This window comes from Triticum aestivum, chromosome 3B (genome assembly GCF_018294505.1).
Source record: "Triticum aestivum cultivar Chinese Spring chromosome 3B, IWGSC CS RefSeq v2.1, whole genome shotgun sequence".
Lineage (NCBI taxonomy): Eukaryota > Viridiplantae > Streptophyta > Magnoliopsida > Poales > Poaceae > Triticum > Triticum aestivum.
In genome coordinates this window covers 596,758,235-596,829,694 of record NC_057801.1, presented here as the reverse complement: position 1 = coordinate 596,829,694, position 71,460 = coordinate 596,758,235, and the positions used below count along the sequence as shown (strand labels likewise).

General features: G+C 46.0%; 4 protein-coding genes across 10 annotated transcripts in view; 1 reads left to right on the top strand and 3 right to left on the bottom strand.

The window, feature by feature from the left end:
* The first annotated feature begins 5,019 nt into the window (after nt 1-5,019).
* LOC123071172 (type I inositol polyphosphate 5-phosphatase 10) lies at nt 5,020-12,751 on the top strand. 6 transcript variants are annotated; one of them, XM_044494679.1, is made up of 13 exons: nt 5,021-5,567; nt 5,767-5,878; nt 5,962-6,037; nt 7,906-7,968; nt 8,065-8,137; nt 8,225-8,329; nt 8,679-9,480; nt 9,551-9,744; nt 9,831-9,939; nt 10,296-10,444; nt 11,134-11,336; nt 11,412-11,467; nt 12,297-12,352. In XM_044494679.1, the coding sequence occupies exons 2-12, from the start codon at nt 5,849-5,851 to the stop codon at nt 11,438-11,440; spliced, it is 1,833 nt and encodes a 610-aa protein (XP_044350614.1). In that variant the 5' UTR covers nt 5,021-5,567; nt 5,767-5,848; the 3' UTR covers nt 11,441-11,467; nt 12,297-12,352. The 6 variants fall into 6 exon arrangements, with proteins under 6 accessions (XP_044350611.1, XP_044350610.1, XP_044350614.1 ...); XM_044494678.1 differs by lacking the exon at nt 12,297-12,352 and adding an exon at nt 11,670-12,074; XM_044494680.1 differs by lacking the exon at nt 11,412-11,467 and having other exon boundaries at nt 5,022-5,567; nt 8,679-8,707; nt 8,891-9,480; nt 11,134-11,342; nt 12,297-12,741.
* Nucleotides 12,752-49,133: 36,382 nt separating this feature from the next.
* LOC123071171 (non-specific lipid transfer protein GPI-anchored 2) lies at nt 49,134-50,978 on the bottom strand. Its single transcript, XM_044494674.1, has 3 exons — nt 50,539-50,978; nt 50,085-50,162; nt 49,134-49,775 (listed from the first exon to the last, which is right to left on the bottom strand). Exons 1-3 carry the CDS (start codon nt 50,906-50,908, stop codon nt 49,654-49,656), a joined length of 570 nt encoding a protein of 189 aa, XP_044350609.1. The 5' UTR covers nt 50,909-50,978; the 3' UTR covers nt 49,134-49,653.
* Nucleotides 50,979-54,748: 3,770 nt separating this feature from the next.
* Nucleotides 54,749-59,124, bottom strand: LOC123071170 (uncharacterized). The gene is made up of 6 exons (XM_044494673.1): nt 58,454-59,124; nt 57,372-57,705; nt 56,587-56,689; nt 56,030-56,120; nt 55,875-55,937; nt 54,749-55,675 (listed from the first exon to the last, which is right to left on the bottom strand). Exons 1-6 carry the CDS (start codon nt 59,015-59,017, stop codon nt 54,962-54,964), a joined length of 1,869 nt encoding a protein of 622 aa, XP_044350608.1. The 5' UTR covers nt 59,018-59,124; the 3' UTR covers nt 54,749-54,961.
* An 8,864-nt stretch (nt 59,125-67,988) lies between these two features.
* Nucleotides 67,989-71,460, bottom strand: part of LOC123071169 (probable ADP-ribosylation factor GTPase-activating protein AGD14) — an 11,509-nt gene continuing 8,037 nt past the window's right edge. For both annotated transcript variants that reach the window (XM_044494670.1, XM_044494672.1), the window contains 2 exons: nt 68,491-68,536; nt 67,989-68,420 (listed from right to left, as the gene is read on the bottom strand). In XM_044494670.1, coding sequence (XP_044350605.1) covers nt 68,369-68,420; nt 68,491-68,536 — 98 coding nt within the window. In that variant the 3' untranslated portion in view covers nt 67,989-68,368. The remainder of the gene's footprint in view (nt 68,421-68,490; nt 68,537-71,460) is intronic.

The window sequence follows — 71,460 nt, the reverse complement described above, 5'->3', positions numbered from 1 at the left end:
CGAATCCCAGTCTCGATTCATGCCAACCCAACAAACACTTTCGGAGATACCTATAGTACACCTTTATAGTCACCCAGTTACGTTGTGACGTTTGGTACACCCAAAGCAATCCTACGGTATCAGGGAGTTACCTAATCTCATGGTCTAAGGAAATGATGCTTGACATTAGAAAAGCTTTAGCAAACGAACTACACGATCTTGTGCTATGCTTAGGATTGGGTCTTGTCCATCACATCATTCTCCTAATGATGTGATCCCGTTATCAATGACATCCAATGTCCATGGTCAGGAAACCATGACCATCTGTTGATCAACGAGCTAGTCAACTAGAGGCTCACTAGGGACATGTTGTGGTCTATGTATTCACACATGTATTGCGGTTTTCGGTCAATACAATTATAGCATGAATAATAGACAATTATCATGAACAAGGAAATACAATAATAACCATTTTATTATTACCTCTAGGGCATATTTCCAACATCATACTCATCGACATGCAAGTCGTGATTCCTATTACAAGAGCATGATCAATCTCATACATCACATATATCATTCATCACATCCTTTTGGCCATATCACATCACATGGCATATGCTGCAAAAACAAGTTAGACGTCCTCTAATTGGTGTTGCAAGTTTTTTTTACATGGCTGCTATAGGTTTCTAGCAAGAACGTTTCTTACCTACGCCAAAACCACAACATGATATGCCAATTGCTATTTACCCTTCATAAGGACCCCTTTTCATCGAATCCGATCCGATTAAAGTGGGAGAGACAGACACCCGCTAGCCACCTTATGCAACTAGTGCATGTCAGTCAGTGGAACTTGTCTCACGTAAGCGTACGTGCAAGGTTGGTCCGGACCGCTTCATCCCACGATGCCGCCGAATCAAGATATATAAGACTAGTAACAGCAAGTAAATTGACAAAATCGACGCCCACAACAACTTGTGTTCTACTCGTGCATAGAAAATACGCATAGACCTAGCTCTGATACCATTGTTGGGGATCATTACAGAAATTAAAAAATTTATATGCATCACCAAGATCAATCTATGGAGAGACCAGCAACAAGAGAGAGGGGAGTGCATCTTCATACCCTTGAAGATCGTGAAACAAAAGCGTTGCAAGAACACGGTTGGAGGAGTCGTACACGTAGCGATTCAGATCATGGTCGATTACGATCTTAGCACCGAACAACGGCGCCTCCGTGTTCAACACACGTGCAGCGCGGTGACGTCTCCCACGCCTTGATCCAACAAGGAGGAGGGAGAGGTTAGGGAAGAAAACTCCAGCAGCAGCACGACGACGTGGTGGTGTTGGAGCAGCGGTTCTCCCGCAGGGCTTCGCCAAGCTCAAGCGGAGGAGGAGAGGTGTTGGAGAGGGGGAGGGCTGCGCCTTGGATGTGGTGCTGCTTCCCTCCCTCCTCCCCTCTATTTATAGGGTAGAAGGGGAAGGGGGCCGGCCCCTCTAGATGAGATCTACAGTGGCGGCAGCAGCCAAGGGGAGGGGGCTTGCCCCCCAAGCCAAGGAGGGCGCCCCCTTTAGGCCCCCCCAACCCTAGGCGCATGGGCCCTAGGGGGCGCCCATCCCACTTAGGGGCTGGTTCCCTTCCACATGCAGCCCATAGGGCCCTCCGGGGTAGGGTGGACCCTCTCGGTGGACTCCCGGCCAACCCCTGAATACTTCCGGTGACCGTACGATGACTTCCCATATATAAATCTTCACCTCCGGACCATTCCGGAACTCCTCGCGATGTTCTCATCCGGGACTCCGAACAACATTCGGTAACCACATACAAACTTTCCCTATAACCCTAGCGTCATCAAACCTTAAGTGTGTAGACCCTACGGGTTCGGGAATCATGCAGACATGACCGAGACATCTCTTCGGCCAATAACCAACAGCGGGATCTGGATACCCATGTTGGCTCCCACATGTTCCACGATGATCTCATCGGATGAACCACAATGTCAAGGATTCAAGCAATCCCGTATACAATTCCCTTTGTCAATCGGTATGTTACTTGCCTGAGATTCGATCGTCGGTATCCCAATACCTCGTTCAATCTCGTTACTGGCAAGTCACTTTACTCGTTGCGTAATGCATGATCTCCGTGACTAACTACTTAGTCACATTGAGCTCATTATGATGATGCATTACCGAGTGGGCCCAGAGATACCTCTCCGTCATACGGAGTGACAAATCCCAGTCTCGATTTATGCCAACCCAACAAACACTTTCAGAGATACCTGTAGTGCACCTTTATAGTCACCCAATTACGTTGTGACGTTTGGTACACCCAAAGCACTCCTACGATATCCGGGAGTTACACAATCTCATGGTCTAAGGAAATGATACTTGACATTAGAAAAGTTATAGCAAATGAACAACACGATCTTGTGCTATGCTTAGGATTGGGTCTTGTCCATCACATCATTCTCCTAATGATGTGATCCCGTTACCAATGACATCCAATGTCCATAGTAAGGAAACCATGACCATCTGTTGATCAACGAGCTAGTCAACTAGAGGCTCACTAGGGACATGTTGTGGTCTATGTATTCACACATGTATTACGGTTTCCGATCAATACAATTATAGCATGAACAGTAGACAATTATCATGAACAAGGAAATATAATAATTACCATTTTATTATTGCCTCTAGGGCATATTTCCAACAATATGAAGCTAGGTGGGTGGAGGATAGATGCCAAAATAATTCCTGTCATAAGTGGCAAGGGTTCTTCTCGATTGTCGGGCTCGAACTCCAACACATATGATGAAGATCGCCAATCTAGGTCATGTCTCCTTGACCAAATCGGGGATGAGACAGGAGCTAGGTAACAATGGGGTTGGTACCAGTGGAAAATCCCAATTTATTATGATTGGTGGCCATCAATTTCTTAATCAAATTGAAGGGTAAAAAACCTGGACCTAAGAGTGGAGGTGAAGGAGGTACCGGTGGATAGAGATTATTTTGCTCCAAATGAATGGAAGGCGGGCATATAAACAAGGATTGCATAAAATATGTTCATTGTATCCTGCATGGAAAAGAGTCACACCTGACTGAAGATTGTGTTTGCCTTAAGCAGATCAAACATGTTGCTAAGTATGTTGGTTTTGCTGCTAAAGGTCTGGAGTGCCTACTGATACAAAACACTACGGACATTAATAACACCAAGCATGTCAATCCTTTGGCTTTAATTGAAGTTACTTCTAGTGAGATTCATGAGACACGAATTCTGCAAGGGTTCAACAGAATGTTTAGTTGAAATTGACAATGAAGAGGAAAGCAACAGGGTGAAAAGCTTTTGTTATGAGATTCCTCGGTATGGTCAAGTTGGTGAAACTAACCATTTTTGACAAGTTTAATTTACTTGGTACTGGAGCTATGATCAAGGTTTCCAAGTGGTCTCATGAGAGTCACACTATTGAGAAGTTGAATTAGATTTGGTAAGGTGCCAGACTGCTTGAGAACATATATTGTTTTGTAATGTGTGAACTTGAGACTGCTTTGGGTCTAGTGCTAAAAGTTGATATTGTAATAATTTGTGAGATGCCCTCTAAATTGATGGTGATGGATTGTCAGCATGTCTCGCATGAGGTGATGCTCCAACCAATGTCGCTTCAACGATTTATAGTTCTCATCTCAAGGGGCGATTGACTACTGCAATTTTGGAAGCTTGGCGTGGTGATGGTGTGTGTAGGTGTCTTTTTCCTTTACTATTGGTTCAGTGCAATTTTCAACCTCCGCCGAACCTTATACAATCAAAGGAAGAAGAAAGCTAGTATGATTTTTAATATAATTTTATTTTTTGCTGGTCGTGATGTGTCTAGTTGTTTGTTCATTGTACTGGCTTTTGTTTTCTTGATATTATTTTCTTTGTCCCACCCCGCGATTAACGAGAAAACTGACAAATCTCTATCTAATAATAAAGGGAGAAGTGTTTCTGGCCGTCCATCGCCACTTTTGCAGACACCCCCTACTTCCCTGAGATCAACCCGTGGTCTCGTTTTAAAGTGAGACTAGAAAAAATATCTCGTGTTTTGGACACACACCCCTAAGATTTCTGTTAACCAATCCGTGGTCTTATTTTAAGTGGGGATAGAAACCGTTTTGCTATTTATAGAACAACCCCTGAGGTTTTGGTTAATAAACCCGCCGTCCGTCTATTCAAATGCTTTTTAAAATATTCATATTCATATCTTTTAAATCGTAACTCCAAATTAACCATGTTATATATGAAAATTGACTAAAAAATTGTGTAGAATCTTAATATGATGTTATTTTTACCCATTATTCATTTTTAATTGCTGTTTGGGAACAAATTATAATACTTTTAAATAATATTCATATCTTTTAAACCTTAACTCCAATTTTGATATGTTATACATGAAAATTGATTAGAAAAATGTGTAGAATATGAATATGATGTTGTTATACCTATTAATAATTTTTTAAATGTTGTTTAGGATGCAACCTTAATCAGTAGTGCACGACCCGTCTTTCTTTCGTACGGTTTCCGATCCAGATTAAAAATGAACACGTCAGCAAAATAGATTGGAGACGAAAGAAATCATCTATTTCTCTTTTGCAGGAAAACATTCAATCTATTCATCTTTAATCATGGCGGTACAACGAACATCAGAAATAATAAAAATTACATCCAGATCCGTAGACCATCTAGTGACGACTACAAGCACGCATGTCCGTGGACGAGGTTGGGAAGAAGGATAAACATCAACACTGATAAGATGCCATGTTGTCATAAAGGACGTGGATCTATTGAGATCTTGAGTCATGATTGCTGTGTTAGAGACGTGTGGTATTTGTTTTTTTTCGGTTGCAATGCAGGAGCTTTTTTCGCCTGAATTATATCCTTCTCGCCCGATTGATTCCGGGATCATGTAAAGGAGAGCAGGTCGACGTCTGTCCCTTTGCTGTCGGCTCCGGAACGGAATCATGGGGTCTCACGTCGATGCAGCACCCACGTCCAATCCAATCCAAATCCAAGGAAAAGCAACTCGGCCGCTGACACGGTGTCCTCCGACTCCTCCCCCACTTTCTCCCCACCACCACCACCATCTCCCGTCTCCCCCGCTCCGGACGCATCCAGTCGCCTCGCCTCGCCTCACCTCACGTGCGCGCCTCTAACTCGCCGCTCCGGTCAACCCGCCGCCGCATGAGAGATGGTACTACTAGATGTAGATCGTCCAATCCGAACGCATTCCTCTCCTCCCCGTCGGGCCACACCACCCACGGCCTGCCACAGTGTACGTCCCATAATTTATTCTCTCCTTCCGCTGCACTTGTCTCCCGCATTGGTTTAAAGGGAGGTCCACGGAGGGGAGAGGCGGTCCCCGATGGCCCTGCGTCCCTCGCCGGCCTCCTCCCCCCACGCATTGCCGGATTCGAGGGCTCGCCAAGCGCCGCCGCCAAGTGTGCTGCTCTGGCAGGAGTAGTACGGGGGGTTTGCCTGCTTCTTGGCTGGGTTGGCCGAGGGCTTTGGTTTGGGATCGCCGGAGCGCCAGGATCCGGAGGTTCCCTCGAGGCTAAAGGTGGGTGTAGTGTATACATACGTTGCGGAATTGCCTATTTGGGATCCGTCGGATCGTATCTTCTCGTGTATCTGCATTCTCTGTCAGCGGGCTGGTTGGTTACCTTACCTGAACGCAATTGCAGCAAGAATTTGGTTAAAATTTGCGTTTTGATTAGTTCCGTGTTACCTATGTGAACACTGCCATGATTTCCTTGCAGGTTCTTTAACATTTGACTGTCGAATTTGGTGCTCGGTCTTGAAATTCAGAAAGAAAAAGGCCTTTGCTAGGTTCAACAAGCGATGGCCTCCCCCGGTGAGGAAAAAATGAAGGTGAGATGGTAATTCTATTTCCGCAACCACATTATGCAGAGATGAAAAAAAATTGTCTTCAGCAAACTACATTTGTACTCCAGGGTTGTCGCCCTAAACTTTTCGGTGCCAAGGAGAAGAAATCTGCAAAGAGGACCGACAGTCCAGGCTGCAATGCAGGTCGCCTTTTGTCCTTCACTTTCCCCATGACACATGAAAATACCTTTGGACGTTGTTTTCATCCCATGTTTTAGATTGTAACGGGACATGAGTCTAAAACCTTTCTTTAGTAAATACTATTCCAGTATTGGAAAACTTTAAATCATGATTTTTTTGGGGGGAAAAAAGGACTCCTGCCTGTTATTCTGCAAAGCTCAAAATTAAAAGCGTATAATAATCTTCTTTAACAATTGAAAAGTAACTTTGGTGAAGCAATGTTTTCACCAAATTGTTCCCTAATCGAGCAAGTTTACCGAAAAAGGCTTTCGCCCCGCTTTATAGATAAAGCAAACCGCCAGAGAGCACACATACAGAATCAAGTCCACACACACGCACACACCCAAGTCTCACGATCAAGTACAAAGGTTCTGCTGAGGGCACAGCTCAACAAGCCCAGAAATAAAAAAGGACAGAACACGCCGGACGAAGATGTCGCCTAGTCTGGCTCCGGCGGAGGCGGCGGGGGCGGCGGCGACAGGCGAACGGCCATCGATCGGGGGTCGGCGATGAAGGCTGAGATGGCGTCGCGGTCCAGGGGGCGGCTAAGCGGCCGCCAAAGCTGCAAGAAACCCGAGAGTTTGAAGAGAGCGTCAGTAGACCGACGAAGAGGAGTGCGCTGAATCACTAGCTTATTGCGGACAGTCCAGAGGGTCCAGGCGAGGACCCCAATCTCAAGCCACCTAATGTGGCGAGAAGTCGCGGGGGACATCTGGAGTTCGGCAAATAAGTCCGGGAAGTTGGTGTGGCACCAATCTCCACCGACCGCTTCGCGAAAACAGCTCCAGAGGAACTGAGCGGAAATGCAGGAGAAGAAAATGTGGTTCGAGTCTTCAGGAACCCCACAGAGCGGGCATATGCCAGTACCCGGGCCATTGCGCTTGCGCACCTCCACCCCGGACGGGATCCGACCGCGAATCCACTGCGACATGAAGATGCGGATCTTCAGAGGCAGGCGGATGGACCAAACCATCGAAAGAGGGAGGGGGGCGGCAGATGGGGCGATGGCCAGGTATAGCGACTTGGTGGAGAATTGGCCCGAAGGCTCAAGGCGCCATCGCACCAGGTCAGGGCCACCATCCACCAACGGTTCGTGGAGAGCAACACAGTCAAGCAACTCACACCAGGCGGCGGATTCCATGGGGCCAAAGGCCCGCCGGAAAGCAAGGCGCCCTAAGTCAAGAAGGGCCCTATCAACAGAAATCACGGGGTCGACGGAGATGGAGAAGAGGCCAGGGAAGCGAGCCGCGAAGGGGGTGTCTCCGGCCCAACGATCAAACCAGAACAACGTCGAAGCTCTAGAGCCCACCGAGATGGAGGTCCCGATACGGAGAACCGGAAGAAGCTGGACGATCGACTGCCAGAACTGAGAGCCTCCAGACTTTTGGCAAAAAGCGAGTGGCTGTCCGCGCAAGTATTTGTTCCGGATGATGTCTTAACCACTTCAAATTTATAGGGGCGAGTTTTACCCAAAAGTATGATGCGACAAAATTGATTGACAAACCTGCAATCCAAACTACTCCCTCCGTTCCAAAATAGATGACCCAACTTTGTACTAAAGTTAGTTCAAAGTTGAGTCATCTATTTTGGAACGGAGGGAGTATCACCTACCATTCCATTTTCGAAACATGACATCATTTTTTAGAACAAAAACATGTCATCATTTCAGTCTTAAATTATATAGAGATTAAGATGAAGCTCCACAATAGTCATTAAATGAGCCTCGCAGTTCTTAAGGTAGCTAATCCCATTAATCAGTTATCCAGAAATCTTTAGTTTGTCTTGAGATAATAGCAGGAATTAAATGTGCCGTATGCTCCTATATATTACAGCACATGAGCTTGGACCAAGTCCTTCTAAGACAGTATCAGCTTCCCCCTTGAGAACACTTTCAGGTACTTTAACATGTAAAATCATGTGTTTTTACCTGATTGTACAGATGTAAAATGTTAGTTTTAATTGGTTTCTTGTCTGTCTTTCATTCAAACCAGGAGTTAAGAGCATACGTCTCAGCCATTTCCTGGCCCAACCTTCTTCTATTAATAGAACAACTGAGCCCGTCAGGTACAACAATGGAAGTTTCATATTCTGTCATTTTCCCATCCTTTTTTGCCAACATACTAGATTCTCCACTCTACTTTCATTGAACAGAATTTTTGTCTCTACCTGGAACGTCGGTGGGAAAGCACCTACTGCTGAACTGAACATGGATGATTTTGTTCCACCTGATGATCGTTCAGATATTTATGTGTTGGGGTAGGTCTTGCACTGATCTTTTAATAGATACAGGAATATTCCCTGCCAACATTACTAATTACACTGCCTGTGTTATATATACCCCCCCCCCTCCCCACACACACACATAATGTTTAATGCATGAATATTAATTTTCTCATCTACAGGATTCAATGCATAGCTGAAAAAGTTAAAAGTAATCCTTGATTGGTGTGGTAGTAGAATATCATTAACATGTTTAGTATTTGTATTCAGCGCAATTAATCCTGGATACCTGGTTTACTTTTGAGTTTCAAGAGTATTTAGTGGATTTTTTCCCTTTAACATTGATCTCCATGACATCAATTCTGTCTATTTAATCTTTGAACAGTTTTCAGGAAATTGTTCCTCTCAATGCTGGTAATGTGCTTGTGGTAAAGCTGCTGCCTTGTGACCATGAGGTCATGGGTTCAAGTCCTGGAAACAGCCTCTTACAGAAATGTAGGGAAAGGCTGCGTACTATAGACCCAAAGTGGTCGGACCCTTCCCTGGACCCTGCGCAAGCGGGAGCTACATGCACCAGGTTGCCCTTTTTTAATGCTGGTAATGTGCTTGTGATAGAAGACAATGAACCAGCTGCAAGGTGGCTTGTTCTTATAAACCAAGCACTAAACCGGCCAGCTGATAATGATACCAATGTCTTTCAGCATCCGACATCTCCATCTGTTGATTCTACTTCATCTCGAGCTTCTTCAAGCCTTGACACTTCATTCTCTGAATTAACAAAAACAGCAAGTGGTTCCACAATCTTCCAGAAATCTTCCCTCAAAGCCATTAGAAAACCTTTCATGCCAATGCAGAGAAAACGGCTTAAGGCCTGCAACTGCCCAGCAGAAATGATCAAATCATCGTACAGGGATGCTTGCTTTCGGCGCCCGAAAAAACATGCTGGCGAGACTGATTCCTCAGGAGAGGAAGAGAAAGAGAACACGAGGGATTCTTGCGGCTCTGTGCTAAGTGAAGTAACTTCCGCTCCCACCGCAAGGGATCAGCTAAAATATAACCTCATAGTATGCAAACAAATGGTTGGAATTTTTGTCACTGTGTGGGTAAAGAAAGAACTAGTGCAACACATCGGCCATCTAAGAACGTCTTGCATAGGGCGAGGAATTCTGGGCTGTCTTGGAAACAAGGTCAGGACTAAATCAGATTGAAGTATTGCTGTAACTAATTGTCTGTATCCTGAATACACTTCTACTGCAGGGATGTATATCAGTAAGCATGACAGTGCACCAGACAAGCTTTTGTTTCATCTGCAGCCATTTGGCTTCAGGTCAGAAAGAAGGGGACGAATTCAGAAGAAACTCTGATGTTCTAGAGATAATGCGGCTCACACTGTTTTCGAGGCTTTGCAGGAAAATTGGGCGAAGAATTCCTGAGAAAATTCTTGAGCATGAGTAAGAATCTGGTGATATATATGATTGTACATCTGTCCCTTGTCAGTTTAATATTCTGTAACTAATTAATGCACTGTTTATCTCAGTAAGGTGATATGGTTTGGGGATTTGAACTACCGTATTGCACTGAGCTATGAAGATACAAAAAGGCTTTTGACGGAAAATAATTGGGATGCCCTTTTCGAAAAGGATCAGGTAACTTTGTATTAGTTGAATCAATCTAGTTATGAATCAAAATTTGAACTACTCACTGAAAGACGGCAAACAAATGCATTTATTATCTGTTTGCTAAAAAGTTGGTACTACTCCCTCCGTCCGGAAATACTTGTCATTAAAATGGCTAAAAGGGGATGCATCTAGACGTCTTTTAGTTCGAGATACATCTCTTTTTGTCCATTTTAATGACAAGTATTTTCGGACGGAGGGAGTACTAAAGAAATCCGAAAAGGTGATATCAAATCTTTCAAATGATTCCCTTATTGCGCCCAAACCATAGTTGTCCACTTCTGCAAATTTTCCCTTCCTTGATATTCAGTATGTTCATTCTTCAGCTAAAAATTGAACGAGATGCCGGACGAGTGTTCAGGGGATGGAATGAGGGGAAGATATATTTTGCTCCCACATACAAGTACTCCTCTAACTCGGATGCATATGCTGGTGAGACTGCAACATCAAACAAAAAGAGGAGAACGCCAGCATGGTATGTAACTATGTACAATTTTAAGTAGTTCCATATCAAGGAAGCCCTGTCTGGGAAATAGAGAAAGCGTAATGTCATAATATTCCATTCAGCTGTTGCTGTAGGCACAAACTTAAGGCCTTCTTTATTTTCATGCCATCTTAAATCCTAGCGGCTGTTCATTCCACCATAAGGTAAACATAGAAATCTTCCTAAGAGTTTTTTTTAGGGAACATGCACAAAAGCTTTGCGTATCTTTTCGTTAAGCATGCGAATTGACAAGAGTCAAATGTACAATATATCCTAAACGGCTCGACAATTGGCTATTGTTCCACACTTCTACTGGGAAGTCACAAAGAACCCACCAAAAAAAAGTTCAAAAGTCCTATTGGTTGCAATCCCACAAATCAAACACCCCACTTAAGAAAAATTCCGAAGGAGTAGAATCCTAGAAAAACTCTTTGAAATCGAACCAAAGAGGCCCGAGCATGCAGTCTAACATTACCATTGGCGTTCACTGCAAGTGGCAATAGCTCTCTAAGTACTTCCATGCAAAAGTAAATAAGTAAAATAAATGCCGCACACAGTAGTTCTGATATACATACAATAAGCTAACGTATTAAAGTTCCAGTTTGTGATATTATGCTTGTGAACCATTCGGCGCTCGACGCATTCCATTGCATACATCTTAAGTAATTGAACTTCTTCAGGTGTGATAGAATATTGTGGCAAGGTGACGGCACTTCACAGTTGTCCTACTACCGTGGAGAGTCCCGATTTTCAGATCATCGTCCTGTCTGTGGAACCTTCATTGTCGAAGTTGAGGCACTAAACAGAAAGACAAAGAGGCGCTCATCTAATGCTGACATGAAAATCGGTGCTGAAGAGCTTTTACCAACGGACAAGAATAAGGGTAAAGGTACTGCACTTCTTCACACACAGTGGTCATTTTCTAATCTTTCATATCCCAAATTTTGGCCTAGAACAGGTGTGTATGTCAAGGCCAATACAAAGTGACGATATCCCATTGTGGCTTCCTGTTAGGTAACAACAATGGAATCGAATAAACATGATGCATTGTTGTTTAACTACAGAAGTTCTATTGCATTTTCTCATAAGATACATAGAACCATCTTAAGAGTCGAGCTTAAGTATATTTTCAACCCATAATCGGTCATACCCCACACGCACTTTAGCCCTGGACTCATACAGAAGACTGAAGTATGTCCCTGCTTCCATTTTGCAGGCACATCACGGAGTGTGAGCTTCCACAAATAACACAATAATGTGCATGCCAGTTCTACAAAGAAAAACGTATATGCATCACGTTGTCAAGAATCGTGCATAGATTTGTTTGGATGACGGTTAAAAACCGGCCTGATGCTCCTGTTTCAAACAGGGCAACAGACTCTGGAAGTGGAAGGATAATGTCTAGTTTTCATTCCATTTTTTCCCAACGCAGTCCAAAAGAAAAAAGATAAGTCTCCTTTTAAAGGAGGTGATTTGGTTATATACCTGATGATAGGATTAAACCAGCCAATATTCTTTGGTCTGTAATTTTTCCAGTTGTAAGTATAATTGTACTATGACAAGATGAAGCAACAAATTTCTTTTGACGGCAATTTTTTAACAAGCCACGAGCATTTTGAAATGCGCATAATGTTCTTTTGTTCTTTCTACCGATTTCACAGCACTGTGTCTTGCAACTGTGTACTCTTATTTCAAAAGACAGATAGAGTTAGGTAATAGAAATGCACATAGATGGATGGATTCATAATGTATTACCCATATACTAGTATGAAGCTGGAGCATGCTACACCATTACTTCCCCCCTCTTCTTAAACTTGACCATGAGATCATTCTTCATCTGCAGAAGAACCGGCACACTGGGATTCGTCATGTGCCTCTCCAACACCTCCAGATCAAAGTTCCACACCATGGTGGCGGCGATGCTGTTACCTGAGCAACCACGATGTTCTTGTTAAGGCATGACCTTGGGCCCATGTTGAAACATAACTTGTAAGATGCATGCACGATGACTCGATGACATCCTCTGAGATCCATTCTTCCCATGACGTAGATCGAGATCAGAATGGTCAGATCTCATATGGTGGCAACTAGATTGGGTATGTGTCCTTCGTCGCTCCCCGCCGCCATCTACTTCGCCTCGTTGACCCTAACACTCTTAATATAGCATGTGGCCTGGTTATATGTCAATTGAATGGTTTGACATCTTCAGTTGGTAGAGCTATAGATTCTTTGCATCTCTTCGTACCATTGTCCACATCACCCCAATGATCCTAAGTTCCTAACTCTTGTTACCGAACCAGTAGCAAGTGTGACTTGCGGAATATCAATGATAGCAAGTGTGAATTGCGGAATATAAAGGGAATAAGAGACAACCAATGTATTTCCTCGAATTCAAATACCACCTATATCCTACTCTCCGTTGAGGGGGGCAGACAGACTCCCCCCTCCCACCCCTCCCCCCCCCTCTCTCTCTCTCCCTCTCTCTCTGGATTGTCCCTTGATCCACTATGGATAGTATTTTCCTCCACTCTGGAGAAAACAAATTGCACAATCACTTCACAGAGAACCCGACCTATTTCACAAGCTTCGTGAAGAGATCACCAAAGCCAATATGACCAAACATTTAGAAGGTGGAGGCCCCTAAGAGTAACAAGCTTTAAGGCTCTCACCCAACCAGTTGCTTGGTGGAGCTCAAATCGGTCCATCCAATGAAAGCAACTTATGATCAAATCTGACCTCATCGATTCTTACCTTATGCAACTCATGCAATTGATGGATTATAGAGGGGGGAAACAATGGAGAAGGTCAATAAATTACTCCTAGATCCATGGTTACTTTCCCTCACTTAGATGGGAAATCGGTATTGTGGGGATGAACTTGGATGTCAAACAATGCAACAAAAACCTACATACAGTTGTTGCCTTTCCCCTCGGGGGAAGAAGGAGGGCTATATATACCAAAAAGGCTTTCGCCCCGCTTTATATTACAAAGCAACCGCCCAAATCAAGCATCCCACAAGGTTCCACACATGTCCAAACACACACACACACGGAGGTTCACAGGCATACAAAAAGACACGAGGGTCAGGGCTGAGGGCACAGCATAACAAGCCCTAAACACACACAACACGACGCACAGTGCAAACCGCAAGGCGCAAAGCAGTCCGACAGCCTAGTCGGGCTAAGGCGGAGGGGGCGGAAGCGGGGGAGCCACGCGGAGCACCATCAAGCGAAGATCAGCGAGGAGGTTGGTGATGACGTCCAGGTCCTGGGGGCGGCTAAGCGGCCGCCAAAGCTGCAAGTAGCCACACATTTTGAAGATAGCGTCAGTCGCATGTCGAAGAGGGACCTTCTGAATGACAAGCTTGTTGCGAATGTTCCAAAGCGTCCAGGCGAGGATCCCAATGCACATCCTGTTGGAAATATGCCCTAGAGGCAATAATAAAAGTGTTATTATTATATTTCCTTGTTCATGATAATTGTCTTTTATTCATGCTATAACTGTATTATCCGGAAATCGTAATACACGTGTGAATACATAGACCACAATATGTCCCTAGTGAGCCTCTAGTTGACTAGCTCGTTGTGATCAACAGATAGTCATGGTTTCCTGGCTATGGACATTGGATGTCGTTGATAACGGGATCACATCATTAGGAGAATGATGTGATGGACAAGACCCAATCCTAAGACTAGCACAAAGATCGTGTAGTTCGTTTGCTAGAGCTTTGCCAATGTCAAGTATCTCTTCCTTTGACCATGAGATCGTGTAACTCCTGGATACCGTAGGAGTGCTTTGGGTGTATCAAACGTCACAACGTAACTGGGTGACTATAAAGGTGCACTACAGGTATCTCCGAAAGTATCTATTGTTTTATGCGGATCGAGACTGGAATTTGTCACTCCGTGTAAACGGAGAGGTATCTCTGGGCCCACTCGGTAGGACATCATCATTTGCGCAAATGTGACCAAGGAGTTGATCACGGGATGATGTGTTACGGAACGAGTAAAGAGACTTGCCGGTAACGAGATTGAGCAAGGTATCGGTATACCGACGATCGAATCTCGGGCAAGTAACATACCGATAGACAAAGGGAATTGAATACGGGATCGATTGAGTCCTTGACATCGTGGTTCATCCGATGAGATCATCGTGGAACATGTGGGAGCCATCATGGGTATCCAGATCCCGCTGTTGGTTATTGACCGGAGAACGTCTCGGTCATGTCTGCATGTCTCCCGAACCCGTAGGGTCTACACACTTAAGGTTCGATGACGCTAGGGTTATAAAGGAAGCTTGCATGTGGTAACCGAATGTTGTTCGGAGTCCCGGATGAGATCCCGGACGTCACGAGGAGTTCCGGAATGGTCCGGAGGTAAAGATTTATATATAGGAAGTCCTGTTTCGGCCATCGGGACAAGTTTCGGGGTCATCGGTATTGTACCGGGACCACCGGAAGGGTCCCGGGGGCCCACCGGGTGGGGCCACCTGCCCCGGGGGGCCACATGGGCTGTAGGGGGTGCGCCTTGGCCTACATGGGCCAAGGGCACCAGCCCCAAGAGGCCCATGCGCCTGGGGAAACCCTAAAGGAAGAGTCCCAGCAGGGGAAGGCACCTCCTAGGTGCCTTGGGGGGGGAGGACTCCTCCCCTGGCCGCCGCACCCTTGGAGATTGGATCTCCTAGGGGCTGGCGCACCCCCCCCTTGGGATCCCTATATATAGTGGGGTAGGAGGGCCTCTCAAACACACCTTATGCCTTTGGTGCAGCCCCTCCCTCTCTCCCAAGTTCTCCTCCTCCTCTCCCGTAGGTGCTCGGCGAAGCCCTGCAGGATTGCCACGCTCCTCCACCACCACCACGCCGTTGTGCTGCTGCTGGATGGAGTCTTCCTCAACCTCTCCCTCTCTCCTTGCTGGATCAAGGCGTGGGAGACGTTACCGGGCTGTACGTGTGTTGAACGCGGAGGTGCCGTCCGTTCGGCACTTGGTCATCGGTGATTTGAATCACGACGAGTACGACTCCATCAACCCCGTTCACTTGAACGCTTCCGCTTAGCGATCTACAAGGGTATGTAGATGCACTCTCTTTCTACTCGTTGCTGGTTTCTCCATAGATAGATCTTGGTGACGCGTAGGAAAATTTTGAATTTCTGCTACGTTCCCCAACAGTGGCATCATGAGCTAGGTCTATTGCGTAGATTCTTTGCACGAGTAGAACACAAAGTAGTTGTGGGCGTCGATATTGTTCAATATGCTTGCCGTTACTAGTCTTATCTTGATTCGGCGGCATCGTGGGATGAAGCGGCCCGGACCAACCTTACACGTACGCTTACGTGAGACCGGTTCCACCGACAAACATGCACTAGTTGCATAAGGTGGCTGGCGGGTGTCTGTCTCTCCCACTTTAGTCGGATCGGATTCGATGAAAAGGGTCCTTATGAAGGGTAAATAGCAATTGGCATATCACGTTGTGGTTCATGCGTAGGTAAGAAACGTTCTTGCTAGAAACCCATAGCAGCCACGTAAAACATGCAACAACAATTAGAGGACGTCTAACTTGTTTTTGCAGGGTATGCTATGTGATGTGATATGGCCAAAGGATGTGATGAATGATATATGTGATGTATGAGATTGATCATGTTCTTGTAATAGGATTCACGACTTGCATGTCGATGAGTATGACAACTAGCAGGAGCCATAGGAGTTGTCTTTATTTTTTGTATGACCTGCGTGTCATTGAAGAACGCCATGTAAACTACTTTACTTTATTGCTAAACGCGTTAGTCATAGAAGTAGAAGTAGTCGTTGGCGTGACAACTTCATGAAGACACGATGATGGAGATCATGATGATGGAGATCATGGTGTCATGCCGGTGACAAGATGATCATGGAGCCCCGAAGATGGAGATCAAAAGGAGCAAAAATGATATTGGCCATATCATGTCACTATTTGATTGCATGTGATGTTTATCATGTTTATGCATCTTGTTTGCTTAGAACGACGGTAGTAAATAAGATGATCCCTCATTAAAATTTCAAGAAGTGTTCTCCCCTAACTGTGCACCGTTGCTACAGTTCGTCGTTTCGAAGCACCACGTGATGATCGGGTGTGATAGATTCTTACGTTCACATACAACGGGTGTAAGACAGTTTTACACAGCGAAAACACTTAGGGTTAACTTGACGAGCCTAGCATGTACAGACATGGCCTCGGAACACAGAGACCGAAAGGTCGAGCATGAGTCGTATAGTAGATACGATCAACATGAAGATGTTCACCGATGATGACTAGTCCGTCTCACGTGATGATCGGACACGGCCTAGTTTGACTCGGATCATGTAATCACTTAGATGACTAGAGGGATGTCTATCTGAGTGGGAGTTCATAAGATGAACTTAATTATCCTGAACATAGTCAAAAGACCTTTCGCAAATTATGTCGTAGCTCACGCTATAGTTCTACTGTTTAGATATGTTCCTAGAGAAAATATAGTTGAAAGTTGATAGTAGCAATTATGCGATCAGTAGAAAGCTCATGTCCTTAATGCACCGCTCAATGTGCTGAACCCCAAACGTCGTTTGTGGATGTTTCGAACATCGAACATACACGTTTTGATAACTACGTGATAGTTCAGTTAAATGGTTTAGAGTATAGGCACCAAAGACGTTTTTGAAATGTCGCGGAACATATGAGATGTTTCGAGGGCTGAAATTAAGATTTCAGGCTCGTGCCCACGTCAAGAGGTATGAGACCTCCGACGATTTTCTTAGCCTGCAAACTAAGGGAGAAAAGCTCAATCGTTGAGCTTGTGCTCAGATTGTCTGAGTACAACAATCACTTGAATCAAGTGGGAGTTGATCTTCCAGATGAAATAGTGATAGTTTCTCCGAAGTCATTACCACCAAGCTGCTAGAGCTTCGTGATGAACTATAACATATCAAGGATAGAGATGATGATCCTTGAGGTATTCGCGTTGTTTGACATCGCGAAAGTAGAAATCAAGAAGGAGCATCAATTGTTGATGGTTGGTGAAACCACTAGTTTCAAGAAGGGCAAGGGAAGGAAGGGATACTTCATGAAACGGCAAATCAGCTGCTGCACCAATGAAGAAACCCGAGGTTGAACCCAAACCCGAGACTAAGTGCTTCTGTATTAAGGGGAACAACCACTGGAGCAGGATTACCCTAGATACTTGGTAGATGAGAAGGCTGGCAAGGTCGATAGAAGTATATTGGATATACATTGTGTTAATGTGTACTTTACTAGTACTCCTAGTAGCACCAGGGTATTAGATACCGGTTCGGTTGCTAAGTGTTAGTAACTCGAAATAAAAGCTACGGAATAAAACGGAGACTAGCTAAAGGTGAGCTGACGATATGTGTTGGAAGTGTTTCCAAGTTTGATGTGATCAAACATCGCACGCTCCCTTTACCATCCAGATTAGTATTAAACCAGAATAATTATCATTTGGTGTTTGCGTTGAGCATAGACATGATTGGATTATGTCTATCGCAATACGGTTATTCATTTAAGGAGAATAATGGTTACTCTATTTATTTGAATAATACCTTCGATGGTCATGCACCTAAAGGAATGGTTTATTGAATCTCGATCGTAGTGATACAAATTTTCATGCCAAAAGATATAAGATAGTAATGATAGTACCACTTACTTGTGGCACTGCCATGTAAGTCATAATGGTATAAAACGCATGAAGAAGCTCCATGTTGATGGATCTTTGGACTCACTCGTTTTGAAAAGTTTGAGACATGCGAACCATGTCTATTGGTGTATATGCATGAAGAAACTCCATGCAGATGGATCGTTTAGACTCACTTGATTTTGAATCACTTGAGATATGCAAATCATACCACATAGGCAAGATGACTGAAAAGCCTCGGTTTCAGTAAGATGGAACAAGATAGCAACTCATTGGAAGTAACACATTTTGATGTGTGCAGTCCAATGAGTGCTGAGGCATGCAGTGAATATCGTTATGTTCTTACTTCACAGATGATTTGAGTAGATGTTGAATATATTTACTTGATGAAACACAAGTCTGAATTATTGAATGGTTCAAGTAATTTCAGAGCGAAGTAGCAGATCATTGTGACAAGAGGATAAAATGTCTATGATATGATCATAGAGATGAATATCTGAGTTACGAGTTTTGGCACACAATTAAGACATTGTGGAAATTGTTTCACAATTAATACCGCCTGGAACACCATAGTGTGATGGTGTGTCCGAACATCATAGTTGCACCCTATTGGATATGATGCGTACCATGATTTCTCTTATCGAATTACCACTATCGTTCATGGGTTAGGCATTAGAGACAACCACACTCATTTTAATAGGGCACCACGTAATTCCGATGAGATGACACCGTATGAATTATGGTTTAGAGAAACCTAAGTTGTCGTTTCTTAAAAGTTTGGGGCTGCGACGCTTATATGGAAAAGTTTCAGGATTAAGCTCGAACCCAAAGCGGATAAAATGCATCTTCATAGGACACCCAAAACAGTTGGGTATACCTCCTAATTCAGATCCGAAAGCAATATGGATTGTTTCTTGAATCGGGTCCTTTCTCGAGGAAAGGTTTCTCTCGAAAGAATTGAGTGGGAGGATGGTGGAAACTTGATGAGGTTATTGAACCGTCTCTTCAACTAGTGTGTGGCAGGGCACAGGAAGATTGTTCCTGTGGCACCTACACCAATTGAAGTGGAAGCTTATGATATTGATCATGAAACTTCGGATCAAGTCACTACCAAACCTCGTAGGACGACAAGAACACGTACTACTTCGGAGTGGTAAGGTGATCCTGTCTTGAAGGTCATGTTGCTAGACAACAATGAACCTACGAGCTATGGAGAAGCAATGGTGGGCCCGGATTCCGATAAATGGCTCGAGGCCATAAAATCCGAGAACGGATCCATGACTTTGGAAGAAATACTTGATGGTCGTAAGGCCATTGGGTACGGATGGATTTTAAAAGGAAGACAGACAATGATGGTAAGAATTACCATTAAGAAAGCTCGACTTGTCGCTAAGATATTTTCCGACAAGTTCAAGGAGTTGATTACGGTGAGGTTTTCTCACTCGTAGCGATGCTAAGAGTCTGTTGGAATTGGATTAGCAGTTACTGCATGATTGATGAAATCTTGCAGATAGGATGTCAAAACATTGTTTCCTCGACGTTATACTTGAGGAAAGGTTGTATGTGATACAACCGGAAGGTTTTGTCAATCCCAAAAGATGCTAATAAGTATGCAAAGCTCCAGCAATCCTTCTAAGGACTGGAGTAAGCATCTCAGAGTTGGAATGTATGCTTTGATGATGATCAAAGATTTTGGGTTTGTACAAAGTTTATGAGAAACTTGTATTTCCAAAGAAATGAGTGGGAGCACTATAGAATTTCTGATGAGTATATGTTGATCAGAAATGATATAGAATTTCTAGAAAGCATATAGGGTTATTTGAAAGGTGTTTTTCAATAGAAAACCTGGATTAAGCTACTTGAACATTGAGCATCGAGATCTATAAGGATAGATCAAAATGCTTAATAATACTTTCAAATGAGCACATACCTTGACATGATCTTGAAGGTGTTCAAGATGGACCAGTCAAAGAAGGAGTTCTTGCCTGAGTTGTAAGGTACGAAGTTAAGACTTAAAGCTCGACCACGGCAGAATAGAGAGAAAGGACGAAGGTCGTCCCCTATGCTTTAGACGTAGGCTCTACAGTATGCCGTGCTGTGTACCGCACCGAAAGTGTGCCTTGCCATGAGTCAGTCAAGGGGTACAAGAGTGATCCATCAATGGATCATAGGACAGCGGTCAAAGTTATCCTTAGTAACTAGTGGACTAAGGAATTTTTCTCGATTATGGAGGTGGTAAAAGAGTTCGTCGTAAAAGTTACGTCGATGCAAGCTTAACACCTATCCGGATAGCTCTGAGTAGAGAGACCGGATACATATAATGGAGCAATAATTTAGAATAGCTCCAAGTAGAACAGTTGTTTGGAATAGCTCCAAATAGAGCGTGGTAGCTGCATCTAGGAGATGACATGGAGATTTGTAAAGCACACACGGATCTGAAAGGTTCAGACCCGTTGACTAAAACCTCTCTCACAAGCAACATGATCAAACATAAAACTCATTGAGTGTTAATCACATAGTGATGTGAACTAGACTACTGACTCTAGTAAACTCTTGGGTATTAGTCACATGGCGATGTGACCTGTGAGTGTTAATCACATGACAATGTGAACTAGATTATTGACTCTAGTGCAAGTGGGAGACTGTTGGAAATATGCCCTAGAGGCAATAATAAAAGTGTTATTATTATATTTCCTTGTTCATGGTAATTGTCTTTTATTCATGCTATAACTGTATTATCCGGAAATCGTAATACACGTGTGAATACATAGACCACAATATGTCCCTAGTGAGCCTCTAGTTGACTAGCTCGTTGTGATCAACAGATAGTCATGGTTTCCTGGCTATGGACATTGGATGTCGTTGATAACGGGATCACATCATTAGGAGAATGATGTGATGGACAAGACCCAATCCTAAGACTAGCACAAAGATCGTGTAGTTCGTTTGCTAGAGCTTTGCCAATGTCAAGTATCTCTTCCTTTGACCATGAGATCGTGTAACTCCTGGATACCGTAGGAGTGCTTTGGGTGTATCAAACGTCACAACGTAACTGGGTGACTATAAAGGTGCACTACAGGTATCTCCGAAAGTATCTATTGTTTTATGCGGATCGAGACTGGAATTTGTCACTCCGTGTAAACGGAGAGGTATCTCTGGGCCCACTCGGTAGGACATCATCATTTGCGCAAATGTGACCAAGGAGTTGATCACGGGATGATGTGTTACGGAACGAGTAAAGAGACTTGCCGGTAACGAGATTGAACAAGGTATCGGTATACCGACGATCGAATCTCGGGCAAGTAACATACCGATAGACAAAGGGAATTGAATACGGGATCGATTGAGTCCTTGACATCGTGGTTCATCCGATGAGATCATCGTGGAACATGTGGGAGCCATCATGGGTATCCAGATCCCGCTGTTGGTTATTGACCGGAGAACATCTCGGTCATGTCTGCATGTCTCCCGAACCCGTAGGGTCTACACACTTAAGGTTCGATGACGCTAGGGTTATAAAGGAAGCTTGTATGTGGTTACCGAATGTTGTTCGGAGTCCCGGATGAGATCCCGGACGTCACAAGGAGTTCCGGAATGGTCCGGAGGTAAAGATTTATATATAGGAAGTCCTGTTTCGGCCATCGGGACAAGTTTCGGGGTCATCGGTATTGTACCGGGACCACCGGAAGGGTCCCGGGGGCCCACCGGGTGGGGCCACCTGCCCCGGGGGGGCACATGGGCTGTAGGGGGTGCGCCTTGGCCTACATGGGCCAAGGGCACCAGCCCCTAGAGGCCCATGCGCCAAGATAAAGGAAAAAGGGGAGAGTCCTAAAGGGGGAAGGCACCTCCGAGGTGCCTTGGGGAGGATGGACTCCTCCCCCCTCCTTAGCCGCACCCCTTTCTTGGAGTAGGGGGCAAGGCTGCGCCTCCCCCTTATCCCCTGCCCCTATATATAGTGGAGGGGAGGGAGGGCATCCATACCTGAGCCTTTGGCGCCTCCCTCCCTCCCGTGACACCTCCTCCTCTCCCGTAGGTGCTTGGCGAAGCCCTGCAGGATTGCCACGCTCCTCCACCACCACCACGCCGTTGTGCTGCTGTTGGATGGAGTCTTCCTCAACCTCTCCCTCTCTCCTTGCTGGATCAAGGCGTGGGAGACGTCACCGGGCTGTACGTGTGTTGAACGCGGAGGTGCCGTCCGTTCGGCACTTGATCATCGGTGATCTGAATCACGACGAGTACGACTCCATCAACCCCGTTCACTTGAACGCTTCCGCTTAGCGATCTACAAGGGTATGTAGATCCTCTCTCTTTCTACTCGTTGCTGGTCTCTCCATAGATAGATCTTGGTGTTACGTAGGAAATTTTTTGAATTTCTGCTACGTTCCCCAACACATCCATCTAATATGGCGGTAGCGAGGAGGGGAGGCGTTCAGCTCTGCGAGTAAGTCAGGTGAAAGATCGAGGATGTCGCCTAGAGGGGGGGTGAATAGGCGCTTTAAAATAATTACGGTTTAGGCTTGAACAAATGCGGAATAAACCTAATGGTTAATTTGTCAAGCACAAAACCTAAAAAAACTAGGCTCACCTATGTGCACCAACAACTTATGCTAAGCAAGATAAGCAACTATGTGATAGCAAGATATATGACAAGGAACAATATGGCTATCACAAAGTAAAGTGCATAAGTAAAGGGCTCGGGTAAGAGATAACCGAGGCACGCGGAGACGATGATGTATCCCGAAGTTCACACCCTTGAGGATGCTAATCTCCATTTGGAGCGGTGTGGAGGCACAATGCTCCCCAAGAAGCCACTAGGGCCACCGTAATCTCCTCACGCCCTTGCAGAATGCAAGATGCCGTGATTCCACTAAGGGACCCTTGAGGGCAGTCACCGAACCCGTACAAATGGCGCCCTTGGGGGCGCTCACCGAACCCGTACACTTTGGCAACCCTTGGGGGCGGTCACCGGTACCCGTCAAATTGCTCGGGGCAATCTCCACAACCTAATTGGAGACCCCGACGCTTGCCCGGAGCTTCACACCACAATGATTGAGCTCCGAACACCACCAACCGTCTAGGGCGCCAAGGCACCCAAGAGGAACAAGCTCTAGGGTGTCCAAACACCCAAGAGTAACAAGCTCAAGGGTACCAAGCACCCAAGAGCAATAAGCTTCTCAACTTGTAACTTCCACGTATCACGCGGAGAACTCAAACCGATGCACCAAATGCAATGGCAAGGGCACACGGAGTGCCCGAGTCCTTCTCTCCCAAATCCCACCAAAGCAACTAATGCTAGGGAGGAAAATGAGAGGAAGAACGAAAGAAGAACACGAAGAACTCCAAGATCTAGATCCAAGGGGTTCCCCTCACTTAGAGGAGAAAGTGATTGGTGGAAACGTGGATCTAGATCTCCTCTCTCTTTTCCCTCAAAAACTAGCAAGAATCCATGGAGGGATTGAGAGTTAGCAAGCTCGAAGAAGGTCAACAATGGGGGAAGAACACGAGCTCAAAGGATTAGTCTCAATGGGGAAGAAGACCCCCTTTTATAGGTGGGGAGAAAAACCAACCGTTATCCCCTCACTCAGCCCGCACGACGCGGTACTACCGCAGGGAGCTGCGGTACTACCGCGGTTGGCTGCGGTACTACCGCTGCAGGTTGCGGTACTACCGCATGTGCAGCTCTGGCCAGATGAAGGCCTGTTGCACAGGGCAACGAGCGGTAGAACCGCCGGAGCAGTACTACCGCGCGCCCCTACGGTACTACCGTAAGGCAGGCAACACTAGGCGCAGAGAAAGCACGGACATAAAAAATTACTTTCGTACCTACTTCCGCTGAGGGAGGACCTGCGCAAAACTCCGGCACGGTACTACCGCACACGAAGAGCGGTACTACCGCGTAGGGAGCGGATGTAAAAAATTACATCCGCCCCTACTTCCGCTCATGCTGCTAAGCCTGGCCAGAGCCCATGGTACTACCGCGCTAGCGGCGCGGTACTACCACGTAGGGCGCGGATGTAAAAAATTACATCCGCCCCTACTACCGCTCGAGCAGCTGCGCCTGGCCTGAGGCCACGGTACTACCGCTCCCACAGAGAGGTACTACCGCAAGGGCCTGCGGTACTACCGCTCCGGAGAGCAGTACTACCGCATGCCCTAGATCAGCAACACTAGGAGTCCTTCATTTTGCAGAGAAGACAACAAAGGAAAACAATAAAACCAGAACTGCCATAACTTCTGTAAATGAGCTCCGAATTGAGCAAACTCAAGCTTGTTGGATACAAGACACCGAGTAGCATCAAAACAGAGACTGGTTATAGTAAGAAGAGGCAGGGGAGGTATGCCTAACAAGAGAGGAGAGGAACCTCCAACGGAGAAGAACCGGCAGAACCTCCAACATCGAAAACATCATAGAAGATGCTTGCAAACTCCGTTTTCGATGAACTCGAGCTTGTCATAAAAATGACCATAAGCTCCAAAACTCACAAGGAGAAGAACCAAACAAGAACCAATAAAGATGATGCAAGGATGCAATGGTTTGAGCTCTCTACGAATGATATGATCAAGCAACTCATCGAGAGCCCCCCTTGATAGTACGACAATCGATCCTATAACCCGGTCTCCCACAACTACCATGAGACCGGTAAAATAGAAAACCTATCAAGGGCAAACCTTTGCCTTGCACAAAGTCCACTTGAGCTAGATGATGACGATCTACTCCTCCTCAAGATGGACCACCTTTCATGATTGCGTTGGCTCGATGAAGACTAGTTGATTGCTCCCCCATACTCCACTATGGGTGAGCCACTCTTCCGCTCATCTTCACAAGTCCATTGTCACCACAATGGACGGCAAGCTTCAAGGACTTGATTTCTTCGTGATGCATCACTTGAACTTGCACACCGCAACCTAACCCCACAAAGAACTCTCACGAAGACCATGGGTTAGCACACAAAGCGTAATGGACAATGCTTACCATACCATGGGATCACTTGATCCCTCTCGGTACATCTTCTACGCTTTGTGAGTTGATCAACTTGATTCACTCTTGACTTAGTCTTGATCAACCTTGAATCTTTGCAACTCTCTTCATTTGGATGATGTGTTGAAGGTAAACATGAATGATCACACAACCTTCTTCTTCAAGACATGCTTGCAATAACCTCAACATTCACATGACCAATCTTTGGATAATTCCTTAATAACACCTTGGTCAACACATAAACTCCTTGAAACCAACACATGGACTTCAAGAAAAGCCTATGGACAAATCCTTCAAATATAACTCAAGACAACCATTAGTCCATAGAGATTGTCATCAATTACCAAAACCAAACATGGGGGCACCGCATGTTCTTTCATTAGGGAAATTGGTATTGCACCACTGGCCACCGACCGTTTCGCGGAAGCAGGCCCACATGAACTGGGCAGTAGAGCACGAGAAGAAGATGTGGTTAGCATCTTCGATCGTGCCACAGATGGGACAAATCCCATCGCCCCGGGCCGATACGCTTGAGGACTTCGACCCCAGAGGGGAGGTGTCCGTGGATCCATTGCCACAGAAAGATCCTGATCTTCAGAGGGAGGCGGATGTCCCATATCAGGCTAAACGGTTTCGGGGCCGTCGAGGGCGCGATGGCCGCATACAAGGACTTCGTGGAGAAGCAGCCAGACGGCTCCAGGTGCCAGGAGATGGCATCCTGGTCCTCCTCAATGTTCATCTGCATAAGGGCCACGTCTTGGAGGAGGGAGTCCCAAGCAGCCACCTCGAGTGGGCCGAAGGGGCGATGGAAAGCGAGACGCCCTAAGTCAATAAGGGCCGTCTCGACAGAGACCCGAGGGTCAGCCGCAATGGCAAATAGTTCCGGGAAACGCACAGCCAAGGGGGAGTCCCCAAGCCAGCGGTCGAACCATAACAGGGTCGAGGCCCCGGATCCAATAGAGATGGATGTACCGAGGCGGAGGACGGGCAGAAGTTGGACCACGGACTGCCAGAACTGGGAGCCACCCGTACGCTGGCAAAAGGCCAGAGGTTGGCCCCTCAGGTATTTATTACGGATGATGGTCAGCTAGAGGCCGCCCTTCCCATTGGCGATTGGCCTTAGCCAGCGGGTCAGGAGAGCAATGTTCATGCGGCGAGATGACAGGATCCCAAGGCCACCCTGGTCTTTGGGTTTGCAAATGTCGGGCCAGCTCACCATATGATACTTCTGCTTGTCTCCCTCACCCGCCCAATAGAACCTCGACTGGTATTTAGCGACCTCCTAATGGAGGGTCTCATGTAGGTTGTAGAAGCTCATGAGGAACCAGAGAAGGCTAGCCAGCGAAGAGTTGATTAGAATCACCCTCGCCGCCTTCGACAACCAACATCCCCGCCAAGGTTCAACCCGGTGCTGCATCCGGGTCACCATCTGGCGGAGGTCAGCAATGGTGAGTCTGGAATCACTAATGGGTATCCCCAGGTAGGTCGTGGGGAAGGAACCCAGGCGGCAGTTCAGCCGATCCGCAATGGACAAAGCCTCCTCCGGAGGATAGCCAAGGACCATCACTTCGCTCATATCGAAGTTGATGGTAAGTCCCCACATCTGTTGGAAACAAAGGAGGAGAAACTTAAGGTTGGTGATATCGGACGCGGAGCCCTCCACCATAACTATGGTGTCATCCGCATATTGGAGGAGGGAGACCCCTCCCTCCCCTACAAGATGGGGGACAACACCACGGGGGTGGCCACAGGCTTTGGCCTTATCAAGAATGACCGCAAGGGCATCAACCACCATGTTGAATAAGAACGGGGGAAACGGATCGCCCTGGCGGACCCCACATAAAGTGGGGAAGTAGGGTCCGATCTCACCGTTGATGTTGACCGTAGTCTGGCCGCAGGAGACCAGCTGCATAACGCGGGTCACCCAACGGTTGTCGAATCCCTTACGGAGCAGGACTTCCCGAAGGAAGGGCCAGTGGACAGTGCCGTAGGATTTGTGGAAGTCTAGCTTTAGGAAGACCGCGCGGTGGTGTTTAGAGCGGATTTCGTGGAGGACCTCGTGAAAGACCAGCACCCCATCCAAAATAAACCGGCCTTGGATGAAGGCGGATTGGTTGGGGTGGGTGACAGAGTCCGCAAGAAGGGTCACCCTATTGGCGTACCCTTTAGCCAATAACCTGAAGATCACGTTGATCACCGTGATCGGGCGGAATTGGCGAATATCGGAGGCGCCCAGAACCTTAGGGATGAGGGTAATGATCCCATAGTTCAGTCTTCCAAGGTCCATGGTCCCAGTGAAGAATTCGTCGAAGAGGGCCATGACCTCCGGTTTGATAGTTTGCCAGAACGTTTTGAAGAACGAGACCGGCAATCCATCCGGGCCCAGAGCCGAGGAGGGGTTCATGCCCTTGATCGCCGCTAGGACCTCATCCTCCGAGAAGGGGGCAACCAAGGCCACGTTAGTGACCTCCGTTAGTGATTCCAGACTCACTCGGGATACCCATTTATGCATGTTGGTGGCTTCTTCGCCTAACCCGGGAGTCTTCGAACCATACAGAGGCTTTGGAGGCTGAAAATCAAAACGTTTTCCATGATAATTTTCGGCTACTCTAGAGACAACTAACTAGCACCGAAATATTTCCTCTAGCATGCCCAAAGAATCCCCCAAAAAACAAATCAAGCCCGAAGGCCCTAGAACACCTAGAACAGACAACATGGAAAATGACACTACTTTCTCATGCAAACTCTAATTTTTATGATCTTGGGCTTGTTATGAAACTAGCAACAATCTCTAATTCCTCACATAGAGAACCATCCAAGATCAACTAAAAAGTAGGATGCAAAACATTCAAATGTTTGAGCACTCTGTACAACGTGATAAAGCTACTCACGATAGACACTCTTTATAGCTGGGCTATCAAACCTATATATAATTTGGTCTCCCGCCATGCACCTTGAGAATAGTAAAACTAGGAATGTCCAGCAGAGGCATTCCTTTGCCTTGTGCATTCCACTTGAGCCCGATGACATCGTTCATACTTGTCTTGCGCCGAAATCCTTCTCTTGATTGTGGTCGTTTGGTGAAGGCTCTCAATCCCCCCCCCCCCCCCCCCCCCCCGCACACACACATTCCACTATGGGAATATCTCACTTAAGCACATCTTCACATGCCCATTATTATAAATGGTCTGCAAGATTGAAGCATATATCTTCTGGAGATTTGTATCTTGCCCTTGCTCTTTTCAAACTTGATGACCATTTCCTCTTGACATCATCTTCACATGGGTTATCTGGAAACTACCTTTGGGTGGAAGCCCGTGAGTGGCATCTACCTCATATAGGAATACCGAACGCATAAAACAAGGCTTAGTTCGTAAAGCACAACTCATAATTGCTTACCATATCACTCGATCACTTGATCACACACAATACGTATTTACATTTATGTGTTGACTATTTAGAATCGAGTAATAGCGCTGCGTCTTGGTTTCTTGGTCATATCTTGATCTTCACAAAGAATGTCATCTTCATCCCTATCATATTTACTTCATTAAGTGAACTCAATGTTTGCCGAAAAAGGGTTTCCCCCCGCTTTGTATACAAAGCAACCAACCGGATCATACAGGGATAGGTGCTGGGGCGGAAGCAGCATAGTCACGCCCAAAAGAAACAACAAAAAAAGAGCAAAAGAAACAAATGCCGACAACGGCGGATCAACAAAAACAAAGAAGCCTCGCGATCGCTAGGCCCACCGGTCTAATCCACTAGGCTCCAAGACTCCGAAGCGCCGGCACCAATCAACACCTCCAAGAAGGATCGCGACGATGACGACGCTGCTGCCAAGGGTTTCCCCCGGTACACGACGAGGCGATAGGAAGAGTAGCCCCCGACGCCCTCCCGGAAGGTCAGGCGGCACCCACAGGCGCCACCGCGCCGGGGTCGGCCACGCCGACAAGGGTTTCCCCCGATCCCAACCCGCACCTCGGGCGCTCCGGATCCCGCCACCAAACCAACCACCACCCTACGCCAACGCAGTCATGAGGCCTCCACGCCGTCTCACCACGGCACCGCGAAGTGAGAACAGCACGACGAGGAATCAGAGCCGGGACTAGGGCATCAGCACCATCGGCACGCGGGAGGGCCCCACCTCCACCGTCAGCGACAGTAGCCGTCCGGACGCAATAGCAGGAGCACACCAGGCCCGTAGGCCCACAGGCCCGGCCGAGCCCTCGTGGGCCCGTAAAGCTCCCGCCTTCGCGCTGCTGCCGGCACGCCATCGACGTCGATGCCCCAAGTCCGAGCCGCTCCTCCTCCTCACCGCGCCGCAGACAATGAGACCATGCCGGGGGGCCGGCCCCCAGGGGCCCAGATGGGCCCGACGTGCCCGGATCTGGGCCGGGGGCGCGTCGACGGCCACCCGGCACCACCACGCCGCCCCGCCGCCAAGGAGCGGCGCCGTCACCACGCCGGCCGCCGGCCGCCACCGCAGGGCCGCCGGACCGCAGCCAAGCCGGGCTGCACCGCCGCCGCCTCCCTGCCCCGGGAAGGGAGCACGGGCGCGCGGGGACTGGAAGGCCCGCCGCCGCCGGCACCACCCGGGCCAGCGCCGGGGCGCCCGCCAACGGCGGCGGGGGGAGATGGGGAGGGCGGGGTCCCGCGGGCGAGGGGCGCGAGCTCCGCCCCGGCCACCTCCCGGGGAGGCGGCGCGAGGCGGCCAAGACGGAGGGGGGGTAGGGCGGAAGGGGGCGGAGGCGGGGGGGCGGGGCCGACGGCCGGCGGCGGCGGGAGGGGCGGCGGCGGCGGGAGGGGAGCGGGGGAACCCTAGCCACTGTCTTGCAGATTCGCAGCTGCGATCGCTGAAATGTTTATGCCTCAAAGTTTTGTTGGCTTGCTTCTTCTCGATCATACTATATTCATCTCTTTAATCAACAATCTTGATGCATATCTCAATTTAGACGACATCCATCCTTGAAGCCACCAAATATCCTTCATGCATCACCTATGGGATACCCCTTCATATATGACTCAAAGAAATCATTAGTCCACGGGGATTGTCATTAACTATCAAAAAACCACACTTGAAGGCCACATGCAACTTCAACTACTGCAACTAATGACTCAGCTATGTGTCCATAACTTTGTGCCGCCGTCAGGCCTTCCTCATTGAGCCTAACAGTTCTTGTTGTAGGCTTCTAGCCATAGCTGGTGACTCAGTATGTCTTAGGTGGCCTTTGTTTGGGCTCCAGCTACTGATTATCATATTCTAGGATTTCTAAAATCAGAATCTCAAACAAACGCATCAGATTCTTACATAGCTTCCTAGAATCAATTTTGGAAAATGAACTACGAGGCGAGCCAAGCCGGAAGCTGCGATATAGGTGATTCTGGCGATTCTGCATCCTCCCGCAAAAGAAAACGGTTCGTTTTCAGCCCTCGCCCCTATTTGCAGTCAATATCACAATGAAACTGCCACCGCAACCATATCTGAGGAAGAGTAAAATGCAAGCGCGGTCCTAATTCTTTCCCAAAAGTGTCGACTGGGTCCTAATTCTTTCAAAATGCACATCTGGGTCCTAAATCTTTCTAAGTTGTTCACCCGAGGTCCTAATTTCGTCTGTCCGCCGCTGACCAGCTCGCGTGGCGCTTTGACCGCTGCCACGTCGACTCGAGGGCCCACGCGGGATAACGACCAGCCGTGCATTTTTTCAAAAGAGCCCCCCAACCCTAATCTCTCCACAGCCGTAGTCCTTTCCTCTCCTCTTCCCCACCTCTCTCTGCTCTGGCGAAACAGGGGAGATCGACGGCGGCGGTCCGGTGAGAAGAGGCAGGCGGCCATCGTAGGCGCTTGTCCGGCGGCGGCGCTGCTAGGATGGCGCCCGTGCATCGGCGACCTGGAGATCCTCCTCCACGATACGGTCAGTGTGTTGCCCATAACCCTAACCCTCGATCCTCTTTTTCCATGGATTTCGATTTAGCTCAAATCGATGGTAGTATTTGACTGAATCCCTCGATACCTAGGAGCACAAGAGGAGGTTTTTACCGTAGAAATCAACTATGGTGGATTTTTCTGCGGATTTGGCCGATCGAAGACGTATGTCGATGGTAAAGTTGCTCTGTTCGATGGTTGCGAAGTAGATACATGGTCTCCTCTCTGGCTCACTGATTTTATGCAGCAACTGGGATATAGTGACCAATCTAAGCATGTTATTTACTGGTTACTGTCTGGAAAGAATTTAGCCGACGGACTGCGGATTGTGGACTGTGACACTGACACTTTGCACATGACAGCAGTTGTTCCAAAATTGCAGTACTTTCAGTTGTTCCAAAATTGCACATGACACTTTGCACTGACAATGAAGTAGGCAAAGATGATGATGATCTATATGAAGAATGGGTTGATGAAAAATTTGAGAAGAAAAAAAAGAAGAAATCTGAATGGGAGCAGGACAGTGACTATGATACAGATGAACTGCAGGAGCTACAAGGTTCAGAGCTTGAAGATAGTGATTCAGCAGAGGAAGTGGAAGTAGTAGATGCACAAGGAAGGAAAAAAATGAAAAAGAAAGTGAAGCTGAAAAGGTGGAGGCCTGAGAACATGAAAGAAGTCAATTTTCACATAGGCATGGTGTTCTTGTCTGTCATTGAACTAAGAGCAGCAATTCAAGAGTACATTGTGAAGCAAAGAGTGCAAATTCATTACATAAAGAATGATAAGCAGAGGATAAGGGCAGGTTGTGTTGGAGATTGTCCCTGGTTCTTATTTGCTGCACCTGACAGCAGGACCAAAGCATGGGTTGTGAAGAAGTATGTGGGTGAGCATACATGTGAAAGAGAGTGGGCACTCAAGCAATTTATAGCAAGATATTTGGCTGGCAAGTATGTGGAAACATTTAGAGCAGATGAGAAGATGACACTGCAAAACTTTGGCAGACTTGTTCAATTGGACTACAACATGCAACCTACTAGAAGTAAGCTAGCTAGAGCAAGGAGGATTGCACTAAAGATAATTCATGGAGATGAACTTGAGCAGTATAATTTACTGTGGGACTTTGCAGCTGAAATCAGAAGATCAAATCCTGGCAGTACCATGCTTGTGCATGCAAACAATGGAAAGTTTGATAACTGCTACATGTCCTTAGATGCATGCAAAAGGGGTTTTCTGCTAGCTTGTAGGCCCATTATATGCATTGATGGGTGTCACATTAAGAACAAGTATGGTGGAGTGATGCTGACAGCTGTTGGAGTTGATCCTAACGATTGTATCTTTCCCATTGCAATTGCCACAGTAGAAGTGGAAGATACTGTCACATGGAAGTGGTTTTTGAACACACTGAAGGAGGATCTGAACATACAAAACACAGCACCATGGACATTGATGAGTGATAGGCAGAAGGTAGTAAGAACATTGTATCATTTCATACTGTAGCATTTCATACTGTAGCATTTCATATTATCATACTGTAGCATTTCATTTGTTTGTTCTACAATGTATGTAGGGCTTGATCAATGATGTCAATGCAATGTTTCCTGATGCACAACATAGATTTTGTGTGAGGCATCTGCATCAAAACTTTGCAAAAAACTGGAAAGGTGATGTATTCAAGAATAAATTGTGGCAAATTGCAAGAGCTACACATGAGGCAGACTGGAAGAAGTACATGCAAGAGATGAAAGAGTTGGACCAGGGGGCCTATGAGTACTTGGATGCAATTGACCCAAGGCAGTGGTGCAAGGCCTATTTCCATGAACTCCCAAAGTGTGATTTGCTTCTTAACAACAGCTGTGAAGTGTTCAGCAGAACAATATCCAGCAGCAGAACAATATCCAGCAGCAGAACAATATCCAGCAGCAGAACAATATCCAGCAGCAGAAGAGGAAGCAGCAGAACATGTGCAAACAACAGAACATGTGCCAATTCAGGTTGTGCTTCCAGAAACACAACAAAGAACTAAACTACCAGTCAAGAGAAGGCCCAGTTGCAAGGTGCATTTCCCTTAAATGTTTCCCTTAAATGCCGTTGAAAACTAAAATTGCAATAGTCAACAACATTTCTTATTTTTTTTGCAGAAAAAGGCATGTCCACAAGTGGGCAGAAGTACATCTAATATGATATCTTCTTCTATGAATTATGATCTTGCTTTATCTACTGTGATTGAGATTTTACAGGACCAAGTGAGAGCTTTTTATTTAAATGCAATGTTAATAAATGCAATGCCATCTGTTCTTCCAGAAATTCACCTACATTATTAAATACATGTTTGGTTGGTTTGTAGGCTATAGCTACTCAACAATCTCAAACAGCAGTGCCAGCTCCTCTACCAGAAAGCCAGTTCATTGCAAACTGCAGAGATGCCCTGCCAGCTCCAAGAAGCCACACTACTGCTACACTAGGTTTGAAGAGAAGGAAGAAAGTGAAAAAAAACTAAGGAAAACAAAGCCCCAACAACTCAGAAGTGAAGAGCTACAAAGATGTTATGGAAAGAAGCAGTGTAGGATGTTTTTCTTTTGCTTAGGAAACAAGGTGGTTTGTAATGAAACCTCATGCTAAGATGTGGCTTTGGGTTTCATACAAACCATGGAAATGTAATACTTTTGTTGCACAACTTCAAGACCTTGTAATGTTGGGTCCATCTATCTATCTTTCAGACTGCTTTGAAGTTCAGTTAGTAAAAGAATGGCCTTGCATATTACTGTTTATTTGTGTTGTCAATGCTAGTAAAAAAATGGTGCCAAAGTACAGAAAAACAACCCAAATGCTGCCAAATTTTAGTTCAATTTCATTGCAACAGTAAATCATCAACATCTGGATACACCAACAAGCATTGATCACTAGATACATCATACTAACACATCACTTCTTAAATCCTACATACACCACAACTACAATCAGTACAACAAGTGCACTGAGAATACTCCTACAGAGAAAAATGAGCTCATTCATCTTCTGCATTGCTTCTGCATATGCCACAGTCTCGACAGTGCTATGCATTGCTCCTGCACAAGCATCTTGCACCTCTGTTTCTTCACTTGCAATGACACCAGCCGAATCTAAACTGCTCAATCCACGGCTGACATACCCAGCTCTCACCAAAAAATCAAAATAGTTGTCTGGTCCATCTTCCCAATAATAATGTTGGCAAGGATTTGGTTGAATCTGATAGAAATTGAGCAAAAAAAAATTCAGTCAAAAAGAAACACAGAAACATCAAATCGATTGGGCACTTGTAAAAGATCTTACATGGTGATTGGGCCACTTGTAGAAAATCCTGCCAGGATTTGCCTTCGATTTTGACACAAGACGAATTGTAGATCGAATGCGGCAGCTAGGGCATGGTACCAACGGCAGCATACCCGCGGCAGCCGGCGATGAGATGGGCGGCGAGAAAAGGGCTAATGCCGGAGGTGGAGCAGGCGCTTGGGCAGCCTTCTTCCCGCGGTGCTTCACGGCAGACGAGCTAGCGGCGGCGGACATGGCGGCGACGGCGCGGCGCCAGAGAGAGGGAGAGAGCAAGCAGAAGACCTAGGGACCGGGGAATGAAGAGAGGACAAACTCCAGGGGCCAAACTGCTTAAATTACCAATCTCCAACCGCGGGAACTATCCCGCGTGGGCCCTCGAGTCGACGTGGCAGCGGTCAAAGCGCCACGCGAGCTGGTCAGCGGCGGACAGACAGAATTAGGACCTCGGGTGAACAACTTAGAAAGATTTAGGACCCAGATGTGTATTTTGAAAGAATTAGGACCCAGTCGACACTTTTGGGAAAGAATTAGGACCGCGCTTGCATTTTACTCTCTGAGGAAACTGTCCCAGCCACACATGTCGTCTCCCCAAAGCTATCCCCCAGTTGTCGCGCTCTACCCACCCGTCGTCCTTGCTCAGGGTGTCCTCCACCCGTGACTACTCTCTCCGCTCATCTCTCATGTCTGATCCAAGGGCCTCCCATGTCGCCGAGCTCCGAGACATCCGCGAGCGGCGACAACTTCTCGTCTAGATCTCACTCGGAAGCCATGACCTCGTCGTAGAAGTGGTGAAAGCCCTCGACTGCGGGAGCCACGGCCGGCTTAGCCATCGTCTGGGGCTTTGGGCCTCCCACATAGCCACGCCAACCGTCTCCTCATGCACCTTCCATAGTTTGGTCCGGCCTCACCAACCCCGTCGCCCCAAGCTTCCTCTTGTGCCGCCTCCTGCATCAATATCTCCACTCTCTCCCTCGTGGACAGTCTTGGCGATGAGCCGCTGAGTAGTTGCTCTGTCCAATGAGTGTGATTAGCTCTTGCAAGTTTCATGATTAACCAGTGCATTCAAGGGTGTTGTGGACATTTCACAACACTTCAGATCTTCAAAGCTAGGAAAACAAGTAGTCAACTTCTGATTTCCAAAATCTATAGCCCCAGTCGATTCTCAAAAATCGAAGCCACACCCAATTCTTAGGAATCAGTAGCCCAAACAAAGTGGGCCTTAGTCTTGCATCGCACTGTTGTCAACTTTGCTTTATGAAGTTCATAACAAGAATTGTGTATCACTATTATCTACTCCCTCCGTTCCTAAATATTTGTCTTTTTACGATTTCAAATGGACTACCACATACGGATGTATATAGACATATTTTAGAGTGTGGATTCACTCATTTTGCTCTGTATGTAGTCACTTGTTAAATCTCTAGAAAGACAAATATTTAGAAACAGAGTGCGGCTAATCTGCACCCGGGCTCATCTGCACCCATGCTTAGAAAAAAATTCAAAAACAATACTAGAAAAATTCAAAAAATTCCAAATTTTTTTGTGGTGGTAGATAATTTGACGCGTGAGGTGCGCCCCAAAATTCAACTCATTTAAGCATCTGAGCAGCTCTCGGCAAAAAAGACAAAATCAGGATCTGTAAAAATGTTTACTGTTCACTTTTGGCCCTGATTTGTCTTTTTTGCCGAGAGCTGCTCAGATGTCCAAATAAGTTGAATTTTGGGGCGCACCTCACGCATCAAATTATATACCACCACAACTTCAAAAAAAATTATATACCACCACAAAAAAATTTGGATTTTTTTGAATTTTTCTAGTATTTTTTTTGAATTGTTTGCTGAGAGGGAGCAGATGAGCCCGGGCACCGTTTTGAGTTTTCGAATCACAAGCTCTCTCCCTCCCCCCTTTCTCTTCAAATATTATGAGGTTTTTTTTTCTTCAAATGGTTTGCCAATATCTTCAAAGCAATCTTGTACAACACATTACATAAGTTAATCGACTGGAACTGAGAAAGATTGGAGGAATTAGCACCAAAATAGTGTTATTAATGTTCTCCATGGACTCGGTCCGCTCAAACATGCAAAAAACGGCTTGGGTGACTTCTGAACCACACACATCCTACTGGTGTTTTTTCCAGGGAGTCGTAGTCAGGGGACTTTAGGGAGGAACATCTAAGTGTTTTTTTGCGGGCGAGTTAATAAAGAGCTCATCGCCCACATGATCTTGCATGGGACCGAATCAAGAACCTTCTCCATTTGCAGGTTTCCCTTTGAAGAAAACAAATTGCCCTAAGATCCTGCCACCATGGCTTCTATCTGAGCCGGTACTCACCACCTCACTTTCTGAGTTTGCCAAACTCTTAAGTTTACTAGCACGATGCCAGTGCGTTGTCACATATCCATTGTCTTAGGAGGGGGTCAAAAAACCCTAGTTTCCTTGTAGCCGTTGCGTGAGAAGATAGTAATAATATGGTGAGAGGTATGCAACATCAAAATGACTGTTGAAGGTTGGAAGAGAAACTAAAACCAAGATCGATTTTGAGTTGAAGTCCTACTTTTGTGTTTGTTATTTGTGCCTTTTACGGAAAAATGGTCTCACATGAAAGTAGTGTATTTGTTTGTTTATGATAAATCCCACATGTGAGTAAAGTACATATGTTTATATGCCTCTTGAAAGGTTGCTAGTTCTACAAGTGGGGATGTGCTTGTTTGTTTATCTGGAAATGATGTTGGACCCATATGTACTCACCACCAACTCCAACCTTTATAAGTATATATATAATACATATAAGTAGGAGAGATTTTTGCATCTTTTTCATGTTGACCATTTGGTGAAAAAAGTGAGCATTTTTTCCCCGGAGCAAGTCATTCCACTCAAGATCCTTGCCTCCACATGGTATCTTCATGGTGATAAAACTCGAACATGTTCTCATTTGTTTTTAGCTCAAGATGGTCTAGGCCAACCCTTCACCGACCTGCCGCCGCCACCGAAGAAGTATCACAACATGCGACAGTGGACGTAGTGATGAGTGTTACTTTTACGCTCGTCACACCTGAGTTTTAAACTGGTTTATGTTAAAAAAATTGAGATATTCACTCCAATATTTGCACTAAGGGTTAATGAATGCAAAAGGATTCCAAATTTCCTCTCTTAATGTTGTTTCCATTGGAATTGGGCCATACATGTACTAAATCATATGCATATTTGGAAAAGAGCAAAAGGGAGATAAGGAAGATCAAGTGGGAGGCATTGGAATGTTCCAGAGCGCAAGACGGCGTCCGATACGAGCGCACGTTCTCGTAGTGCCCATGGCACCGTAGTGTCCAACCTCCAACTTTTTGAAAGGGTCAGCACCAGAATAAGAGCAGAGTATTCGCCAGATCTCCATCTTCGTCACCAATAGCATCCACAAACCCTAGCAACCATCATCTCCATCTCAATCTCCATAGCCACCAACATCACCATCACCGCAACATTCATTCCAAGTTAGCCATACTTTGTAATCGTGTATTGCATCCGACAACCATTTTAAGACATATTATCAATAAAGCATTCATCATTATGTGTTCGTCAATGATTTCTTCTTGCGATACGATCACCATGTATGAGTATTTCGGTAAGGTCATGAGTTGAGGCATAATCTTGCAATCTTATGTGCCTGTTGGAGGGATTGATGGAATAATTTTGAACTAACGTCTCGTATATGTGAAATAAAATTGCTTTATAGTTGTCTCTTGTCTCTCCCGCAATCTTCGTCCCTGTAGGAACCCGATCATGAAGTTTGAGCCACGAGGAGGTAAGGACAAAGAGACCGTGAAACACTATTCTGAACACCAGTGACAGAAAGGTTTAATATGGTAGCGTGAATCCTATCTCTGGGAATACAAGAGGTGTAGTCATTAAATGCCCAATGTTTTTGTCTGATTCTATCTTAATTATCGAGACAACCCCTCGCGACAGATAGGGCCTTCGATTGGACTACTGACTCTTGATGCAGGGCGTGCTCCAATCAAGAAATAATTTGGACGCATTCCCCATTTCGGTACATTGCAAGCACATCTTGACAGGTGTCTTCCAGGGAACAAATTAATATCACAATGGTCTCATTCGTAAGTATATGGTTGTAAGAATGAAGTCCTCACACTCATGTTTCCCAATAGCAAAAAGGATTTTCACCTTTTTTTTCCTAGAGGTGACCCTAAGTTATCGAACTCACGAGAGGACGTGCACCTTGAAGACAAGGGTTTCTAACAAGCTTTTGTAAGAGTATTAAATTCCAGTTTTTAGACCGGATTGAAATCAAGTTGCAGTGAAGAACACTTATAATTAAATAGGGGGAAACTTTGTTTTTGCCACTCTAGTTTTTGCCTACTTTGCTTATGCCACTCTAGAATTTGACATTTCACTTTTGTCACTCTTAGCTTTTGACAATAGCTTGCTTTTGCTATCTGTTAACTGAAGGAAATATGCCCTAGAGGCAATAATAAAGTTATTATTTATTTCCTCATATCATGATAAATGTTTATTATTCATGCTAGAATTGTATTAACCGGAAACATGATACATGTGTGAATACATAGACAAACATATAGTCACTAGTATGCCTCTACTTGACTAGCTCATTAATCAAAGATGGTTATGTTTCCTAACCATAGACATGTGTTGTCATTTGATTAATGGGATCACATCATTAGAAGAATGATGTGATTGACATGACCCATTTCGTTAGCCTAGCACTTGATCGTTTAGTATGCTGCTATTGCTTTCTTCATGACTTATACATGTTCCTGTAACTATGAGAAATATGCAACTCCCGTTTACCGGAGGAACACTTTGGGTACTACCAAACGTCACAACGTAACTGGGTGATTATAGAGGAGTACTACAGGTGTCTCCAAAGGTACATGTTGAGTTGGCGTATTTCGAGATTAGGTTTTGTCACTCCGATTGTCGGAGAGGTATCTCTGGGCCCTCTCGGTAATGCACATCATTATAAGCCTTGCAAGCAATGTGACCAAATGAGTTGGTTACGGGATGATGCATTACGGAACGAGTAAAGAGACTTACCGGTAACGAGATTGAACTGGGTATTGGATACCGACGATTAAATCTCGGGCAAGTAACATACCGATGACAAAGGGAACAACGTATGTTGTTATGCGGTTTGACCGATAAAGATCTTCGTAGAATATGTAGGAACCAGTATGGGCATCCAGGTCCCGCTATTGGTTATTGACCGAGAATGGTTCTAGGTCATGTCTACATAGTTCTCGAACCCGTAGGGTCCGCACGCTTAACGTTACGATGACAGTTTTATTATGAGTTTATAAGTTTTGATGTACCGAAGTTTGTTCGAAGTCCCGAATGTGATCACGGACATGACGAGGAGTCTCGAAATGGTCGAGACATAAAGATTGATATATTGGACGACTATATTCGTACACCGGAAGTGTTCCGGGTGATTTCGGAGAACGAGTGTCGGAGGGTTACTGGAACCCCCCTGGAGAGTTAATGGGCCACATGGGCCTTGGTGGGAAGAGAGAGGGGCGGCCAGGAAGGGCCGCGCGCCCCCTCTCCCTCTGGTCCGAATTGGACTAGGAGGGGGGCGGTGCCCCCCTCTTTCCTTCCCCTCCTCTCCCCCTTCCTTCCCCTCCTAGTAGGAGTAGGAAAGGAGGAGTCCTACTCCTACTAGGAGGAGGACTCCTCCTCCTGGCGCGCCCAACAAGGGCCGGCCGGCCTCCCCCTCCCTCCTTTATATACGGGGGCAGGGGGCACCCCATAGACACACAAGTTGATCTACGGATCGTTCCTTAGCCGTGTGTGGTGCCCCCCTCCACCATATTCCACCTCGGTCATATTGTCGCGGAGTTTAGGCGAAGCCCTGCGCCGGTAGAGCATCATCATCGTCACCACGCCGTCGTGCTGACGAACCTCATCCCCGAAGCTTTGCTGGATCGGAGCCCGGGGATCGTCATCGAGATGAACGTGTGCTAAACTCGGAGGTGCCGTACGTTCGGTGCTTGGATCGGTCGGATCGTGAAGACGTACGACTACATCAACCGCGTTGTCATAACGCTTCCGCTTAAGGTCTACAAGGGTACGTGGACAACACTCTCCCCTCTCGTTGCTATGCCATCACCATGATCTTGCGTGTACGTAGGAAATTTTTTGAAATTACTACGTTCCCCAACAGTGGCATCCGAGCCTAGGTTTTATGCGTTGATGTTATATGCACGAGTAGAACACAAGTGAGTTATGGGCAATATAAGTCATACTGCTTACCAGCATATATCATACTTTGGTTCAGCGGCATTGTGAGATGAAGCGGCCCGGACCGACATTATGCGTACGCTTACGCGAGACTGGTTTCACCGCTACGAGCACTCGTTGCTTAAAGGTGACCGGCGGGTGTCTGTCTCTCTCACTTTAGTTGAACCGAGTGTGGCTACGCCCGGTCCTTGCGAATGTTAAAACAGCACCAACTTGACAAACTATCGTTGTGGTTTTGATGCGTAGGTAAGAACGGTTCTTGCTAAGCCCGTAGCAGCCACGTAAAATTTGCAACAACAAAGTAGAGGACGTCTAACTTGCTTTTGCAGGGCGTGTTGTGATGTGATATGGTCAAGACGTGATGCTATATTTTATTGTATGAGATGATCATGTTTTGTAACCGAAGTTATCGGCAACTGGCAGGAGCCATATGGTTGTCGCTTTATTATATGAAATGCAAACGCCATGTAATTGCTTTACTTTATCACTAAGCGGTAGCGATAGTCGTAGAAGCAATAGATGGCGTAACGACAACGATGCTACGATGGAGATCAAGGTGTCGCGCCGGTGACGATGGTGATCACGACGGTGCTCCGAAGATGGAGATCACAAGCACAAGATGATGATGGCCATATCATATCACTTATATTGATTGCATGTGATGTTTATCCTTTATGCATCTTATCTTGCTTTGATTGACGGTAGCATTTTAAGATGATCTCTCACTTAATAATCAAGAAGTGTTCTCCCTGAGTATGCACCGTTGCGAAAGTTCTTCGTGCTGAGACACCACGTGATGATCGGGTGTGATAGGCTCTACGTTCAAATGCAACGGGTGCAAAATAGTTGCACACACGGAATACTCAGGTCATACTTGACGAGCCTAGCATATACAGATATGGCCTCGGAACACGGAGACCGAAAGGTCGAACGTGAATCATATAGTAGATATGATCAACATAGTGATGTTCACCATTGAAACTACTCCATCTCACATGATGATCGGACATGGTTTAGTTGATTTGGATCACGTGATCACTTAGATGACTAGAGAGATGTCTATCTAAGTGGGAGTTCTTAAGTAATATGATTAATTGAACTTAAATTTATCATGAACTTAGTACCTGATAGTATTTTGCTTGTCTATGTTTGTTTGTAGATAGATGGCTCGTGCTGTTACTCCGTTAAATTTTAATGCGTTCCTTGAGAAAGCAAAGTTGAAAGATGATGGTAGCAATTACACGGACTAGGTCCGTAACCTGAGGATTATCCTCATTGCTGCACAGAAAAGTTACGTCCTGGAAGCACCGCTGGGTGCCAGGCCTGCTGCTGATGCAACTGACGACGTTAAGAACGTCTGGCAGAGCAAAGCTGATGACTACTCGATAGTTCAGTGTGCCATGCTTTACGGCTTAGTACCGGGTCTTCAACGACATTTTGAACGTCATGGAGCATATGAGATGTTTCAGGAGTTGAAGTTAATATTTCAAGCAAATGCCCGGATTGAGAGATATGAAGTCTCCAATAAGTTCTATAGCTGCAAGATAGAGGAGAATAGTTCTGTCAGTGAACACATACTCAAAATGTCTGGGTATAATAATCACTTGATTCAACTGGAAGTTAATCTTCCTGATGATAGTGTCATTGACAGAATTCTCCAATCACTGCCACCAAGCTACAAGAGCTTCGTGATGAACTATAATATGCAAGGGATGAACAAGACTATTCCCGAGCTCTTCGCAATGCTAAAGGCTGCGGAGGTAGAAATCAAAAAAGAGCATCAAGTGTTGATGGTTAACAAGACCACCAATTTCAAGAAAAAGGGCAAAGGGAAGAAGAAGGGGAACTTTAAAAAGAACAGCAAGCAAGTTGCTGCTCAAGAGAAGAAACCCAAGTCTGGACCTAAGCCTGAAACTGAGTGCTTCTACTGCAAGCAGACTGGACACTGGAAGCGGAACTGCCCCAAGTATTTGGCGGATAAGAAGGATGGCAAAGTGAACAAAGGTATATGTGATATACATGTTATTGATGTGTACCTTACTAATGCTTGCAGTAGCACCTGGGTATTTGATACTGGTTTTGTTGCTAATATTTGCAACTCGAAACAGGGACTACGAATTAAGCGAAGATTGGCTAAGGACGAGGTGACGATGCGCGTGGGAAATGGTTCCAAAGTCGATGTGATCGCGGTCGGCACGCTACCTCTACATCTACCATCGGGATTAGTTTTAGACCTAAATAATTGTTATTTGGTGCCAGCGTTGAGCATGAACATTATATCTGGATCTTGTTTGATGCGGGACGGTTATTCATTTAAATCAGAGAATAATGGTTGTTCTATTTATATGAGTAATATCTTTTATGGTCATGCACCCTTGAAGAGTGGTCTATTTTTATTGAATCTCGATAGTAGTGATACACATATTCATAGTGTTGAAACCAAAAGATGCAGAGTTGATAACGATAGTGCAACTTATTTGTGGCACTGCCATTTAGGTCATATCGGTGTAAAGCGCATGAAGAAACTCCATACTGATGGGATTTTAGAATCACTTGATTATGAATCACTTGGTACTTGCGAACCGTGCCTCATGGGTAAGATGACTAAAATGCCATTCTCTGGAACTATGGAGCGAGCAACTGATTTGTTGGAGATCATACATACTGATGTTTGTGGTCCAATGAATGTTGAGGCTCATGGCGGGTATCGTTATTTTCTCACCTTCACAGATGATTTGAGCAGATATGGGTATATCTACTTAATGAAACATAAGTCTGAAACATTTGAAAAGTTCAAAGAATTTCAGAGTGAAGTGGAAAATCATCGTAACAAGAAAATAAAGTTTCTACGATCTGATCGTGGAGGAGAATATTTGAGTTACGAGTTTGGTCTACACTTGAAACAATGCGGAATAGTTTCGCAACTCACGCCACCCGGAACACCACAAAGAAATGGTGTGTCCAAACGTCGTAATCGTACTTTACTAGATATGGTGCGATCCATGATGTCTCTTACTGATTTACCGCTATCGTTTTGGGGTTATGCTTTAGAGACGGCCGCATTCACGTTAAATAGGGCACCATCAAAATCCGTTTAGACGACGCCTTATGAACTGTGATTTGGCAAGAAACCAAAGTTGTCGTTTCTTAAAGTTTGGGGTTGCGATGCTTATGTGAAGAAACTTCAACCAGATAAGCTCGAACCCAAATCGGAGAAATGTGCCTTCATAGGACACCCAAAAGAGACTATTGGGTACACCTTCTATCACAGATCTGAGGGCAAGATTTTCTTTGCTAAAATTGGATCCTTTCTAGAGAAGGAGTTTCTCTCGAAAGAAGTGAGTGGGAGGAAAGTAGAACTTGATGAGATAACTGTATCTACTCCCTTGTTGGAAAGTAGTTCATCACAAGAACCGGTTCCTGTGACAACTACACCAACTAGTGAGGAAGCTAATGATATTGATCATGAAACTTCAGATCAAGTTTCTACTGAACCTCGTAGGTCTACCAGAGTAAGATTCGCACCAGAGTGGTACGGTAATCCTATTCTGGAAGTCATGTTACTTGACCATGATGAACCTACAAACTATGAGGAAGCGATGATGAGCCCAGATTCCGCAAAATGGCTAGAGGCCATGAAATCTGAGATGGGATCCATGTATGAAAACAAAGTATGGACTTTGGTTGACTTGCCCGATGATCGGCAAGCCATTGAGAATAAATGGATCTTTAAGAAGAAGACTGACGCTGATGGTAATGTAACTATCTATAAAGCTCGACTTGTTGCGAAAGGTTTTCGACAAGTTCAAGGGGTTGACTACGATGAGACTTTCTCACCCGTAGCGATGCTTAAGTATGTCCGAATCATGTTAGCTATTGCTGCATTTCATGATTATGAAATTTGGCAAATGCATGTCAAAACTGCATTCTTGAATGGATTTCTGGAAGAAGAGTTGTATATGGTGCAACCAGAAGGTTTTGTTGATCCAAAAGGTGCTAACAAAGTGTGCAAGCTCCAGCGATCCATTTATGGACTGGTGCAAGCATCTCGGAGTTGGAATAAACGTTTTGATAGTGTGATCAAAGCATATGGTTTTATACAGACTTTTGGAGAAGCCTGTATTTACAAGAAAGTGAGTGGGAGCTCTGTAGCATTTCTGATTTTATATGTAGATGACATATTATTAATTGGAAATGATATAGAATTTCTGGATAGCATAAAGGGATACTTGAATAAACGTTTTTCAATGAAAGACCTCGGTGAAGCTGCTTACATATTGGGCGTCAAGATCTATAGAGATAGATCAAAACGCTTAATAGGACTTTCACAAAGCACATACCTTGACAAAATTTTGAAAAAGTTCAAAATGGATCAGGCAAAGAAAGGTTTCTTGCCTGTGCTACAAGGTGTGAAGTTGAGTCAAACTCAATGCCCGACCACAGCAGAAGATAGAGAGAAAATGAAAGATGTTCCCTATGCTTCAGCCATAGGCTCTATCATGTATGCAATGCTGTGTACCAGACCTGACGTATGCTTAGCAATAAGCTTGGCAGGAAGGTACCAAAGTAATCCAGGAGTGGATCACTGGACAGCGGTCAAGAACATCCTGAAATACCTGAAAAGGACTAAGGATATGTTTCTCGTATATGGAGGTGACAAAGAGCTAGTCGTAAATGGTTACGTTGATGCAAGCTTTGACACTGATCCGGACGATTCTAAATCGCAAACCGGATACGTGTTTTTATTAAACGGTGGAGCTATAAGTTGGTGCAGTTCTAAACAAAGCGTCGTGGCGGGATCTACATGTGAAGCGGAGTACATAGCTGCTTCTGAAGCAGCAAATGAAGGAGTCTGGATGAAGGAGTCCATTACCGATCTAGGTGTCATACCTAGTGCATCGGGACCAATGAAGATCTTCTGTGACAATACTGGTGCAATTGCTTTGGCAAAGGAATCCAGATTTCACAAGAGGACCAAGCACATCAAGAGATGCTTCAATTCCATTCGGGACCAAGTCCAAGTGGGAGACATGGAGATTTGCAAAATACATACGGATCTGAATGTTGCAGACCCGTTGACTAAGCCTCTCTCACGAGCAAAACATGATCAACACCAAGACTCCATGGGTGTTAGAATCATTACTATGTAATCTAGACTATTGACTCTAGTGCAAGTGGGAGACTGAAGGAAATATGCCCTAGAGGCAATAATAAAGTTATTGTTTATTTCCTCATATCATGATAAATGTTTATTATTCATGCTAGAATTGTATTAACCGGAAACATGATACATGTGTGAATACATAGACAAACATATAGTCACTAGTATGCCTCTACTTGACTAGCTCATTAATCAAAGATAGTTATGTTTCCTAACCATAGACATGTGTTGTCATTTGATTAATGGGATCACATCATTAGAAGAATGATGTGATTGACATGACCCATTTCGTTAGCCTAGCACTTGATCGTTTAGTATGCTGCTATTGCTTTCTTCATGACTTGTACATGTTCCTGTAACTATGAGAAATATGCAACTCCCGTTTACCGAAGGAACACTTTGGGTACTACCAAACGTCACAACGTAACTGGGTGATTATAAAGGAGTACTACAGGTGTCTCCGAAGGTACATGTTGAGTTGGCGTGTTTCGAGATTAGGTTTTGTCACTCCGATTGTCGGAGAGGTATCTCTGGGCCCTCTCGGTAATGCACATCATTATAAGCCTTGCAAGAAATGTGACCAAATGAGTTGGTTACGGGATGATGCATTACGGAACGAGTAAAGAGACTTACCGGTAACGAGATTGAACTGGATATTGGATACCGACGATCAAATCTCGGGCAAGTAACATACCGATGACAAAGGGAACAACGTATGTTGTTATGCAGTTTGACCGATAAAGATCTTCGTAGAATATGTAGGAACCAGTATGGGCATCCAGGTCCCGCTATTGGTTATTGACCGAGAATGGTTCTAGGTCATGTCTACATAGTTCTCGAACCCGTAGGGTCCGTACACTTAACGTTACGATGACAGTTTTATTATGAGTTTATAAGTTTTGATGTACCGAAGTTTGTTCAGAGTCCCGAATGTGATCACGGACATGACGAGGAGTCTCGAAATGGTCGAGACATAAAGATTGATACATTGGACGACTATATTCGGACACCGGAAGTGTTCCGGGTGATTTCGGAGAACGAGTGCCGGAGGGTTACCGGAACCCCCCCGGAGAGTTAATGGGCCACATGGGCCTTGGTGGGAAGAGAGAGGGGCGGCCAGGAAGGGCCGCGCGCCCCCTCTCCCTCTGGTCCGAATTGGACTAGGAGGGGGGGCGCCCCCCTCTTTCCTTCCCCTCCTCTCCCCCTTCCTTCCCCTCCTAGTAGGAGTAGGAAAGGAGGAGTCCTACTCCTACTAGGAGGAGGACTCCTCCTCCTGGCGCGCCCAACAAGGGCCGGCCGGCCTCCCCCTCCCTCCTTTATATACGGGGGCAGGGGGCACCCCATAGACACACAAGTTGATCTACGGATCGTTCCTTAGCCGTGTGCGGTGCCCCCCTCCACCATATTCCACCTCGGTCATATCGTCGCAGAGTTTAGGCGAAGCCCTGCGCCGGTAGAGCATCATCATCGTCACCACGCCGTCGTGCTGACGGAACTCATCCCCGAAGCTTTGCTGGATCGGAGCCCAAGGATCGTCATCGAGCTGAATGTGTGCTGAACTCGGAGGTGCCGTACGTCCGGTGCTTGGATCAGTCGGATCGTGAAGACGTACGACTACATCAACCGCGTTGTCATAACGCTTCTGCTTACGGTCTACGAGGGTACGTGGACAACACTCTCCACTCTCGTTGCTATGCCATCACCATGATCTTGCGTGTACGTAGGATTTTTTTTGAAATTACTACGTTCCCCAACATTAACCGGATCACTAAAGGGACTCATCATGTGGGGGCTTTGGTTTCGGAGATAAAGGACCGGGACACGCGTCGACTCACGGCCGGAGACCGAGCCTAGGTGAGACAGCCGTTGTGTCCCTATAAAGCAGAGGCATGTAATCACATAAGGCGTGATTAAGCAGGCATAAAACGGCAGTGGATCATAAAAGCTCATATAGGGTTGGACGTAACAGCCGCCACATGTTTATAAAGTAAAGCTTATAAACACGTCGCGGTTGTTACATCTGGCCCATGTTTCGAGGCATGACACGCTGCAGGTATTGGATCAGATCCTTCCAGTCGGCGGAGCAAGAAGCGAGAGCCTACAACATGCAAGCTATCCGCCTCCACGACAGTCGGGCGAAGATAAACTCCCCCCTCGGCAGCGGCGAAGTACCACGGTTCGTCGCCATCGACCAATCGAGTAGTCTCCTATCATGAGCTGCGGGGGAATCATAGGCCTTTGAGCGGATCGACGCTGCGCACCAATGAGGCGTATACACGGCCGAGCTCCGTCGGAATCATCCGGAGCTCATCGTCGAGCGGGTCCTCGAGTTGTACAAGAATGTGCCTGGTTTATGTTCGATTCAAGGAAGAAGATTGGGCATTTTAGAATTTTTTTTTCAATTTCGTTTGAATCACCTAGTTTAAGTCCGTGTTATGCAACATAGTTTTAATCACATTGTGGTATCTATGTTTAAACTTGTGTTATGCAATGTAGTTTGAATCAAATTGTGCTATTTATGTTAAATTTGTATGAAAAAAGTTTTAGGGAGTTACATTTAAGAGTTCAGTTAGGAATCACGTTTTTTAACTCCTCAAATTTGAGTAGTTAAAGTTTGAGGAGGCATATGAAGGGCTAAATTATAATGGCTTAGAGCATCTCTATACAAAGCATTATAATTTAGCCCCTCAAACGGCCCATTATATGGCTTAACTTCTTATATGTGCCCTGTTAAAAAAATTGGTTCCTACCCGAACACATAAACATAAATCTCTATAGCTTACATTTGACTCATGCATTGTGTTGGCACCTGCAATGCAGCACACGGGCGGCGGTATGTGGCGGCCAGGTGATTACAGTACTACGGTGTGCTGAGACAAATAAATAGCTAGCAGGGATAGGCTAGATTCGGTTTAATCCCTTAAAATCGATTTTTTTACTTCTTTAACCGATTTTGAGGGATCGGTAGACACGCTCTAAACGCGTGTGTCCCAAATTAGCTGCCCGATCCAAATTATGTACTGTATCTGCCCATATGCGTGTCCCAAATTATCTATCTGCCCCCTCTCTTCAAGTAAGTACTAGTAGCGCTTGAGTAATTAGTGACGTGGTTGGTAACAGATGGGAGAGCAGCCGTTGAGGAATTGAATGGGACGAATCCTAGCATTGATGAACCAACAGCGCTTAAGATCGATCGGTGCCGGTGTCATGATGGCTTTGCCCACCGTCCACCGACGGCGATTCCAATGCTTCTCCCCCACACACCACACCACCATTCTTCGGTTCTTCCGTATCAATGCTCAAATTAGCCAACACTTCACGTGATCCCATTGATACTACTAGTACTAATGTATGCTTTGGTGACTTTGGTCTATATATAGGAGGAAGAAAACACATAACGAAAAGAATTAAAGATAGCAATAATGCAAACTACTTCCTCCGTCCGCGAATAAGTGTACATCTAGCTTTTGTTCTAACTCAAAGTTTTGAAACTTTGACCAACTTTGTAGGTAAAAGTAGCACCATTTATGGCACTAAATTAATATCACTAGATTCGTTCTGAAATGTATTTTCATAATATACCAATTTGATGTCATATAATCCTACTACTCTTTTTTAACAAGTTGGTCAAAATTATAAAACTTTGACTTAGGAAAAACGGTAGAAGTACACTTATTCGAGGACGGAGGGAGTAGGTAGTAATACACAGAATGTCAACCGTCTCTAGCAGATTACACACAGGTAAAGGAACTATTACAAGGAATGGATCAACCAGAAAAATAATCTCTCGTGTACAGCAATGGGAATGTGAGGCAAGAATGGAGAAGAATGTGATCTCATCGGGCCAAGCGTGTGAGACCGGCACAATGCCACACGTTCGCGAACTCTTGCTGCCCTAGAACATGGCGGCGGCCGTGAACGCCAGCGGTAGGGCGGCGAGGGCGACGAGACCGCGGCCGGTGAGGCTGCCGGGGGCGTGGGACTTGGACTTGGACGGCGTTCCGGATGGCGGGTTCTCTGCAGGAGGCAGAGTGGAGCAGAGTAAGCAGACTTGTTTCAGGACCCTATCTCACTCTGAAAGTCTTAATAGTACCTCAAATGCCTGCCTTGTTATTATTGTACAGAAACATTTTTGCTTGAATAAACATGCCAAAATCAAAAGACCGAATGTGAACATTTCACTCGTTCAAAGAGGCGAAAGACTGAATATATCCGATGTCTCCCTAGTAAAAGATCTATTATGCAATCATGCCAAGTAACACTAGTAGAGTTGCTGAAGTAAAAAAGGACCGAAGAACCAGGGCAGGCAGAGTAGCAATGGCTTACCAGGCATCTGTGGCCCTGTAGCGGATGGAGAGACTCCTGTTAATGGCGCCGAAGAAGGCCCCACGGGGACTCCAAAAGCTGCATTTTTTTTGTCTCTGTTAATAAGTTACGACTGCCACTGTAGTAGTACATCCAAAATTCAATGTGTTCTTTTCTGCGAGGATAATTCGGTGGAATTCGATTGCTAAATCATGCCATTAGGTTGTTGGACAAAGACCGTACTACTTCTTTCACTAGGCTACTCCAGCTTGAGTACAGATTGGCATGAGTAAATAATTAACGAGTTTCCATGTTTTATTATCGCCCGCTTGAAGATGAAATCTCTTTTCCGTGTAGACAGATCAGTGAGCCTTGTGAAATACTTCTGCCTTTCGTCCATGTACAGTTTAAGCTACTTGATCACTGACTAGCTTACTCCAAGCGAAGCGACGGCAGAAAAAAAGCGAAGGATTACCTGCGCAGGCGCTGAGCGGCGGCGCGTTGAGGCGGCAGACGCCGGGCAGCGCCATGGCGCGCTTGTAGTCGACGCTGATGCCGTAGGAGTCGGCGCCGCCGGCGAGCAGCTGGCAGAGGCAGACGGGGTTGGACTGCAGCAGGCCGTCCAGCTCCGGGCAGCAGGCCTTGTCCGGGTGCCGCGTCTTGCTCCCGCTCTCCACGTACGGCAGGCAGTCGGACATGTTGAGCACCGCGGTCATGCACTCGGAGCTGATCCCGGCAGCCGGCGCCGGCGCGCCGGCCGGCCCCTGCGCCGCCGCCATGCCCGCCGCCAGCGCCAGCGCCACCACCGCGACCAGCAGCCCGGAGCACCGCCGCAGAGTCGCCATGAGTCTTTGTTCGCTTGGGAGGAAGGTGGTGGTGTATGGAGTATGGGACTGCAGGCAGGGTCGAGTACGCATGACCGATGTGTGAGCGCGAGTATATATAGCCGGAAATAGGGCCGCCGTTGTGGGTGCTGTGGCGGTGCGCCGAAATGGACCGGTCGGTCGAGCTGCGTGCATGCCCGTTCTGGTGATTTCCTACTACGGGCAGTGCTATTTTCATTGTGGCATTTTGCCATGTGCGATTGTTAAGTCTCAGTCGGATCTTACATGAAGATCCATTTAAATTTTTCATTTCAGTATTTTTTTCTTTTTATATTTTATGTCATTTGATTTAGACTTATTAAGTTTCTGAGACCTAGCCACACACTTTGCCATATTGGTTGATTAGATGGGCCTTTTTTTTTTAGAATAGTTGATTAGATGGGCTAACTACGTGCAATGCTATTTTTAATAGACATTTTGACGCTAAGTCTCAATCGATACTATATTCGTTGGATCTTACATGAAGATCCATGCAAATTTTCTATTTTAGCTTTAATATATTATGTCATTTGATTTAAACATGGTTAAGTTTTAGTTGACTGAGATCTAGTTACACTCTTTCCCTCATGCAAACACGCACGCCCAGCCAGGCTGTTAATTTGAAGCGAGTTCAAACGTACATGTCTCTGCAGTTTGCAGAGTTGGGGCGGCAGATTAGACGCGTCGTATCGGGCCGTGCTGTGCCGTGCCATGCCGTCCGAGACTGAAAACACATTACATAGCGAGATCTCATACTGTTACGGAATGAACGCACAGTACTGATGACCGATGATGACCCGTCGAAGCGCCCAATTCCGTGCCAGATCTGCCAGCGTGCAGGTGCGGTCACTGGCAGAACGAGCCACTGTTACGGGGGAGATATCGTTTGTTCGGTTAAGTTTAAGGCCGGTCAAATCCAACAGTTGTACGTACTGAAACCATCGGGCCGGCCGGTCGGGGTGGTGCTCGGGTCCGTCCAGTACGTCGCCCGTCCTGACCCGGCCCGATCTCCGGCACGGTACCACCACCGCCGCTACAGGCTGCTCCTCGCCACGAATGAATGCCGAAATGAATGCGGCAGCCGCACCGTAACTGTAGCACGTGTGGTACCAGCGCCACCCATCACTGCGGCGAAGCAGCTTGGAAAATCGAAACGAAGAACCACCGATGCAACCCATGATCCATGAGGCTGGTCACAATGGGAAGGAACTTAGGAGTAACATCACACACTTCAATATAATTTTGCTTATGTGGCACATATTTAATGAAGAGAGAGATGTTTGTGGTACTCCCTCCGTCCGGGTTTATTAGGCCTAAAGACAACTTCTCTTAGACCAAGACACATAGTAATTTGCTCACATTAATTCTTCCATTTCACTTCCAATGCACTCTCTCACATGCATGCAACCAATGAAAAAGCACACATGAAGTGTATTAAATTTTCAGCCATGGCACCAACAACAATAGTTTTCAATACAACCAATGAAATGGGTGCATGCATGCACCTTTCCAACACGGGGCCTTATAAAAGGGGACATGCTTGTGATGCTGAGAGGCCTAATAAACCCGGACGGAGGGAGTAACTAGCTAAGTTACCGGAACATCACACACTCCAAGAAACAATGAGTCTATAACCTAATAAATACATCGTTGCATGACACTACATAGATGTTTCTATCTACTATGAAGATAGTAACATAGTCTAGGAAAATGTGTAAGTTACTAGATTATTTTCTTGCCCATTGTGACCAGCCTGACCATGTGTGTGTGAATGAGTGAATCTACCTTGAATGAATGCGGCTGGCTGCGCCACGCAACAGGCTGGGAGGGAGAAGGACAGGGGGGCCGTGATTCGGGGCCGCCCGGCCACTAGTGTGCTCCAAAAATCAGTTGGGAGGACTCAGAGGGAAGCTCTGATGGCCCTGCCTCCTCTGGCCGCATTGATGGGGCGTCGCCGTCCATGGGTTGGGGTGGGGGGATGGATGAGCATGTGGACGTCGCTGTGACGATGAAAACGGAGGTTTCAGATTCGGGTCAGGCCGGCCGCGAGGGGCCGCCGCGACACGACGGCGGCGACGGGTGTTCATATGTGGCATCACGGCATTCAGGAGCTATGTACGTAGCAGGAAAAAGACCGGGTGCTTTCTGTTCAGGAACGAGGCAATGCTGTGGTCAGGTTGCACTGAACATGTCTATGCACTGCCACTGCCCACTGGTGGCCTCTGCTTCACTCTTGGTAAAAGGTTGGTGGGAGGTGAACTGGTGACCTCCACTACGCTACAGCCGCAGGCAGGTTCCATGGCACAGCTCCGGTGTGCCACTGCCAGGGTATTTTATTCGCCGGGGGACGAGCAGATACGGAGCGTTGCCAAGAGAATCAAACTGGTTTATGTGTTTCGTTCCTGAAACAATACGTGATCTCACGGCCGCAGCAAGTTGCAAATTCGTGGCTCTCAAATTTGAGCGCCCGCACCAAGTTGCAAAAAATTCTCTTCCCCCTGCACGGCCGCCCCCGCTACGTTCCTCACCTCCGACGACCACGACGCACGAAAGGCCGACACCACGCACCCCCGCCGACCTCCGGCCGCTAAATTCTAGCCAGAATTGGGCTTGTTTTTTGTTTCGTTTTTTCTTCTTCCGGAGGCGCTCCCTCTAGTGTCCCTAGTCCTACGGTGCTCTTTTGTGTATACCATGGCAAATTATTTGAAAATTCCACGACATTTTTGTTTTCAATATACTATGGCTACCATGGCAACGTGTAGTAAGTTCCACGGCATTTTTATTGAACTTATCATGGCAAATTCTTTTTGACACTTTTATTTTTGGCCATGATAAATTTATTGTTCATAGCATGGCAATCTTATTGTACATACCATGGCAAATTAGAGTTTTTCATAAATTCTTTCATGTATACCATGGTAAATTATTTGAAGATTCTGTGGCAAATTTGTTTTTACATTTATTTCTAAAATTCAATTTTTTGGGGGGCCATGGCAAATTGCATTGAGAGACCATGAAAAAAAATGACTTTTACAGACATGGCAAATTTATTGTTCAGAGCCAGGGCAGTTTATTTTTCCCTGGACTATGGCAACTTCTTTTCACAGCCATGGAAATTTTAGTTCGGCAACAACAAAAAATAAACAGGGTTTCAGCAATTTTCTAAAAAAAAGATAGATTTGTTTTTCTCCTTTTTCAGTAATTTTCTTAAAAAATCCCTCATGTCAACTTCATTTCAATCACAATCTAAAGACTTCCATTACATTTTTTATTTTTTATAATTACATTTTTTAAGTGTTACCATGGCAATATTATTGCAACCAGCATGGTAAATATATTATTTAAGATGTTATTTTACCATGAGAAATGTTCGCATGTAACTTTTACATAATTTTTTCATCATACACATTGGCAAATTTGCACACAAAAATTGTTCATTAAATCATGACAAGTCTAGATGTCTTCCAATCCTTGTTTTTGATGGGGGGTTGTGGGTTAGGAGCTGAAGGTAGGGGGTATTTTCTAAGTTTTTCCATGATCATGGTCGAGATGTGTTTCGAGTTCGAACTTTCTTCTAATCCTTTCTATCTGTAATTTATATTCATAAATTAGTTGATGGCAGTTTTATAGCATGACATTTTTATAAATTAGAACATGGCAAGTTGTAAATTATGTTTCTCTCCATTTTTCTGTATGAGGGTTTTTTTTCTGTCTGGCATTTTTTTTTTCAGAAAGTAGTTAACTGGGCCTATGTTGTTTTTCCTGCGCACTGTTTGGCTCGGACAGAGATGCCAGAGAGATAAACAACATTAGAGCATCGACTGCATGCAAAAAGCCAAAAGTGCACAAATGATACCCTTACAAGTACATCACATGTGCCTGCTGTTTCTTGCAACAACGATATCATTTTACCATTCATAAGCATTACAACGAAATCATAGCTCACGGCAACAGGATAAAGTTGTGAGGAGGCTTGCAAATATTCTGTGACTATACACGCAAAACACGGTCCCATACTTGGTTTAGTCAAGAAACTCAGGCTAAGAAATCTGAGAAACCTTCTTCGCATTGCTCTGCGTCGGAATCCTCATCTGAAACCTTTTCGGTTATTTCAGTATCAGCACCCTTGTCGTCAGCTTCGTCGTCGTCCTCACTTTCATCCTCCTCATCGCTGGAGCTCGATTCTGGCTGATCGCCGTTTCCCTTCAAACCGAGGCTGCAGTCCTTGGCCGTCTCGGCATCCGGCAAGTCATCATCTGAGTCTTCCTCGTCAATATCACTTTCAAGCTCTATTTGGTCCACCTTGACACTAGGGAACTCCAGCGGCTTGGCAGGCCAGTCCTTGAAGAAATTGTTCAAGGCCATGAATTTGAACGTGTGCAGAAGCCTATGCCTGTCCCTCTTGATATCAGAGTTAAGTAGCTTCTGCAGGAGGGTTGGTTCCCTACTCTTGGCCATCGCACCACCATCATGACGACGACTATTGTTGTTCCTCTCCCTCGGTCTTTTAGACTGAAAATCTTCTCTATCGTCAGACCTCTGTCGCTTATTGTCACGGCCACGGCCCCGACCACGGCCACGCCCTCGGTTTCCAAAACGACCACCCCCCTGTCGAGTCTTCCAATTACTTTCCTTTTCATTGCCTTGACGTCCCCTGGGTTGACCCTCAGTGTCAGACAGATAGCCAGGTGGTAGTTCAGGGAGTTCCAAACCTAATTCCTTCTGCTTTGCTATAACTTCCTTGAGTTCCTGCACCAAATGAAACAACAGTATTCAAGATTAACATGTGTCGTAGATGGAAATACTGGAACAGCGTCGTCTGAATATGAAGACATATAAACCTGAAGTCTTTCATACGAAGTAAAGAGAACCACTTAAAGAGATCAATTCTTCTTCCGTTTAAAATCTAGAGAAGACATATATGAACCACAGTACTAGAGCGGCTTACCCGGCGGCGCATTTGGGCCTCTTCATCTTTCTTTTGCTCATCCAATTGACTCTGACACAACTTCTGTATTATGAGGTCAGCAGTCAGTCAATGCTTCTTCCATGTTGACATAAAGTTGCCCAGAACTAATAAAAAACATAAATATAAACATTGACCTTGTTTATGTTGGCACTTGTAGGGTAGTTTTTCTTGCGTGCTTGAACCCACTGTTTAACTTCTTTTTTGTCATAAATGATAGGAGGGCGCCTGCAAGTATATACTAAATCAATACAAAATTGGTAACAAATGAGATAGTCTAAGAACATGTGAACTGGAGAACAACAAATAACAAGTTAACAACAAAATATAGGCATCAAAAAGTTTAGGTCGGCGTATACAATTTTGTTACTTTAGTCGATGAACTTTTATTTTTGCTAGAACAACATACAAGGATTCAAATATTTGCCAGACGACTACGAACATGTTTTAATAATTCAGAATAAAGTGACATAAAAGGTCTGGTGGTTAGACAGAAATATGGGCATCTAGCTGAGTAACAGAAATTTGTTACCACAAGCTAGTTGGTAGTTAGCGCTAGAAATGATGAAAACAGTTTTCTACTATACACAGACCAGGAGAGATGCAGATATCAAAACATGTAATGAAACTCGTTCTCAATACCAATTATACACTTATGTATACGAAAAATAAATCAGCATTCAGCTTGACATACTTTCGAACTCCTTCAGATGCTGGGCTGTCAATGTGACAATCTCCTGATATTGGACTGTCACTACTTGTAAAATTAGATTTTCCTTCTCTCCAGTCATTTCTTCCTGAAAAGATGATAAAGTAACTCATGGTAGTTAGAATACTAATGATATCTTATGGCATGCTCTTCTATCATGTAGCTAGGGTGATTAAATACGTGACTCGATGTATATCATAAAATAGCACAAAGTTATACACAACTGTGGCAGATAAGATGTGAACTGCAGCATATTCATTTGTGCTTTCCTTGCAATTCTTTTTTTTCGAGATTCTGTAGGGGAGGCCCTGACAGGAAAATTACAACTTACACACAATATGTACAAGGAACGCAGTGGACTAGACTACACAGCAAGACATATACATGGGACCTTAAGCTAAAGAGTCAATCCAATTGACCAGAGGGCACTTAGCCTCCTCTTTAACCTTATGTACAAGTAACCGCATGCCTTCTGTTCAAAGATTTCATTGTTCCTTTGCTTCCTACTTTCCTTGCAGTTATAAGCACTTAAAATGAAGCTACACATTATGTCAAACGCATCATAAGTTAAGAGTTCAAGGCTAACTGACGATCGTGCAGGTTCTACTTTTTTAGTGGGAAAACAATGCATTGTAGAAATGAGTTATCATGCAATTAGACTTATGGACGCTCCTGCTTAATTCTGATGAACACAGCCCCCTATGCATGTTCAAAAGCATGAGGTGACACACAGTAAGTTCTATTTGTATGCCATAAGCATAGTACGGTACCTCTTCCACGGCCTTGATTAAAATTTCTCCCTCTCCCCCTGCCACCAGATGGGCTAAACCGTCCATCCCTACCATCTCCTCTTCCCCTTCCACCAGATGGACTGAATTGCCCTCCACCCCTACTATCTCCTCTCCCCCTTCCACCAGATGGATTGAATTGCCCTCCACCCCTACTATCTCCTCTCCCTCTTCCACCAGATGGACCAAACTGCCTTCCATCCTTACCATCTCTTCCAGGGTTAAATCGGGATTTCTGATCTGTTGCATTATTCCTCACACCATTTTCAGAGGCAACATGAGAGGTGCCATCTGATTTGTTATTAGTTTGGTTTACCTGTGACAAATTAAGAGAAACATCAATTAGATCACAGCGCTGTGCTGTACATTAACAGGGACCAGTACATCTAAGTAACAACAACAAAGGTTGTAAGACAAGGTCTGCTCGTGAGAGGTTAGTGATGATATAGCGATCATATTACCAATTCATAACAGCAACAGTAATATTAATCGTTGTGTTCACAGATATACGTTCCAAAACAATCACAAAAGCATTTTTCACACATTTATGAAAAGTAAGAAAGTTTGAGAAGGACAAATTTGTGCCCCCAAAAAAGCAGAATGGCATTCAGAATAGAGCTTAGTTGTGCCCATAGGTACAGATACTGTAAACAAGAGATACCAATACTGCAATAGAAAATTCCCTAGTGTGTGGCAGGCAGTACACTAACTATTTGGGCGCAGTCAAAAATTATTTGTATACTGAAACATCATGCTTGGGTAGCCAAACAATACAGCATTGCCATTCATCATTATCAGAATGTCGTCACGGAGTCCTGATCCTAAATGGTCCTGCTAACACCCATAGAGAACCATCACTCTGAAAGACATGATAGCTAATCAGCTATCCCAATGAAATATGCCGCTAGAGGGGGGAAATTGCAACAAAAACGACAATCACAGCTATTTACTCATCGGAAAAGAAGAAAGATGGAGTGTTTTTTTTTCAATGACCGCTACAGTGCGCTGATATGATCCTAAAGGCTAAAAGCTTAGTGTTATTATGCAGCAAATGATTCACCCACCTGGCCGACCCCTCCGCCACTGTTCCGATCTTTCCCATCAACGTTCAGCGCAGGCCTCGGCGAGCCGTTCGCCCCGACGCCGACGCCGCCGCTGCCACCATTCCAGGCAGCGCCCATCATCGGCAGGGGCGGCCGGGGCCCGGGTAACCCGGCACAACCAGGCCGGAACCCGCCTCCGCCGCCGTTGAAGCCGGATTGCGGGCCAGGGAAGGCCCCGAACTGATTGGGGTTCGGCGGGAAGCCTCCCGGAAAGAACGGATTTTGCTGCTGTTGTGGTTGCTGGTGGTGGTGTGGTTGTTGCTGCTGCTGCTGGAGCGCGGCGGCGGCAAGGTAGCCGAGGTTCTGGAGCTGCTGCGCCTGGCCGAAGAGCTGCATCGCGAGGAAGGGGTTGGCCGCCGCCACCGCCGCCATGGGGTTGGCGGCGCCGAAGCCGGGGAACGCGGCGGGGTTCATCTGCTGCTGCTGGTGCATGGGGAGGGCGTGGAGCGGGGGCTGGCCGGGGTCGCCGGGCCGCGGGTGATGGGGCTGGGCGGCGATGTGGCGGGGAGGGTGGAAGGGGCGCATGGCGACGGAGAGGGGGAGGCGGAGGCGGGTGGGGAAAGATTTTGGGTAGGGTTTTAGGGGCGAGGGGGTCGTCCGGCGAGGAGACTAGTTAGAGCTGTCTGTCTGTCTGTCTGACCGTTCGTGCGCTCCTGATTCTCTTCTGCTTACAAACGCCGTGTGATCCTTTTGTGCTCCAGCTAGGAGGGTTTTTTTTTCCAACTAGGAGTATTTTGATCTGGCTCTTGCGTATATGTAACTATGTATCACTATCTCCCTCAAAGAAAATATGTATCACTATCAATATATCATGAGAGAATTCCTTATTTGACACTGGCTTACATTTTCTTTCCCTATGTGACACCGGAAAACTTTTCTTCCTTATATAATACCAAGCCTAAATTTGTTTCCTTTGTGACACTTCCTTCCATTTTGCCTTACTAACGATGTTAAATGACACCTGAAAAGACAATTTTAACCCCCGTGCAACTTGTGACCAACATTATTCACTTGACCAAAGAAGCAATATTTTTTTCACTTGACCAAAGAAGCAATATTTTTTTCACTTGACCAAAGAAGCAATTTTACCCCGAGGTCACTATCGATCAGCCTGCTTCGGTCGGTGCAGATCGCGATGATGGTCGGGAATGGAGGGGCGGCTAGGGCGGCAAGGATGGGTGGTGGTGGGGCATGAAAAAGGGGGATGTTGTTGCGGCAGCGATCTACATCCCTTCTGCTGCCATTTTAAGCCCCTCCTTGGCCGCCCTCTGTAGCGTCGTCGCCTTCCATCTCCCCAAGCCTATAGCACAGTCCCCGGCACCTCTAGGAGGATTGGCGCTGCCGTCGGTCACTAGGGTTAGGAGGAGAGGGGGGGGGGGACAGGGAACGAGTCGTGGTCGGGAGAGAGCTGCCGGTCCGACATCTTTTATTCCGGCAGGGGCCATTTTGTCCAACTAAACAGAACTGGCAAGTGTCTAATAGTACTAACGCAAGTGATGAAAGTGTTATAGAAGGCATAAATTTTAGCCTTAGTGTTAGGTAAGGAAGAATTTTTTTCCTTGATGTTAAATATGGAAGCAAAGTTTAAAACAATGTTATATAAGGAATTTTCTCATATATCATCATGACTCATGAGCTTTGTCATCTTTGGCATCTTGTTTACTCCGTTTCGTAAAGAAATATAAAGCGTTTAGTGAAGATAAAAAAGATCTCCAAAGGAATAGAAGTGATCCATTCTTTTTGGTTGTTTCCACGATCAGTGTCGGGAATGATAACTCAGCTCCGTCTAGTAGATAGGTTATTGTTATAGTCCTTGCAAGACTGACGCTTGGATGGATGGCGACCCTTCTTTTTTGAGTTAGTCTATTGGGTTTCGATTATCTTCAAGTTTCTCTATCGGGACCAATTAGACAGAGCTTCGTCATATATATTCCTGCCAGCTCCTTGAGACGGCAAGGTTAGGTTTCTCGTTGTGCATATACAACGACGAGCTTTAGTGTTAGGTTCTTCAGATCGATTCAATGGTTCAACAACAACAACTACAGCCCCGGCGCGCTGGTCCTGAGGGGCACGTACACGAAGACTTCCCGGCTGTCATCGACAAAGTCAGGGCGCCAGGTATGAGAATGGCGACAATAGTGGTCGTCCGATGGTCCAGGGCTCTCGATGTAATTTTTATTATATTTAGGGTGCTTTATACTTCCAATGAATTTTTACAATAGGTTCAAGTTCTTTTCGGCCGTTATATTATAATCAAGTATCACAACGCCTGTTATTTTTTCCTTTAAAAAATGATGCAATCTTTCAAGGGAAAAAATATAGGGAGTCGATGCTGGCTCCTGACCTTGCAGCCAAAATGCTGCAGATAAAGGAAGATGAGTGGGTGACGGCGGAAGAAGGATGGACAGAGGCAGAGAGATGAGATGAGCAAGGCAATAACTCCCATGTATAAATGCATTAACGAGGGAGATGTGATGAACAACAACGAAAATGCTGTTCTGAGCTCGGGCGCAGGCGTGCTCGTTATCTGATTCGTTATTTCCCACCAAGATTCGCGACAGGCAACGTAGAGGCCCAGGCATATTGTTTTGTATTCCGTTGTTATTCCACGACCATGGCCCACAACTGTCGACTATTTAATCCGACGCCGTTTACCTCTGTTCACGTCTTGAGCCGGTTCCCTCAAGATTCTGAGCCAACGGCGTTTGTCCACCGCACATTTAATTGCCACCTGTCGCCCCAACAACCTATCATCCCCTTGCTGTCCACCGTTCTCCCCCTTCTCCAATGGCTCCATCCCACAGGCCCAATCCAAGACCTCTGCCCGCATCTAGTCCTGTGCGTTCGGTTTATTCGGTTTACATGATTCGGTTTATACGGTTTTTCGATATGTACGGTATTAATACTTCGGTAAATACGGTATGAAATTAAAATACGGTTCGGTTTCGGTATATACCAAATTATTTCGGTATGGTTTCGGTATATACCATAAAAACCAAAGTTGACGCGAATTTGAAAATGACGTAATAATAATTTGCAAATTTATGACTCAAAACACATTCTATTTTACACAAATAGTATATGACTATATATATAAGTATATATGCATGCATTGATTCATCTGTTGATGGTTATGGACGTGCTTAGCATTTTAAAAAGAGAAAAATGACAATGTTACAAGAAAAATGTAGGTGCTTAGTAGTGAATTTGACTCATGTACAAGAAAAATGACAACTTGTACGGTTGTTCATCTCAAGAAATATAAATTTATCTTTTACTTCGGTTTATTCGGTTAACCATTCGGTTTTTAGGTATATACCATAAAAACCAAAGTTCAAATCGGTATGAAAAGTTCATACCATACCGAAACCAGAAACCATAAAAACAAAAAAATCGGTTCGGTTCGGTTTATTTTCGGTATGGTTTTTCGGTTCGGTTTTAAAATGCACAGAGTGACCCGCATCACATGACCACATCATCCTCATCGTCAACTATCAGGGATCAATATGCTGGCCACGCTGCACGTTCTAGGCATACTGCTGCTACAATCCGTTCGTCTTAATTGAAGCCTTATGTTTAATTATGCTACGTTGTTGTCAACATATGTAGTTTGTGGTCATTTAGCAGGTGTGTTGTCACCCGTGCATCTCTAGCTTTTGATGTAATCATGCCAAGGTTCGGTTTTGCACTTAGTTGCTGACCTGCCGGACATCTTATCCATCATCACTCCTTTTTTTTTTCCTTATCCATCATCATCACTCTCATGTATACAGACAACAGGTCTTCATCAAAACGGCGATCGTTCATCAGCCGTATCTCATTATCAGAAGAAGTCACGGCGCTGTGAAGATTTAGAGAATCATATCAGAAATCAGTAAATTCGTGAAGGCCAATGCTACATACAGCTAGTGAAACGAGAAAAGTGCACTTTGCCATGCCGCTGAACTTCAGCAACCAATTACACAAATTGGTTTTTGTCCATCAGAGAATTCAGAAAACTTAGACACCACGTGCAAGTATGTGTGTACTATGTGCAAAAATATAACTAAATTTTTAGAGTTGGTCTTTTTAAAAACAAAATGACTCAAAAACCAGTTGTCCATTTATTGAAACACTTACATTATGGGTTTATTGGCTTTTGAGATAATTACAGTTTGGACTGAATCTTGGCACCTCAGATGTTTTCTTGTTAGGATGAAGGCGGGAGTGATTTTCAAAGTAAGCTATTACATGCATGTGTCCAGTCACTTGGAACTTGGAAATCTTGAATATAATATCTACAGTATCATTTTGGGTCTTGCGGAATATAGATCACTGGAGCCCATGGACTTCCCTGATCCGCACTGTGATTGAGAAGCAGATCCTCGCTGTGATTGAGAAGCAGTGGGCGGATTCAGAGACTTCGATTGGGTTAGGGGCAGGCCGTCCACCATGAAGCATTAGAGCAGTAACCATGTTGATGCAAACATTAGAAGGAGGTGCTCCTGGAAGCAGGTCACCTCCTTCTGCATGTGATTACTGGCAATAGAAGCATTAGCATTACATATGACCGAGCGAGCAATTGTGTTTTGTTTTTGAATATGCGAACATTTCATCTTACATGTGTCAAACGAGGCAGAGGATATGAAATAATTTCAAAAAAAAAAGGCAAAGGATATGAAAAGCATATGAATGCGAACTAACCTTTGTCACCATGACTTGGAAGGATTTCAGAACAAATTCAATCCATTATCAGTTAACCTAGGTAATAAGCACGATAACTTAGGGACTGGGACAAAAGAACACGAGTTGAACATGTTCAGAACAGTGTGCAGAGTTTCAAGTTCAAGGATATATAGCATTCTATTAACTTCCAATGTAGTTATAGAGAGAAATAAAATTCTGATCTTTCGGCTAAATGACTTTCATTTTCTTAACCAGTCTGATGATGCACATAGTGCAGAGAAATTAACAATTGAGAAAAAGTACAATAAATACTTTGAGAAAATATTAAAATTACTTTCATAACCTAATAGTGCATGTTTCTGTATATTATTTCAAAAACTAACTGGACAAAAAAAGAGAAGTAAATATATATATTCTTAGAATACACAAGAACACAACTAACTGGAAGCTACCAGTAGCAACCTAGCAGGCACACATTAACATCGTGAAGCATGGTGCAACCAACTAGTACCGGTAAGGATTCAAAATCACGTGGCGCAACCAGAAAATTTTATTTATGCTAGTGAAACCTCGTCCTATAGAATGCATTCTCTTAGCATTGCTAATTCAGCACATCATTTGTAGCCGAACCAAAGTTGCTTAATTATGTTCTGGCACCTGAATGAAACAGAAAAATTATAGTTAAACAGTAGCATAGAGGATTTTAAGGGAATTGGAGAAAGACGCAGAAACAAAGACAATGAAAAAGAACATTATTTCTCATTATGCAGTGAGATATATGTATCGAAGTCATCTTCCATTGAGCTCTTCAGTTAGATGTTTAGAAATGCACTCAGTACGAAGAATGTTGGAATTCTTATGTGCTGATGCAAAAAATATGAACCTCAACACTAAATGACAGATTATATGTCACTCCAATGCAAGCCCAAGTCCGATGGAAATGTGAAGTGTAAACCAGTTATTTAAATTTTGATACTAACTGATATGAGTCACACCTGTGGCAGTCAAGTGTTCTTATATTTTAAGAGGCACATAATAGTTAGATTAGATGCAAGGTTTTGTGCAATGCGTGAGATATATTTGAAGTCGCAAACTAAAGTGAGTAACAGTCTATTACTCAGCCATGCATGTTCAGTTATCATGAGCCTATATATCACCTAATGTAATACATTCAGCATCACTACCATCATACTTAATTATGCCTTGTAACTCATAGTCGATTCAAAGACAATAGTTGTTAGAGTACGTAACGGGCCTAATGGGCCCATTAGTCTTAGGTTAATTAGAGATAAGGGTCGTTTACTTAGGGGTCAAGTAAACCTCTCTATATAAAGAAAGGAGATGTATCAATCTAATCAAGCAAGAATTAAGAAGGAAATCCCTTCCCTCTTGCCCGGCCGTGGGCAAAAAGGCCCCCGGCGGCCCTCTCGCGCCCTCCTTCTAGCAGCGCCGTAACAATTTGGTATCAGCTAGCTTCGGTTCGATCATGTCTTCACCACCACCAAGCCCGTCTCTTCCGCTGCCGGTCACCTTGTCGCCTCCCACGACCACCACGACCGTCACCCCGCTCCTGCCCGCGCCGGTATCCTCTGTCGCGCCCGCCCCCACCGTCCTCACCTGGGAGGACGTGTCCGGGGTGCTGCGGGACCTAACCCAGGCGGTCCAGGAGATCCACCTGTTCTTGGCCGGGTCCTACGGGCCGCACTCGGTTGCGCCGCCCATCACCGCCCCCGCGCCGCCGTGGCTGCCGTGGCAGCCGCCGCACCAGGCGGCCTTCGCCGCGCTCGCCGGGACGCTGCAGCTGCCATCCATCGCCACCACCGCCCAGCCCTGGCTGCAGTGGCAGCCGCCGCTCCTGGCGGCCTCCGCCGCGCCCGGCGCGACAGCGCAGCAGCCGCTGCAGCTGCAGCAGCCATCGCCGGTCAGCTCCACCGCCCAGTATGGGATGCCCTACGACGTGAGTGCGACGACCTCGTTCCCATCAGCGCCGCCACCATCCCAGGGCGTCCACATCCAGCAGATCAAGTCCCTGCCGTCGCCGTCACCGCTTCCGTCTTGGATCGCTACCCGCCACGTGTCAGCGGCGGTGAGGCTGCAGGCTGCTGCGCGCGGCCTCCTAGCGCGTCGGCGTGTGCGGGAGATGCGTGGTCTACAGCTGCCGCTCCTCCAAGTTGCCATTCGCTGCGCAAAGGACCTCTATCTCATCCGCTGCGTCGGGGATCTTGGGCATGTGGTTTCCCCCACGGGCGGCCAGCATGCTATTTTTCCCGCGGACAACGACCTCAAAGTCTGCGACATCGGCGGTTGGGGGGGGGGGGGCGCACCCCTCCTCGTCATTCTCCATCGCAAGCCCTCCACTCTTCCCTGTGCGGTGCAGACCAATAGCCATACACATGCACTCCTTTTGTTCAAGTGGTGTCCATGGGATCCAGGTGGCTGTACACGTGCACGTCCAAAATAAAGCGTCCTAGTCTATTTCAGATTTAGAATAATAAAACAAGCCGAGATGTAAAAGGCTTGTTTTTAGGTGTTAGGTTTGTGTTGCGTTGAGTCATGCTTATAAGTTGGTTAGGCTGCAGCTCAAGGACAAGCTGCATGTCCAGGTGGGGTGTAGTGTTAGGGTACGTAATGGGCCTAATGGGCCCATTAGTCTTAGGTTAATTAGAGATAAGGGTCGTTTGCTTAGGGGTCAAGTAAGCCTTGCTTGAGAGTCAAGTAAACCTCTCTATATAAAGAAAGGAGATGTATCAATCTAATCAAGCAAGAATTAAGAAGGAAATCCCTTCCCTCTTGCCCGGCCGTGGGCAAAAAGGCCCCCGGCCGGCCCTCTCGCGCCCTCCTTCTAGCAGCGCCGTAACAATAGTGAGCGAAGGTCACAACAAGAGCTACATATATATTCTTCCAATATTAAGAGAGCTCTAGACTGTACAAAATGATGAAATGTGAGAACTAAATGGAGTGAACTCTTTGTCTCCATTAGGAGAACAAGCACGCCATAGCAAACATAATCCTAATTTTTTTTCCTCGTTCCCTGCTAAACATAAGGTCTGAATTCCTTCAGGACCATCAATCATTTACCAAGAAGGGGGCTTCTGAATTCCTACAGCAGCAACTCCCGATGAATCGAACACCCAACAACCGGCATAGAAGTGACCACAGCATCCCCCGATAAATCGAACACCCAACTTTGAATTTGAGCGAAACACCGAGCAACCCTAGACTAAGAGAACTGAATCTACCCCCCCCCCCCCCCCCCCACTAAAAAATTGCCGTATCTCACATGGAGGCACCCAATCAAACTCGAATTCTCGATGAGGAATATCTTGCATGATGCTCAAACTGCTACTGCCATACCATGCATAATGAGCCTCCTGATAATGTTTCATCATTTTGTGTGCACACTCTTGTGTTATCTCATGGTGTTTATCCCTGGTGCGGAAGCACCGATTCTAACCCTGAAGTCAGCATGCACGCGCGGATGTCAGTACAGTGACAATTTATGCACAAACAAAACATAGGCTTTTCCCCTTCATCCAATAATTGCCTACTTAATTGTATCCATTTTATTAACGTGTTTGATGACTTTGTAAGTTCAGTACTGCCTGCAATTCCCGTTGGAATTTTTAACTGTTATCCACAAAATTAAAAGAACGCAATCCGGCAGCACTCTCATAGAAAAATGCATTGCTTCTTCACTCTTACGATCAACTCTTAACTGTCACATTCGTCAGTAAAGAGCTCATTTTCTTTGGCACCCAATGTTTATCAGCACCTACAAAAACTGTAAATTACTGAACCAACACTTCACGAGTCCACGAACACTTTTAAGTGTCCAACTAAATCTCTAATTGTTCACACTATTCTGATATCGCACATGATATCTAATATGCAAATTACAAGCATTCACGTGTATATGGACTCAGTTTTCTTCAGATCTGCACACAAAATTGATTCTAACATACCTGTTTGTCCATCCTGGAGCCGTAGGATCCATATTTTCTACCAACTGTGGAAGCTTGTGGCGAGTATTCCCTCTCGCATGGCGCCGGTGCCCCTGCCGCACAAATCTGCCCGTCGAAGCTGTCTGAGTGGGGATGATTCTGCTCCATCCCCGCCGGCGGCGTGTTCACCGAGTAAGGTAGGGGGCTCCATCGGGAGTTCGGGACGTCACTGTCAGTTACCTTGGTGCATCTACAAAGCAAGCGGTCCAAATTACAGATCGACACCATGAAATCCAAAAACGAACATACATACTACGGGAGATTAACGGCTGCCTTACCTTCTAATTGGCTGCATCAAGAACCCCATGTCCCACCGACAGATCTTGGCTTCATAGAATCGTTTCTGCCCAAGCTCAGCGCCCTTTCTATTCGAAAATTCCAGCAGCCAGAGGTAGGAGACGACAGTACCCCCGCAATCAGCTCGTCGCCGGTAGAAGTAACGAAAAGCAAGGTTCCTGATCCACGGATCGGGAAGAGGTCAGACGTCGTGAGCCACGGCTCGCCTGCTTGCCGTCGACGACCGCATCTCCTCCGTCTTCTTCGTGGCCCACGGCCCAGCCGTATTTCCCTGTTTACTTACTTTTCGCCGCTCGCGTATTTGGCCCAGCTAATAAATGCATCAAGTCCAGCGACGCAACTCAACAGCCCAGATAACGAGCACACATGTGCTCGCGATCAGAAGCACCGCGTCCGATGAACAAGGCAATTCTAGCACCAATTCAAGTAACATCTCACAACAATTCAGTCAGTTGACGAGGCGCCGTACTTTTCCTTAGAGATAAAGATCATGAAGGGCCAGAGAATGCGAATGATCCCCCTATTTCTGAAAATGAGTCAATAATATCCTATTTTGATTCAAATTGAACACAGACCCAAACTACAGGCAAAAGACAGATTGTGTGGAAAATGAAAGCAAACTCATGGTTTTCATGGTTTTCACAAAACCGCCACACAGCAATATACAACAGAGCAGAAGGACACAGCAGCTTTGCTTCAGGTGAAAAGACTCCAGCGCACCGGCCATATAGAATTCTGCACATTCCTTTCTAGCAATATACAGGAGAGCTGAGAGCGAGGCAGTGAAATCGAAAGATATCTACTGTGTTGTTTCTGAGCATATAGTACATCCGATGGTCCTTTTGGGTTCCGAGCGGTGCAAATTGGCTCTCCTCATCTGTTCATCATCAGCGCCATTCTTCACCAGCAACTCTCATTCATCAAATGGATTTCTTGGTGGAAACTGTCCTTGCTGTGCCGAGTTCCTGTTACAGGGTATCATGTAAAACATAAGGTCTGCTACAAACTATAAGAACAGGTTTCGGGGGAGCTTACAGCATATGGGAGTCTTGTACTTGCCCCGGGATGTATGACAACCCTCCTGAATTCAACAAATAATCAAATAGTGTACATTAACAACGAGAGTTCGTGATTAGGTTTTCTTTCCCCTCGCGCAAGGCTAGGGTTTCTCTCCTCTCGGGCGACGCCGTCGCCCCTGAGTATCCCACCCTGATCGATCTACCTCCCCGTGAGCGGCTCTCTCGATCGGCCAAACCTCGCTCTTCCCTGCCCCTCGGTAGCGATGGAGCCTCCCGCGGACGCCCTGTCAGGCACCAGCGCTGGCAGCGGCTCTCACGGAACGCCGGACCTTGGAGATTTCATGGAACAACTCAACCTGGAAGATGAAGACTTTGATGATCTGGTGATAGATGAGGCTGATCCGGAGATCAATGAGAGCGTGAGATGGCTCGCGCTGGCTAGGGTTCATACTGAGAAAACCTTCAGCCAAGCGGCCTTCTACAAGGATATGCGGGCGGCTTGGAACCCCGCGCAGCCGGTAAGGTTTCGCCCGGTTGGGCCGAAGCTTTTTGTTGTACAAGCATCGTGCTTGGGAGACTGGGAACGTATGCTGCATCAAGGGCCTTGGCTATTCAGGAATTTACTCGTGTTGATGGTTCCATATGATGGTTTCACAAAGGCAGAGGAAGTTTCCATGGTGTATATGCCAATTTGGCTACAGATTCACAAGATCCCGGAAGGTTTCTGCAGGAAGAACATTGTGGAAAATTTGCTGAAAAACTCTGGCGAGATCCTGGAGATGAGACTGAACGGGAATACCCGTGGTGACTACATTAGGGTTAGGGTTCGGCATGACGTGCGCCGACCTCTCACCAAGTTTGTCAGTATTGTCAGGGGGAAAGAACGCCAAGTCTACTTGGTGCGTTACGAGAAACTCGCACACTTCTGCAGTGTGTGTGGGCTCATTGGTCATGATTGCAAAGAGTGCGGATCAGGGGTGCATGAGGAGAAGGACAAGAAGTATGGAGGGGTGCATGAGGAGAAGGACAAGAAGTATGGGTCTTGGCTCTATGCTGATGGACTAAATAAACCGCCGTCCAACGATAGTTATGGCCGGGGAAGGAGTCAGAAGCAACATACGCCTCAATCTCACCAGCAGAGGTCGCCGGGAAAGACAGTGGTCGACCCGGACATGCTAGATAGGGCTACAAGCCCTGCCAAGGAAGGACACATATCCAAGCAAGGTGATCCAGCAGCTCGCAAAAGACTCTCCATGGAGGATGTTGGACCGGATGCCAATGCGTTGGTAGGGCCGAGAGGTGTGCTAGCACTTACCCAGGGGAATGGTGAGGATGGTGCACATGCCTCGCCTACCAGCAGTGCTAGCAGTAAGAGGGCTCGTGTTGAATCAAGCGGTATGTTAGGTGATAGATCAGCGGCCTCCTTCGAGGAGGACCGCCGGATGCAATGAATATCCTAGCTTGGAACTGCCGGGGGGGGGGGGGGGGGGACCGCCGGACAGTTCGTGAGGTGTTGGCCCTCTCTAAAGCCAACTCCCCGGGGCTTGTTTTTCTGTCAGAAACAAGACAGGCCCCTTCAAAGATGGAGAAACTGAGGTGGAGATTGCAGATGAAGGGTTTTGCTGGCGTGTCGAGTGACGGCCTTAGTGGAGGCCTTGCACTCTTTTGGGATGAGAAGTTGCAAGTGACGGTGCTAGATTCTTGTGCACGGTACATTGACGTGCGGATTGTAGATGTGGCAAATGATAAAAGTTGGAGAAAGATGTTTGTCTATGGGGAACCCCGAGTTGAAAACCGTCATCTCATGTGGAGTTCTCTTTCCCAGCTCCGTGCGGTTTCGTTAGAGCCGTGGTTAGTGTGTGGAGACTTTAATGAGGCAATGTGGCAGCACGAGCATATGTCTAGAGCCCAGCGCTCTGAAAATCAGATGGGGTTATTCCGCGACTGTTTGTTGGCATGCGAATTATGGGACCTCGGTTTCTCGGGTATCCATTTACATATGATAATGGGCAGATTGGAGAGAGGAACGTGCGAGTTCGCCTTGATCGAGCCTGTGCGGATGAGGGGTGGAGGGAGCTCTTCCCGGCCGCGCAAGTTGTTCACCTTGCTTCGTCATGTGACCACTGTCCGATCGTGGTTCGATTGGCTCTTGAGGATTCGAGGAGGACTACAGCCTCTCCTCGGTATGAGATTATGTGGGAACGCCACCCGGCGTTGTCAGAGGTGGTGGCGAGTGGATGGAGGAAAAGCAAACCGGCCGGCAATCTGGCGGCGGTGCGGGACGCCCTACATGAAATGATGAATGGCCTTAGGGCGTGGAGTAAGAAGAATTTCGGCCATGTCACAGAATTGGAGAAGTTAAGATCCGAGCTGGTTGACCTACAGCTAAAGGATGCGGATCGTTCGTTGATTCGCCAGAAGATGGCTCAACTCAATGAGCTGCTATATAGGGAAGAGATGATGTGGTTACAGAGATCGCGCATTACGTGGCTGAAGGAGGGAGAACGAATCACAGCATATTTGCATAGGCGAGCTGTGTGGCGGGCGCGGAGGAACTACATACAGAGACTTCGGCGTACTGATGGATCATGGTGCTCCTCTCCATCGGACATGGAACGCATGGCTACTTCCTACTTCAAGGAAGTGTACACCAAGGACCCGACTCTCAACCCCGATGTCGTTCTTGAGGCTATTGGCCCTAAGGTGACTGAACAGATGAACGCCATGTTATGTGCGCCGTTTACCGAGGAGGAAGTGTCGAATGCACTGTTTCAAATTGGTCCGCTTAAAGCTCCGGGCACGGATGGCTTCCCGGCAAGGTTCTATCAACGGAATTGGGCAGCTCTAAAATCTGAAATCACAGCTGTTGTGTTGGAGTTCTTTGTCTCTGGCTCCATGCCAGAAGGGGTTAATGATACGGCGATCGTCCTCATCCCGAAAGTTCCTCATCCCAAGGAGCTCAAGGATTTCAGGCCGATCAGCCTCT

Coding starts and splice junctions, on each gene's coding strand:
- LOC123071172 (XM_044494676.1), top strand. CDS start 5,849: ATGGCCTCCCCCGGTGAGGAAAAAATGAAG. Junction 8,330..8,678: donor TCAGATATTTATGTGTTGGG/GTAGGTCTTGCA, acceptor ATCTTTGAACAG/TTTTCAGGAAATTGTTCCTC. Junction 9,940..10,295: donor CCCTTTTCGAAAAGGATCAG/GTAACTTTGTAT, acceptor TTCATTCTTCAG/CTAAAAATTGAACGAGATGC.
- LOC123071171 (XM_044494674.1), bottom strand. CDS start 50,908: ATGGCGACTCTGCGGCGGTGCTCCGGGCTGCTGGTCGCGGTGGTGGCG. Junction 50,163..50,538: donor GCCGCTCAGCGCCTGCGCAG/GTAATCCTTCGC, acceptor AAAAAAATGCAG/CTTTTGGAGTCCCCGTGGGG. Junction 49,776..50,084: donor TACAGGGCCACAGATGCCTG/GTAAGCCATTGC, acceptor TGCCTCCTGCAG/AGAACCCGCCATCCGGAACG.
- LOC123071170 (XM_044494673.1), bottom strand. CDS start 59,017: ATGCGCCCCTTCCACCCTCCCCGCCACATCGCCGCCCAGCCCCATCAC. Junction 57,706..58,453: donor GTGGCGGAGGGGTCGGCCAG/GTGGGTGAATCA, acceptor AATTTGTCACAG/GTAAACCAAACTAATAACAA. Junction 56,690..57,371: donor TAATCAAGGCCGTGGAAGAG/GTACCGTACTAT, acceptor TCATCTTTTCAG/GAAGAAATGACTGGAGAGAA.